General features: G+C 45.2%; 1 protein-coding gene and 2 long non-coding RNA genes across 3 annotated transcripts; all 3 read left to right on the forward strand.

Annotated features, from left to right (window-relative positions):
- Positions 1-12,560: 12,560 nt before the first annotated feature.
- On the forward strand, positions 12,561-17,222 carry LOC114839803. Its single transcript, XR_004576104.1, has 4 exons — positions 12,561-13,005; positions 13,142-13,191; positions 15,766-15,917; positions 16,274-17,222. It is a non-coding gene; the product is annotated as an uncharacterized LOC114839803 (long non-coding RNA).
- A 12,016-nt stretch (positions 17,223-29,238) lies between these two features.
- On the forward strand, positions 29,239-36,967 carry LOC114839804. The gene is made up of 3 exons (XR_003782185.2): positions 29,239-29,404; positions 30,403-30,465; positions 36,351-36,967. It is a non-coding gene; the product is annotated as an uncharacterized LOC114839804 (long non-coding RNA).
- A 6,019-nt stretch (positions 36,968-42,986) lies between these two features.
- Positions 42,987-44,126, forward strand: LOC117594864 (C-hordein-like; the record flags this gene model as incomplete). The annotated part of the gene is made up of 2 exons (XM_034294103.1): positions 42,987-43,058; positions 44,043-44,126. Coding segments are annotated over 2 exons (156 nt in total), but the record flags the coding sequence as incomplete, so codon positions are not given.
- Positions 44,127-53,692: the final 9,566 nt, after the last annotated feature.

Raw genomic sequence — 53,692 nt, forward strand, 5'->3', positions numbered from 1 at the left:
TCAGTAAAAAACCACTAATAAAGGACAAATTAGCACAGGTGTCTTTTGGCAAATTCTAAGAGGCCTGTCATGTGATAGACTTTGGCAAACTCCATAAGGCCTAATTGGTGGAGTGTTGCAGAGATGGTTGCTTTTCCGGAAGGTTCTCCTATCTTGAGGCAGGATTTTCGGAGCTCTGTCAGAGTGACCATAAGTCACCTCTCTGACCAAAGCTCTTCTCCCTTGATTGCTAAGTTTGGACAGCCAGTTGTATGATGATTCTTTGTAGTTCCAAACTTCTCCCATTTCAGGATGATTGAGACCACTGTTTTTGAGGACCTGTGATGGCAATTTCTAAAATTCCAAAGTTCTATGAAAATGGTAGGTAAGACAGGAAAAATCAATTGCGCAATAAACGGTTTTAATCTTGCTTGCAAGGAGAAAGTATACAGGTTACAAAGTAACGGTGGATAGTTTCTAAATAAAAACATCATTTCGACAGTATTTATTACATAGGAAGAAGGGGTGTGGTAAGATGCTGCCATCTGTTTCATGTCAATCAAACACCTTTCCCTTTGTTCTATCACACACGTCAAATGCTATCTTCCCCCACCTTATCCTTCCTGCAATAATGTTTACCCAAAGGGGCCAACTGACCTTACTGCCCCCTTGCTGTATCTTCTCCTATCCTGTCCTAAAACCCATTGATCTGCATCTGGACAGACAATAGATGTCCCCTATGCAAATACCAGGTCCCACACATTCCTGTACCTATCTTAACAGTGGGACTCAGTCCTTTACTCAGAGAGAATACATTGTGCATAGAAATTTCCACAACAATCCATCCTCTTGATACCATGTCAAACCTTGGTATCAAACCTTAAACAGTTCACTCATTAGGATGTAGACTGCAACAAAACAGTACTCTTTAACAACATGACCCAGTCAATATTATTATCCTTAGTGATTAGAGAACTGTGCAAATCTGAAATGTCTGGATCCTCCTTTACATTCTTCTAGATCATTACCTTCCGTATAAACTCCAAGATCACACATTGTCATCATACAGAATCATAACATAGTACAGCAAAACTTATGTTATGTTAAAATCATCATAAACACCTATCACTGAATGCATCCTTCAATTTATCACTGTTACAAAGTTCTCTCATGCCAATTGCTCAATTCGCTGAAAAGTCCTCTCCATGGTTCCATTTGGATGTCCTTCCAAAGTCATCACAACTGTTCTGCTCTTCCAAACGTCAGACAGTCAGTTATGAACCATTTCTTTGACAGGTCGATGTAACAGAACGAAAAAGTCAGATGTATATTCCAAGGTGTTGTCCTTCACAGCTCAGATGCAGACACAGCTCTTGTTGTCTCCATTCTAGCTGCTTTATCAGCCAGGGCAGGAGAATCTGTGTGTTCTCCTTTGTGAACTCCAAGATGACCAGTTTTAGCTAAAGGTTCTAGAGCTAAAGGCCATGTAGAAAGTGACTGGTTACTAGCACCAGAAAATTCACTTTCCCTCAGTGACTTCAATTCACTGTGTCTAACCTTCAAACACTGCAATCCTCGTGTAGCGTGTCGTCGACCCCAGGTTCCTCTCTCAGCTACCTGGACAGCAGATGAGATGTACCTGGTATGGACCCAATCAGCGTAGCATGATGTTGTGCAGTAGATCTTTCCTACGCCTCCATCCTCTCGGTCGGAGGTTGCCTTCTCCAACACATTGCAGAATCATCAGGACTCAAATCAGTCCAGCTCACAGGAACTCAGCATCCTGTAGACGTGCAGCACCTAGACATGCAGCGCTCCAGAGTCGACTCCTCTCTCAGCTGTAGGACAGTCTGTCTGTGTGTCTGTGAGATCCATCTCACCTCAGCCACCCCACAGTTGTCCTTTTAAGCCAAGCTCAGTCTCTCTCTGGGCTCCAGCAAGTCCTCTGTTGCCGAATCGCTTTCAAGTGTTCTGTATCTGAATGTGTGAATTATCCTTGAGAAGATTAGTTCCAACTGCACAGTACATCATCACATATGTCCATCACGTTAGCTTGTTGCATCTCGCTGATACATTAGAACCACACACTACCAAACACTCAAACCCTATATTTCCATTGTCTCTCTACTTCTTTTCTCCAAATAGATTAGAACAGTTGAAATCAATAACAGTATCGTTAAAACATTAACATCTCTGGTGCTTCTGTTCTGCTAGTGTAGCAAACTAACAATTCCACTCTTTTCTATAGTTGGTGTAACAACCAACACAAAGAACAGAAGAACACAATTTCACATATCTCATTACTGTTCCAAAAACTCATCAGTTAAGATAGTTTACTTACATTGAAGTACCACTCTCTAATAGTAGTTCATGAACAATTCTCAGTCCACCTATATGATTTACATCTGATTGTGTTGTATCGGAACTACAATCAATTTCACCATTGTTTCACATAAAGGATCAAATACCTTATTTCAAATCAAACATTTCACACCATCTTGAAGGTCAGCTAACATAACTGTTATTTAGCCTAATTTCTCTACAAGATGAAACTTAGTGTGAATGTCTCCAAGTCTCTTCTTATTATCCTAGCACATCAAACACACTCTGAAATCCTGTCATAAATCATGACCCCCCCTTTTTACTCCTTTACCACCACAGGGCTCTCCCTGGAGTGGGGGGTGGTTTACTAACCTAAGGATAACGGACCCTGGTCTTGAAGGATTGTCACCTTATCACTAAGGGACACTGTTGTTATCTTGAAACACCCCAGGCATTCACAATAGTAAAACAACCTTTTTTCTCTTCATTCACCTCAAAGAAACCTCTGTTAACCATTAACTTTCCAATGATTGCTTACTAGGACAGAACTTAAATTAGAATCAGAATACCCAATTTTGATAATGTCTGTTTCTCTTCTAAAGAGTCCAAACAAGTTAAAATCCATCTCAAACTGTTTTTTTTGTGTCAGTGAGTGGAGTGCTCCAGTGGGTCTGTACCTCTCTTTACAATTTAGACTATGTAAGACTTCTCAACTTGTTTACCAGAAATATAACTTGATGCAGAATTATTTTCTCAATATCAATTAAACCATGGCAAAATTTTGTAAACATGTAAGGAATAACAAAATGTGCTCCCTGCACGTTTTTACCCACTTATTACATAATGCATGAGATTAATATGATTACTTCTAATCAAATATTAACTAACTAAACAGTAACACACCCATCAAATTAGTTATTGCTTAGCTAAACCATTTCAAAATGGCAAGATGTATTCTACTCAACCATAACCATGTTAGATTTCACATAAAACATACTTTTCAAAGACCCAATTTGACAAACTAGATTATTCATGTAACTTCTTTAAGTACCTATTTAATTTGCTTTGAACTCTAAGTTCAACTCTTTTTCATTTGAACTCTAAGTTCAACTCTTTTCCACTATAGATAATCATTTCATACAATCCCCCCCTGCTTTCAAGACAGAAAATGACTTCAAGCTTGAAAGCAGAACCATTACAGGACCGAAATCAAAAAGTTAATCGATAGTTGGGAGGAATCTAACATACATCCAGTAAAAGTCGCAAACTGAATATCCAACCAAACCAACCGAAAATAAGAAAAACAAAGGAAATAAAAACTGTACCACACACATGGTCGCTCGTGTGAAGGAACTCCCAAATTAGCATATCAAAATTTGCATTTACACAGGCAACGGCCAAACTAATTTGAGACCAACAAACATCATGACTCAATTTACCTCCTAAACTCTAGGGAATTTTCTCAATTTTAGATGTAAGTGTACGTCGTTCAAAATAGTGGAGGACTGCCAAAATCGCTACTTCCATGCATATCTCATGCAAAGACATCGAATTTGTTCTAGCAATTAACAATGTTGGATGACTCAAGGTCTCCAACCTTACTACAATTTGATTCGAAATCATAAATGTAAACATTAAAGCAACCAAAAGGAAAACTTATTCTGCTTTCACTTAATGTTTTATCATCCCAAACTAAACATGCTTGTGTTGGTAAAATTACCACGGGTTAGAACAGGCTGAACACTCGAATTTAACCCTTAGTAATATGCTACCTTGATATAATGTTAAGGGTGGCGGAAGCCATCCCAGTGGACCTGCCCACCCTTCCTGAAGCTCTGAGCTCAACACATATATGGTAAGCCATTAGCAAGGCCAAATGTTCCTTTATGGTCCCCAGACCATCCTCTCAATTTAGCCTACATCGTTCGTTAACTTAAGATTTTAGATTTAGAGTCCAACCTATCTAATATTTTCGCAGTTTGTAAAAATGTACTTATCATTATCTATACAACAAGTCAACATTATGGTGGAAATTAAGAAACTCTTAAGAATGGCAATCCAGGCAGAAAACAGATTTACTAGACCGACCACAACCAGACAAAGACAAATGCCCGTGACTCGGGCCATAACAAACACAAGTATTATCCCAGTTATCGTTGGAAAATACTTAAGAGAACTCCATTATTTAACCAAACTCAATTTAGCATTTAAAAAATAGGTCATCTAATTTTGTGGGGAGTAAACTTGCTTTGGCTGTGTAACCCTCTTCATAGGCCATGACTATATTTGCTGAATCCAGTCTTCAATGGAAACAGCATGTTATCTTAATACTAAAACTTTCGTTATGGTCTGCATCCCACTCCATACAAGGAGAGAGAAAACACTATTTTAACCCCTTATTACGAAACCACGAGACCATATTTTACCAAATCACAGAATCATCATTATACCAATTTCTAAGCTATCCCTCTAATTATATTTATGCCATTATTTTCTTAAACTCCTAAGTTAGCAGGCTAACACTCCCACGTGTGCAAGCCATCAGGCAAATTCAATTTCAACACAAAGGCAAAGGCCAAAAGAGTAGGCCTCGCATAATAACCATGTTAACAACGCAATGTAAGCGTTCGCCCAAACGCACTCCAAACAAGACGAAACATTGCTATTACAAAACTTCCAAGTTAACACCAACCTCGGTAAACGAGATCCAATATTCTATCAAGGAATATACAATGCAGCCAATCGGATCCCTCGTGCACAGGGAATACCAAAATGGACAAATGCATTTACTAGATGATGACCACAAACAGAACAAACACATGTGGCGCGTGCATATACAACTTCTGTAGCATACTGATCCAAACCATACGCTGACCAACAATTGCGGCAATTTACAGGAAAGTACGAGATCCAATCTCAATTGCATATTTAAGTCCAACCTAAATTGCAGACGTTCAAGCAGTCCAACCGCTTATAATCCAGCACTAATCGCAACGCAATAGGTTAGCAGCATAGGAATGGTTGTCAGGCCTAACTACAGTCGCTATTAACCAAAACACCACACTTAACAAACACACATACAGGAGCACGCTATACTCCATCACGCAGTCCAACTGCTGCACGGGAATTGGTGTCAGGACATGGAACAAAAACGACATGTTTCTAACTACAGCCGCCCTGACTGCAATACTCAAAAAACTTCTAGTCACCATACTTACTCAAATCCATCTATCAATTTCTACAAAACCATCAAATCATCAACCACATTGTTTACTAAAGCATATGAAAACTGTATTAAGGAACAATCTCACCGGTTGATGCTCCCTCTGGTCCCCTGTCTGACCGTCCGCACCCCTCCCTCAGGCGGTTCAGCGTTCCTGCGTGTTCCCGTTGAATCACTCGCGGCAAGGCCAAAGAGATTACGGGTGTGTACACCTGGTGTGTACAACTCCCCACTTTTGGAACTTTTCTTGAAACTCGTAGACATGCTCAACACTTCCAAAGCGGAGCAGAAAACGGCCTCCAGCGGCCCACAGCATTTCCACGTTCACAACGAAAAAGTCCACAGAGCTTGTGACTCCAACGATGCAGTGTCCCGATCGGGCCTCCAAGGAGACCCACCTATCGGTCCAACTGAACTCCGCGGGGTGGGGTGACGGGCGATCAGAGGAGAACGAGCCATCTAACCTGAGCAAAAAAAAACTACAACACAGATCAATATACTCCACACTGTCTACACACCGTAGCCTACGCTTTCCAAACAACTTTTCATACGTTACCACGTCCATCTACCTCCAATCAGCCCGACAGGCCGCGCATCCATCACCGAATGAAAACGCCAGTCGCCGGAAAACCCTAATAACACTCAAAGAAACATTGTTCACATGTCCAAACACCATATACGTCAGTGATAATTTTTGCCGGTCCAGCGTAAACACGAGAGACCGCCAAAGATTTACTGTCGCACGTCCCCATGTTTCAGATTTACCCAGTAAATCTAATTTATACTCAACCAACCAGAAAGCGAAGTCAAGCTCGTCAGCCCACAAATGAGATTTTAAAAGGTCCAACCTTTTACTGCAGATTTTAAACTATAAAGTCCAGCTTTAAGTTTTTAGACCGAATTGCGTTCTTGCCTCCAAATTCAATTTCCGCAGGAAACCTGTACTGATCAAGCACGAGTCACAGCTCCCGTCAGGCACTCTTTCTCAGCCCGTCAAAGGATAAGCCTTTTCTGGACGGTACTAGAATTCCAGAGCTTTCTCTGGCCGTGCACGGTTAACCTGTTAGGAAAGGACTCGAAACCGATCAGGATTAGGATCCCGGACGAGCCCCCAAATTGTGATGGCAATTTCTAAAATTCCAAAGTTCTATGAAAATGGTAGGTAAGACAGGAAAAATCAATTGCGCAATAAACGGTTTTAATCTTGCTTGCAAGGAGAAAGTATACAGGTTACAAAGTAACGGTGGATAGTTTCTAAATAAAAACATCATTTCGACAGTATTTATTACATAGGAAGAAGGGGTGTGGTAAGATGCTGCCATCTGTTTCATGTCAATCAAACACCTTTCCCTTTGTTCTATCACACACGTCAAATGCTATCTTCCCCCACCTTATCCTTCCTGCAATAATGTTTACCCAAAGGGGCCAACTGACCTTACTGCCCCCTTGCTGTATCTTCTCCTATCCTGTCCTAAAACCCATTGATCTGCATCTGGACAGACAATAGATGTCCCCTATGCAAATACCAGGTCCCACACATTCCTGTACCTATCTTAACAGTGGGACTCAGTCCTTTACTCAGAGAGAATACATTGTGCATAGAAATTTCCACAACAGACCTCCAATGTTGCAGATATTTTTTGACACCCTTCAGATCTGTGCTTCAACTCAATGCTCTATGGAGAATTCCCTGGATTTCTATTTTAGATTTTTTTATACATTTGCAAACATTTCTAAAAACGTGTTTTTGCTTTGTCATTATGGGGTATTGCGTTTAGATTGATAAAAAAATACCATCCATCCATCTTCTTCCGCTTATCCGGGGCCGGGTCGCGGAGGCAGCAGTCTAAGCAGAGATGCCCAGACTTCCCTCACCCTAGACACTTCCTCCAGCTCTTCCGGGGTGACACCAAGGCATTCCCAGGCCAGCCGGGAGACATAGTCCCTCTAGCGTGTCCTAGGTCTTCCCCGGGGTCTCCTCCTGGTGGGACAGGCCTGGAACACCTTCCCAGGAAGGCGTTCAGGAGGCATCCGAAACAGATGCCCAAGCCACCTCAGCTGACCCCTCTTGATGTGGAGGAGCAGCGGCTCTACTCTGAGCTCCTCCCGGGTGACCAAGCTTTTCACCCTATCTCTAAGGGATCGCCCAGCCAACCTGCGGAGAAAACTCATTTCAGCCGCCTGTATCCGGGATCTTGTCCTTTCGGTCATGACGCAAAGCTCATGACCATAGGTGTGAGTAGGAACATAGATTGACCGGGAAAATCGAGAGCTTCGCCTTGCGGCTCAGCTCTTTCTTCACCACGACAGACCGATACATCGACCGCATTACTGCAGAAGCTTCACCGATCTGTCTGTCAATCTCCCGTTCCATCCTTCCCTCACTAGATACCTAAACTCCTCCACCTGAGGCAGGATCTCTCTACCAACCTGAAGTGGGCAAGCCACCCTTTTCCGACAGAGGACCATGGCCTCGGATTTGGAGGTACTGATTTTCATCCCCACCGCTTCACACTCAGCTGCAAACCGTCCCAGTGCATGCTGAAGGTCCTGGTTTGAAGGGGCCGACACGACAACATCATCCGCAAAGAGCAGAGACGAAATCATGTGGTCCCCAAACCTGACACCCTCTGGCCCCTGGCTGCGCCTAGAAATTCTGTCCATAAAAATTACGAACAGAACCGGCGACAAAGGGCAGCCCTGCCGGAGTCCAACATGCACTGGGAACAAGTCTGACTTACTGCCGGCAATGCGGACCAAGCTCCTGCTTTGGTCGTACAGGGACCTGACAGCCCTTAGCAAAGGACCCAGGACCCCATATTCCCGAAGCACCCTCCACAGGATGCCGTGAGGGACACAGTCGAATCCCTTCTCCAAATCCACAAAACACATGTGGATTGGTTGGGCAAACTCATATGAACCCTCCAGCACCCCGTAGAGGGTATAGAGCTGGTCCAGGGTTCCAAGGCCCGGACGAAAACCACACTGTTCCTCCTGATCCGAGGTTCTACTATCGGCCGTATTCTCCTCTCCAGTACCCTGGCATAGACTTTCCCGGGGAGGCTGAGAAGTGTGATCTCCCTGTAGTTGGAACACACCCTTCAGTCCCCCTTCTTAAAAAAATCAGTAATTTTATAACAAGGCTGTAACATAACAAAACGTGTAAAAAGTGAAGGGGCCTCAACACTTTCCAAATGCACACACACAATTATTAATTTCAGTCTTTCACAAATTCAAATGGGCGTGCAGAGACACATCCACATGTACAGCATATGCTTAGCCATTCAATGCCATATATACAGCCCCGGAAAAAATTAAGAGACCACTCCACCTTTTTCTTTCGTTTCCAAAAAAGTTGAAAAGGAAGGTTTTGAGTGAGGAACAGAAGGGGTCAAATTAAGATTGCTTTTAACTAGAGTTGTTAAACTGGAGTGGCTCCGTAAGAAGCATCTCAAGGTCCTGGAGTGGCCTAGCCAGTGTCCAGACCTGAACCCAATAGAAAATCTTTGGAGGGAGCTGAAAGTCCGTATTGCCCAGCAACAGCCCCGAAACCTGAAGGATCTGGAGAAGGTCTATATGGAGGAGTGGGCCAAAATCCCTGCTGCAGTGTGTGTAAACCTGGTCAAGAACTACAGGTTTGATCTCTGTAATTGCAAACAAAGGTATCTGTACCAAATATTAAGTTATGCTTTTCTGATGTATCAAATACTTATGTCATGCAATAAAATGCAAAAAATTACAGACTTCTACATGTTTTGTAAGTGGGAAAACCTGCAAAATCGGGCTGTGTTTTAAATACTTGTTCTCCCCACTGTATGTTAATTTCTTGTTAGTGTATACACAAGGCATATGAACATACAGTGGGCCTGAGGATAGATACAAATCTGTAAATATTTTTATAATTAGCAATTTTGTTTTTATTGATTTAATATTTTTTTGTCTTAATTGTAAACTATCTTGCAATTCGATTTATTCTGCTTATATTGGAAAAAGGAGGGTTAATATCCAAGAAAAAATAATATCCAAGAAGATTTTTTCTAGCTGTGCTAAAGGCTCATTGGCTAGACCCCCAGGCTTTGATTAGAAAGCACCAGCCATCGTCATTGACATTGACTTCAATTAGAGAAGAATTTAGGAATGACAGTAGGATCAAACAATCACAAATTGTCTTGTAATAGGTTGGACAATTGTGTGATGCATGAATCCCTAAGTCAGAGCTAATAGTGAGCCTTATCTTGTTTTCTCACGCTTGAGCCTAGCTAGCTGGCTAGCTTTCTGAAGTGAGTGTAGGTAAAGATGGCCCTCTCAGCCCTGGCTTTGATCTCATTTGAAAAATAACTTTTTTCAGATTCAAAATCAAAAGTCAAGCTACATGAACCTCCCATAATCCATTTCATTATGAAGGACGGGTGAATGGACTTCGTTTTTAAATGATAATCATAATGGTGAGGGACTTTCTGTTTTTATCTACAGCTTGCTTTTTGTTGCTATCTCGTTTGTATCATTTTGAATACAATGTGTAAAATATAATTTAAACTTTAGAACACTGGTTGTGTGGTAAAAACAAAGGTAATGACATTGCAATCAGAAGTACTGGGTACATGACATTTCTTGTGGTGAATTTTGTGTTTGTTTCATGCTGGACATCGAATATAGCTCAACTATTTCCTCTTCGACAGCATATTGTATACTGTCAGTGGTCTTGAAACAATGTGAGTAGCTGTCTGATTGAAATTATTCCGCCACTATTTGAATTACTGTTTTGGCAAATGTTTCTTTGCAACGATCCAACTGTATTTTCTTCTAACATGTTTCCTTGCTATTGATATTTGCAACCGTTGTGTACGTTTGCTGCTTCTGTGAGCCACATAGCTTAGGACCATTTGACTCTGTCATCAAAGAATTGCTTCTCCTACATAGATATGCAAAAGAAAGGTCTCAATTCATGCTCTGTATACACAGACATCCGAGTTCTCAATCTATATGTATAACCAGATTACTTTGAAATTCAGATGCTATTTCTACAAATAAATAAATTAATGTTTTCTCATTCGCTTGTTTCTCAATGGCCATTCATAGTCACTGTAAAAAGCCCAAGATAAAACTTTGGTCATTCATAGTCGCTGTAAAAAGCCCAAGATAAAACTTTGGTCATCATGCCTGTCTCAGCGAAACAAGGATCATTAAAAATTAACTTGAACGGGATGGCCCACCAATGCAGTGCATTTCCTCCACCAGATTTCACAGTGGGTGTGAGACACTGTGGCTTGTAGGCCTCTCCAGGTCTCTGTCTAACCATTAGACGACCAGGTGTTGGGCAAAGCTGAACATTTTACTCATCAGAGAAGATGACCTTACTCCATTCCACTATGTTCCACTCCTTATGGTCTTTTGCACGACTTCAGCCCTGCTCCTAGGAGCCGTTTCGAGCCGTCCTCGCCGTGCACCCCAGCTGCTCTTTGACATTATTTTTGTAGGTCACTTGATGTCATCCTACAGTTGTTGATTGACATTCGAATGAGTTGATGGTCATCTCAAACATTGGACAGTCGTTTTTGTCCTCTGCCAGTCTATAGCTTTGTTGTCCCCAATGTCAGTTGCTTGACCTTGTTCTTAATGAAGCGCCATGAGCTTTTCTTTTCAACTCTTTTGTCATGCTAATAGGTATTTTTTTATTCAAATTGCCTTTGAGGTACTACTTGCAGTGTTTTTGCCATCCAGCTGGTCCTATTGCAAGAGGATAGTGATAACCACAGCTGTGGTTTTTATACTTTTCCTTGTTAAATTAGATTTGGTTCAGGTAATCACCTAATCAGTACCTCATTAAGTAAATGAGGAGTGCCTGTGTTGGAATTTAACAGCCACTGGAATGGAATGGCTGCCATACATGTAGACATGCTGATTAAGGAAAAATGAGGAGTGGTCTTTTAATTTTTTCCAGAGCTTTATCATTAAAACATGATGACGAGGCAAATGTACTGACTGTGATTTTTTATTTCTGTTTCAACACATATATACTACTGTTCAAAAGTGTGTGGTCACTTAGAAATGTTCTTGTTTATGAAAGAAAAGCACCTCTGAAAGTAAACATTGAAGGAGTGACTCCAGAATGCTGGCCTTCCAGGCAGAGTTGCAAAGAAAAAGCCATATCTCAGTGTTCTGACTCTTATCAGTGTCAGTGCTTTGATAATGTTAAATAGCGACATCTGGTGGTTTTTGGAGTCATTGCGCTTGTAAAGAGATCATCAACAGGTGTACATGTAAAACTGAATGCTCCACCTCAAGTGTTATTTGTCTATCCTTGGAATAGATCCATCAGTGAGTATGATCGCTCAGTTGTTTAAGTATTTAAAATATGTGTAGACGTTCTACTACTGTTGTTTAAAAGCATTTATTTTTAGTGAAAATCGGGTTAATGCTAATCGCGATGCTAACCGCTAGCATAGATTTAGCTGGGCTTTATATACAGAGTTAGCAGGCTGTTAAGCCTCCTTTATCATTATTCATTTGCCTGTGTTTTTATTTAGCCAATTTATAATTGTTCTTCGAGTGAATCATATGGTAATATGTGCTGTGGTTATTATATTTATGTTGATATTGCACATATTTGACTGTAACATTTTATTTTATATTGTATTGCAGTTTTACAAAAAAGAAAACAATCAAGACTTCAGTAAAGAAAACACTCAACCTGGAGTTAAGCCTACTGAGTCTTATTGTTGATGTTCGCTATCTGTCTAACAATACAGTGACGTATCTGCCAGGACAGAATACTCAGACTGGCCAATAAAAAGAAAAGATTAAGATGGGCAAAATAACAGAGACACTTGAAAGAGCTCAGCCTAGAAGGCCAGCATCCCGGAGTCGCTTCTTCACTGTGCATGTTGAGACAGCAGTTTTGCAGATACTATTTATTGAAGATGCCAGTTGAAGACCTGTGAGGCCTCTGTTTCTCAAACTAGACACTCCAATGTACAGTATCTCACAAAAGTGAGTACACCCTTCACATATTTGATTATATATTTTCATGTGACAACACTGAAGAAATAACACTTTACTACAATTTAAGTAGTGAGTGTACTGCTTGTATAACAGTGTAAATTTATTTAACACTAGAACAGGTAGTAATAATAATTGCAGATTTTCAAGTTTAGTTATGATTATATTTGCTAATGATTATTTCAGATGGCGGTGTGTGGTTGCCTTTCGTAGCATTGCACATTTTTATTTTATTTGTATTATCCAGTGTAGTTTAGAGTTGTTTTTATGGTGTTAATTTTTCAGAGTTAAAAAGTTTTGATTCTGGTGTTGATTTGAGTGGCATCAACACTTCCAGAGTGAATTAGTGGTCGGAGTCAGTGTAATTACAGCGAGTTGACATAATTGACACTGGTGATGAGTTGATCTGATTTCCGGTTCTTGCACATCATTTCCTTTTTGATTAATGGCGGATGACCACGAGGAGAGGAGAGTTCAAACAGGTATAATTTTTAATAACCACTTAAGTTATTACCAATTTTCATGTTTAATGTTTCTCACAATTCAGAATAATGTTAGTAGTACGTTTCTCAACATTGCCTGAGTGCTAACTTTATTTCCTCTCATGTACGACGACAGACCATCGATAGGATCTCGCGGCCGTTTTGCTAGTTCGCTGGCAAACTGAGGTAAGAGTCACAAAGTAAATTTTAGTTAGCAGTTTTGAATAAGTTTTCTTATATCTTAGAATCTCCATCCATCCATCATCTTTCGCTTATCCGGGGCCGGGTCGCGGGAGCAGCAGTCTAAGCAGGGATGCCCAGACTTCCCTCTCCCCAGACACTTCCTCTAGTTCTTCCAGGGGGACACCGAGGCGTTCCCAGGCCAGCCGGGAGACATAGTCCCTCCAGCGTGTCCTAGGTCTTCCCCGGGGTCTCCTCCCGGTGGGACGGAACCGGAACACCTTCCCAGGAAGGCGTTCCGGAGGCATCCGAAACAGATGCCCAAGCCACCTCAGCTGACCCCTCTCGATGTGGAGGAGCAGCGGCTCTACTCTAAGCTCCTCCCGGGTGACCGAGCTTCTCACCCTATCTCTAAGGGATCGCCCGGCCACCCTGCGGAGAAAGCTCATTTCGGCCGCCTGTATCCGGGATCTTGTCCTTTCGGTCATGACCCAAAGCTCATGACCATAGGTGAGAGTAGGAACATATATTGACCTAGTAAATCGATAGCTTCGCCTTGCTGCTCAGCTCTTTCTTCACCACGACAGACCGATACATCGACTGCATTACTGCAGAAGCTGCACCGATCTGTCTGTCAATCTCCCGTTCCATCCTTCCCTCACTCGTGAACAAGACCCCTAGATACTTAAACTCCTCCACTTGAGGCAGGCACTCTCCACCAACCTGAAGTGGGCAAGCCACCCTTTTCCGACTGAGGACCATGGCCTCGGATTTGGAGGTACTGATTCTCATCCCCACCGCTTCACACTCGGCTGCAAACCGTCCCAGTGCATGCTGAAGGTCCTGGTTAGAAGGGGACAACACAACAACATCATCTGCAAAGAGCAGAGATTAAATTGTGTGGTCCCCAAACCTGACACCCTCCGGGCCCTGGCTGCGCCTAGAAATTCTGTCCATAAAAATTACGAACAGAACCGGCGACAAAAGGCAGCCCTGCCGGAGTCCAACATGCACTGGGAACAAGTCTGACTTACTGCCGGCAATGCGGACCAAGCTCCTGCTTCGGTCGTACAGGGACCTGACAGCCCTTAGCAAAGGACCCAGGACCCCATATTCCCGAAGCACCGTCCACAAGATGCCACGAGGGACACAGTCGAATGCCTTCTCCAAATCCACAAAACACATGTGGATTGGTTGGGCAAACTCCCATGAACCCTCCAACACCCCGTAGAGGGTATAGAGCTTGTCCAGTGTTCCATGGCCCGGACGAAAACCACACTGTTCCTCCTGAATCTGAGGTTCTACTATCGGCCTTATTCTCCTCTCCAGTACCCTGGCATAGACTTTCCCGGGGAGGCTGAGAAGTGTTACGCCATCTAATTAGTAAAGGGCAGCACAGCACTGGGCCTTGAAAGTTGCAATTATGTAGCTGCCTATGGATGGTTCAGAAAGCTCTGATTCCATCAGAAATATCTGAAATGGATAGTTCGGCCAAAAATTTTGTTTAACCCATGATTTACTCACCCTCATGCCGTTTGAGATACATATGTCAATCATTTTTCAGATGAACACATCTTCAGTTATTTAAAAAAAATGTCTTGGATCTTTCAGTGGTTATAATAAGTTATAAGGGGCCACCTCCAAGTCCCAAAAATGTAAATGCTTCCTTCCCAAAAGTATTCCATCCGGCTTCAGGGGGATAAACGAAGGCCTTCCGAGGGTAATCCGTGCGGTTTTGTCGTAAAAATACAAATAGACATATTTAAAACTTTAAAATGGAAAATAACTGGCTTCCGGTAGTGGTTGACGGACGTTCACAGGAGATGGGTCCTGGAGTACGACGTAGCGTAGGAAGCGTTGTGACGTGAAACGAACGTGACAGCGCAGAGAGCAAAATAAAACTCTGTTTGATACCTGCACCTGTTTTGTATGTTTTAAGGATAAGAACCATTGTTATTGCCATATTGTTTGTACATGAATATATGTTCAATAAAAATTTTTAACTCTGTTCGTTCCACGTCACAACGCTTCCTACGCTACGTCCTACGTCATACTCCAGGATCCAGCTTCCGTGAACAGTTACCGGAAGCCAGTTATTTTGCTTTATAAAGTTTTAAATATGTATATTTTTACAACAAAACCGCACGGATTACCCTCGGAAGGCCTTCGTTTATCCCCCTGGAGCCGGATGGATTACCTTTGTGAAGGATGCATGCACATTTTTGGGACTTAAAGGAGGTGGACCCCATAACTTGTCATTATAACCACTGAAAGATCTAAGACATTTTCTAAAATAACTGAAAATGTGTTTGTCTGAAAAATTTTTGGATCTCAAACGGCCATGGTGAGTAAATCATGGGTTTAATATAATTTTTGGCCAAACTATCTGCCTTTCCGAAGATAAATGGATGCATTAAGTAATGTGGGTGAGTAATTATGACATTTTAAATTTTTTGTTAAACTAACCCTTTAATTTTTATTTGTGATGGAAAATGATTGCTTCAGAAGAACATTAGATTTTGTTTGATTTAATGCCTTTAAAGAAAACATTAAAATTATGTTTACTTTTTTTCTGTCAAGAGTTTTCACCGACAAGAACCTCAACCCCCAGCACATGCAACGACACTCTTTCACACTCTTCAACTGACCATGAAGAACCCGAGAGCGCAGTGGAAAATCAAACAGCAATGGTCAGCAACCGTTTTAACATAGACGCTGAACAGGCAAAATGGGTATGTATGCATGTTTTTCCTTATGGTTAACTTCTCCCTATATTTTCACCATTTTATTAGTCTTCATGTGTTCAACTCTATTGTGGTCAATGTTTAATCAGTCTGTCCAAGATGCACTGGAAAAAAAAAAACTGGAAAAAAAACTTTAAAGCACAGCACCAGACTTCAGCTTGTTAATATTGTTGTCAGTCACATGACAGAAATTCATGGGTAAGACTTTAAAGCACAAATGCAATAAAACACACAGCTGTCAATTGATGTAGAAAACAAGACTGTTGACCATGACCATATATATATATATATATATATATATATATATATATATATATATATATATTTATTTTTTTAAATTGCAGGAGGATCCCCACCCGCAAACAGCGGGAAACTTATGCTTTGGACATTATTTCTCTCTTTCCCTTCCTCAGCAAAGGGCTATGTAAGAATCGTTTGTATTGATGTACTTGAAACACAAGTACATCAATGTTATATGCTCCTTTTTTTGTGGCATGTAATAGAAGTGTCTATTATTATAAATTGTATATAACATAATGACATTATTTGTTCAGATTAGTGTTCTAGTCTTTTTTGACAGGAGCATTTCTACGATCCGGAAAAGGGAACGGGGTTCATCTCCTGGCGCCTTAAAACTTTGTCGAGGAAATATCCAAAACGTGTTCGCTTAGAGATGACTGAAAGTAGAGGACCAAGTCGACGAAGGAGGATAGAAGATGTGCAACAACTTGAAGGAGATGCATGCAGAGAGGCAATTTCTTTCCTTGTCCACACAGCTGATGAAACTGAAGTAATGCAGAAGATGAAGGAAACTTTTAAGCATAAACAAGAACTGGTCCATAATCCTGACTGATCAGCTGACGTCCTTGATGTTTTCCCAAGATATTTGGATGTAAAAGGATTGGTAAATAAAACTTTTATTCCACTTTTCAAAGATTGTTTTAAGTGTATTTTAGAAATGCCTGCTTTTGTTTAATCTTTAACATAATTGCTACTTTGAGTTATATGTTCATATATTTATCACTCTTGCTCGTACATGCCTTTCAGACATAGTGATAGACTAAGAAATCATGAATGTGTATTTACTTGAATTCTTTCAAAGTCTATCAAAGCATGCACACTATCCATTTTGGTGGTAAAGGATAAAAAAAAGTCCCAAGTAACCTCTCACAAATCTTGTTAATATGCTTTGTCATTAGATAAATCAGGACTTTGCTCTGCTGTTCAATGCTGAAACATTGATGATGATGGGGAGTATATTGTACCTTCCTTTGTGTTGGTGTAATTGTTTAATCTGTTGTTGAAAATATAATGTCAAACTGTTACAGCGTTTTGATTTATTTAATTGAATGCACATTGCACATGTTTTTTTAGTCAAAATACCAATTTCACTTAAGCAGGGTTTGTGTGAACACTATAAGTGTGGAAATAAATCTCTTGGTGTTGAGATATTGACACACCTAGTGTCATTTCAACACTAACTTGGTTTAAATGAGGGGGGTGAAACACTAATGGTGTTAACGGTGAACACTTACAGTGTTGTTTTTACACTAAGCAAGTGTAAAAAAAAGTAACACTATTTAAAGTGTTATTTTAACTCTATTTAGTGTGGACCTATATAAACTCAGAAAAAGTGTTAATTTCAACACCAAGCAGCGATCATTCCGCTTGGGAAGGAGACGTGTTCTCCTTCCAGCAAAGGACCTTGTGAAGATGCTGGAGGAAACAAGTACAAAAGTATCCATATCTACAGTAAAACAAGTCCTATATTGACATAACCTGAAAGGCCACTCAGCAAGGAAGAAGCCACTGCTCCAAAACTGCCATAAAGAAGCCTGACTGCAGGTTGCAACTGCACACAGTGACAAAGATCATACTTTTTGGAGAAAATGTCATCTGGTCTGTTTGCACACCCCGCCCCTTGCCGAGACCACCAGTGTAGGGTTGTGTATGGATAATGCAAGGAACATGGATTGGATTTGCTTGTGATAATGAGAGCAGCTGCAACATGAATTGCTACAATGTATCAGTGCGTCTGATCAATGTGACTGTAATACCTGAAACCCTGTTGAATTATGGACATTGCAGACGTTTATGTCTTATTGTGAAACTGCCACGGCTGATGAAAATGAGCAAACGCTTCTTGTAAACACAACTGATATCTTCATGACAGAAGAAGGATTGACAAAGCTGATTGGCTCACAAAGAGCTAAGCTTGGTGCATTGACAAGAAAAATGAATGAAAGCACTGCTGTCATTAAGAAAGCTGGATGTCTTGACCAAGTTGACAAAAATGCGGAAACAACACAAATTTTAAACTGAAGGAATTCACAGAACTTCACAATTCCGTGCAAAAGCTACTGTCTGGGAAGGAAAGGTTGTATGACAATGCGGATTAGTATGTGCCAAAAATGGGGAGGTTTGCGGCATTCCTCAAAGATGCACATAAATGGAAAGTGGACGCTTTTATTGTGTTGCATGAGGATGTGCAACCCGAGGAGAGCATTTATTTAAGACTTTAAAACATATTGGAAAATGGCCAAAATCGAATATGTAAATATATGTATTAAATATATGGCCATATATTAGTAATACATATAATACATTTATTAGTATATGTTTAAAAAATATATAGGCACATATTAAAAACATGTTTTTGAAATATATGTCAATATATAATACTTCTGTGTGGGTCAAAGTGTGGCTCATGCGAAAGGACTCAAAGTTTGGAAAAGAAGAAGTTGAGCTATAATCAGAGCTGCAAGCTAAAAGGGAATAAATTAAATTGGAAAATTAAATTGCAGAATCCACTGCCAAGTTGAAGGTATGGGATAAATATAGAGACCACATAGTTTTATCGCAGGTCAGTGTAAACACACTAACTGACGGCATAAATGCTTATGCAGAGGCAACGTCTAGGGCTCAAAGAACTTTGGAAAGGTTCATTCCCTCAAACCCTAGAGTTCTGTAGCAACAGACCTTCAAACAAACTAGGATAGCACAAACCAGAAATTATTATCTTACTTGTACATATCCAGAGTGGTCACCAGCAGAAGTTAACAAGGCCAATAGATGGCGCCATATGCACTGAAACTGGTGCTGACAATGGAAATCAAAGAACCAATATTAATGAGAGCAATCAAAGGATTATTTTTGTGTTCTAAAAAAGCAAAAAGAGGTGACTGATCTTTTTTTGAAACAACAATAACTCTCTTTACTTCTTGTAAGAGAGATACTAGTGTTTTCAGGTGATCCCTTGCTTTACCAATCCTTCATCAGAGCTTTTGATTATGGCATTGACAGCAAAGCTGTCAAACTGTAGTACCTAGAACAGTATACCAGTGTACAACCGAGAGACCTTGTTTGCAGCTGTTTATATGCAGACACTGCAAGAGGGTAGATGGAAGCAAGGAGGCTCCTAAAGCAACATTTTGGTAATGGTAAAGGAATCACTGCTGCCTACATGGAAAAATGTCTGGGCTGGTCCATGCTTATGCATTGTTTTTCAGAAGTTGTCTTAATGCAATGCAAGATATCCAGTACGTGACCGAGATCCAGTACGTCACCATCCAACGTGAGAACCATTATCTCCAAACTACCATTCAAAATCAGGGACAGCTGGAGATCCGCTGCATGTGACATTGAATTGGACACTGGTTAAAACAGCAAGTTTCAAAGACTTGGTGAGTTTCACCGAAAGGCAGGCAAAGATAACTGCATATCCCATATTTGGGAATATTCAAGACTCTCTTACTGGTAACAAATATGTTCCAAAGACCATAGTTTCAGATACCAAACTTTGACCTCTGCTATAACCTACAGTAATAGCAGAGGTCAACCTGTCCAAATCTGTATGGGCTGACACAATTTTTATAATTTGGGCTCTCTACACCACCAGAATGGATTTGAAATTTAACAACCCGAGATGCAACTGAAGTGCAGATTTTCAGCTTTAATTCAAGGGGTTGAACAAAAATATCATATGAAACGTTTAGGAATTGCAACAATTTTCATACACAGTCCCCTTATTTCAGGGGCTCAAATATAATTGGACAAATTAACACAATCAAACATAAAATAATCCTTTGCAGGCAATGACTGCTTTAAGTCTGGAACGCATGGACATCACCAAATGCTGGGTTTCCTCCTTTGTGATGCTTTGCCAGGCCTTTACTGCTGCTGTCTTCAGTTGTTGTTTGTTCGTGGGTCTTTCTGCGTTTTGTCTTCAACAAGTGAAATGCATGCTCGATCGGATTGAGATCAGGTGATTGATTTGGCCATTGCAGAATATTCTGCTTCTTTGCCTTAAAAAACTCCTGGGTTGCTTTCGAAGTAAGTTTTGGGGCATTTTCCATCTGTAAAGTGAAACCCCATCCAATCAACATCACTGCATTTTGCTGAATCTGTGTAGACAATATATACCTATACACTTCAGAATTAATCTGTCTTCTGTCATATCATTAAACACTAGTGCCCAGTGCCATTGGAAGCCATGCATGCCAATGCCATCACACTGCCTCCACCGTGTTTTGCAGATGTTGTGGTATACTTCAGATCATGAGCCGTTCCAAGCCATCTCCATACTTTTTTCTTCGAAGGCTGTTCCAGAACTGGGCTGGCTTTTTTAGATGTTTTTTGGCAAGTCTAATCTGGCCTTTCTATTCTTGAGGCTTATGAATGGTTTGCAACTTGTGGTGAACCCTCTGTATTTGCTCCTTGAAAAAATTAAGAGACCACTGCACCTTTTTCTTTCCAAAAAGAAAGATTTGAGTGAGGAACAGAAGCGTTCAATTTGCAGTGGTCTCTTAATTTTAACCTTGTATTCCTCATTCAAAACCTTCCTTTTCGACTTTTTGCCGGCTAAGAAGAGCAAATGTATCTAACTGAGTGTGTGAGTGACTGACTGACTGGACTAGACGTACAGTGTATGCAGTCTTAAGGAAAGCATATACATACAGATGCCAGACGTTTATACACAAAGAGGGTTATACACAGCAGGATATCAAGGATTGGCTATATCTCCGCCAAGTGATGTTGACTAGCATTGATGCAGATGTTGGACTGCTTATAGGAGTCAACGCACAGAAGGTATTGGAACCGTGGACCATCTTCAACAGTCAGGGTAATGGTCGGTATGCAGTAAAGACTCTCGTAGGATGGGTAGTCAATGGCCCAATCAACAGCAGAACCAATAAAGACGAACACAGAATATTACGTATGACAACAAATAGGATCTCTGTGGCAGACATTAGAGTTACTAGTCAAGCAATACAATCAAGACTTCTCAGAGCAGTGTCACAAAGGAAAAGATGAGCTGTCTGTTGAAGACCAACAGTTCGTCAAAATAGCATCAAAGTCTGCAATACTGAAGGATGGACACTACCACCTTAGACTTCCTTTTCGGAAGGTGAATGTGAAGCTGCCACAGAATTATAACATAGCAGAACAACGAGCCGTTACACTCATTAGGAAGTTCAGCAAGGACAAGGAGTTCTTTAAGGACTACAGATGTTTTATGAATGAGGTAATTTGGAAAGGTCATGCTGAAAAGGTACTAAAACACCAGCTGCTCAGGACGTAGACTTTTTACATTTTGTGTGGTGGCCTGATGGTGACTTAGGTCAGTGACTAGCAGAATACAGAATAACAGTTTCATCCCTCAGTGGTGCTAGCTTTGCAGTTAAAGAAACTGTTTAGTATAAAGAGAAGATTCTCTACACCTGGTCAAGGATCTGAGAGGTGTTTGCTCGGAAGGAGGTTTTAAACTGACAAAATTGGTCAGAAGCAGCTCATGTCTTTACCTGAAGTCGAGAAGGCCAAAGAAGTAAACAAACTTCGACAGAGAGAACTTACCTGTGGAAAAGGTGCACCAGGAGTCCAGTGAGATGTTGAGGCTGTCACACTTTCATTCAGAACAGTTATGATGGGTTAGGGTTACAGTTATGACCACACACTAGATGAGGTATACTGTCTTTTGTCTGCTCAGTGCATGATCCTTTAGGTTTCCTTGCACCTTTACTCCTGATGGCTAGAATAATACTCCAGGAGTTATGCATATCTAATTGTGGCTGGGATGAAGAAATACCAGATGTTTTTGCTAAGCAGTGGAGGAAATGGCTTGGAAATCTGAAGCAATTGACTGGTTTTCATGTGAAAAGATGCATTGAAACAAGAGGCTTTGGGAATGTGACATCTGCCCAGCTGCATTTCATCATTTTTGTGATGTCAGTGAGGCAGGGTATTGTGTTGTGACCTATTTACTATTAAGAGACACTACAGATGATCCTCATGTCGCATTCATTATGGGCAAAGCGAGAGTAGCCCCACTGAAACAAATGACCTTTCTTTGGCTCGAACTAGCAGCGACAGTTCTTGCAGCACGTGTAGATAAAATGTTGAGATCAGAGCTTCAGGTACAAAACATCTGTGTTGTGCTTCATCACCAACAAAACAAAAAGGGTCCATACATTTGTAGCAGAGTCGCAATTCCCAGAGGTTCGTCAAAACCTATTCAGTGGCGTTATGTGAACTCAAAGGTCAATCCAGCAGATTATGCATCATGTGGCATGACTACTGAATCTGACCTAGATTCCAAGAGATGGATTGAAGGCCCAGACTTCCTGTTGAAGGCAAATCGCTTCTGAGGACCTTGAGGTAAAGAAAGATATCATTGTCAATTGCATAGTAGTGAAGAAAAGACCCCTACAAATCAACTAATGGAACATTTCTCACAGTGGAGCAGTTTAAAAAGGGCAGTAGCTTGGATGAATTCAAGACTACAATACAGCAAGTAAGCAAAATAATTGTGTTAAACATACCCCTGTCCCAACTTTTTTTAAACATGTTGTTTGCTGCCATCAAATTCAAAATGGGCATGTATTTTTCCCAAAAATAATTCTCAGTTTCAACATGTCATATGTTGTCTTTGTACTATTTTCAATTAAATATAGGGATACATTATTTGCACATCATTGCATTCTTTTTATTTTTTTGGAAGGGGGTGGGTCCCACCTTTTTTGGAAACATGGTTGTTCACCATTACCAAAAAAACTGAAGTACGTATTATAATTTTTCCTGGCACTTAGATTATGTTGTGGGTGAGGAGTCACTGAACATAAAAATTATAAAATAGTGATATTAGCCTTTAAGCAAATATTTACAAAAGTACTCCTCAATAGATAAAAGAGAGCAGGTTAATCCAGTTAGGGTGTTTTTCTCCTGGTTGGCTTCTGTCATGCCAATAAAGAGCAGTTAATGTGATGACTATACTTAATGTGATGACTATGATAATTATGGCCTTAGTTACTGCTTTATAATGGTTACAAGTTAGCATTCTCAGAGACGTCATAAAGAAAATACAAACAACTGATTGACAAATGATTACATGTGACGTTGTTTCTTTTAATTAAGAGGTAAATATCTATGATGCTTTCCTTATGAGACGCATCTTTAGAATGTTTTGTCACACCTCTTTGTGTATTCTACTTCTCAGTGAGTTGTGGTGAAGGGTGGTTATTAAAGCATATTAATTCATCCTTAGTACTCTATTTTTGTCTTTCTTGTTCTCTCAGTTAGCCTTAAACTCTAATCTCTCAAAGACCCTGACTCCGTTGACAGCTTCAAGTCTCTCACTGAAAATTGATTTAAAAAGTCTCGATCAGACCTCTCTCCATTCACGCTGTTTGGCTCTGGTGAATTCTTTGTCACTTGTTTAAAAGCATTATGAAATGTAATGTATTTTTGGCCTGCCCAACAACAAAATAACTATGATGCGTTGCTATACAATTTTGTGATATCCCAGGTGGATCACTTGATAGATTATTGATGTTGATATATTGGTGCAAAATTTCAGCTCCAGTAAACCCCTGTATTTATCGGGCCATTTTGAACTTTAGAACAACTAGATTTTTCCAGTTAATAATAAAAGGTAATACTAAGGTTTCTTTCTCAGCACTGTCTCCATGAATAGGTTGAGCAATATGAGTCTGGGCACACCCTCAAAAGTAACTACTCTCTAAAACCAGTATTGTGATAACAAATAGCAAGTATAATTGAAATTCATGGAGAACATCCAGTGCAACATATGGTAGTAATAATTAGATTTGAGTTGGCCATCAATCTCAAGGAATTACATGTTGGAACATCCCAAGACATATTTAGGTTTCCCCATTGTGTTTCTTGGCATTCATTATTATTATTTTTCTGCCATTTTGGGTGAAAAATGAAAATTCCCATGAGAGAAAAAGGTACAGTGGGTCCAACATTTACATGGTAGTACAAGCCTAACAGCCACAACATCTGATAAAATGGCTTGCAATTATGCCTCATGGTTTTGTTGTGACAAGCCTATAAAGTAGCCAACTTAAGAAGCTCACCATGCCCACCCCATGTGACATAGTCTTCAAAATCGGTATTTAGATCAGTCTACACGGATATCCACATGAATGCCCGGACCCAGGGTTTCCCAGCAGAACATTGCCAAGAGCATCACACTCCCTCACTTGCTTATCGTCTTCCCACAGTGCATCCTGGTGCCATCACATTCCTCGGAGTAAGGGACCTTAGTTCAAAATTACCATAACAGTAAACGGGTCATGCGTACAGGGCCGTCCACATGATAAAATGGGACCTTTTCCACTGATCCAAGGTCTAATTCTGATGCTCACGTTCCCATTGTGGGCACCTTTGACAGAAGACAGGGATCATCATGGGCAATCTGACCGGTCTGCGACGACGTAGCCCCATACAGAGCAGGGTGGGATGCACTCTGTGTTGTGACACATTCCTCCAGTAACCATCATTTAAATTGTCTGTGACTTGTTGATCTTTGGCCAGTTTGCACTAGATGGGATAGCCTTTGTTGCCCTTACGCGTCAATGAGCCTTGGTCGTCCAACACCCTGTCACCGTTTGTCCCTCCTCGGACCACTGTCAGTAGGTACTCACCAATGCTGAACAGGAGCACCCCACAAGCCTTGCTCTGAAACAGAGATGCTCTGACCCAATCATCTAGCCATAACAATTTAGCCCTTGTCAAAGCAGTTACATACGAATGCAAGACGCTACTTGCTAAATTTAAGTCCTAGCCTTGGTTAAAGAAGAGTCATCCCAGCCATCCCTCTTCCTAGGGCACTAAATGTCCATTGTAAATGATCCTTTCAAGACAAATGGGCTACAGTGAGGGAAAAAAGTATTTGATCCCCTGCTGATTTTGTACGTTTGCCCACTGACAAAGAAATGATAATAGCATAATGTTTCCACCTCCATGTTTGACGGTGGGGATGGTGTTCTTGGGGTCATAGGCAGCATTCCTCCTCTTCCAAACACGGCAAGTTGAGTTGATGCCAAAGAGATTGATTTTGGTCTCATCTGACCACAACACTTTCACCCAGTTCTCCTCTGAATCATTCAGATGTTCATTGGCAGACGGGCCTGTACATGTGCTTTCTTGAGCAGGGAGACCTTGCAGGCGCTGCAGGATTTCAGTCCTTCACAGCATAGTGTGTTACTAATTGTTTTCTTGGTGACTATGGTCCCAGCTGCCTTGAGATCATTGACTAGATCCTCCCGTGTAGTTCTGGGCTGATTCCTCACCGTTCGCAATGTGAGATCTTGCATGGAGCCCCAGACCGAGGAAGATTGACAGTTCTTTTGTGTTTCTTCCATTTGCGAATAATCGCACCAACTGTTGTCACCTTCACATCAAGCTGCTTGGCAATGGTCTTGTAGCACATTCCAGCCTTGTGTAGGTCTACAATCTTGTCGCTGACATTCTTGGACAGCTCTTTGGTCTTGGCTTTCGTGGAGAGTTTGGAATCTGATTGATTGATTGCTTCTGTCTATAGGTGCTTTTATACAGGTAACAAGCTGAGATTAGGAGCACTCCCATTAAGTATGTGAAGATTTACATCTCTGGATATTATCTAATTCGACTGGTTAACAATTAATAGCCGACCCAGTAAGCTGCTGTCACAGTTAAGTCTTTCCATTAGATCTACGCGCAAAGCGGACCTCGCAATGTTACAGGGTAACGTGGGGCGAGACGCCCCTAAGGGGAAAGATGCCCCCCCGATGTAACTCACACATAAACCATAAAATGTCCCCATCCTGTATAAATGACACCTGGGAGACAGAAATCTTTCTGATTGAGAGGGTATCAAATACTTATTTAAATCACTAAATGATCAATTTATAACATTTCTGACAATGTTGTTATTCTGTCTCTCACTGTTCAAATACACTACCATTAAAACATAGCACTTGGTTTTGAGGTAAAGAAACTTGGCTTTTGTCTTAGAATATTCTTGTACTTGGTCCCAGTGTCACCCACATGCCTTCTGGCAAACTGTAGAAGAGATTTGATTGGCAAACTGTAGAAGAAATCTTGAGTTTTTCCTAGCCACTGAAATTCAACACTACTGTTGTTTGCTCCTTGGGGTTTAAGGCCGGGTGTCTCTGTAAAGCAGTTTTAAATCTGTATATGTCTATATTGTGCATGATTTTGGGGGTAATATTGGCTAGATCAAAACCCCTTAGGCAGTAAAAGATAAGGGGTTTCCACCATTCTCTTGTCTTTTCACTTGATGAAAAAGTAAGATATCGTCACCTATTTTAATAGTTATTCTATAAATGTCATTCACGAATGAAATAAAAAGGAACGTCTTTGTGCCATGAATTAGCTTTAGCTATGTAAAGTTCATATTCAGTCTCGCAATTAATTGCTCAATTCTTATTACTATTCCAAGTAGTTAGATACTAGTTCCTCGGAGGAAGCCTTTTTACTGGCTAATAAGCTGTAAAAACGGCCAGTGGCAAAAGCAAAACATTTCATAGATGCAATTTGTAGTGGAGATAAACTTAATAAGTAACGTTAATCAGTTCAACACAATGCTTAAGGGTGTTTAGCTAAATATTCAGACTGGGCGTGATATTAATGTGTGACAACATGATCTAATTTCGAGATGCTATACTGACACTGGGCAGATCATTTATCAATAACAAATTACAAAACAAATCCCTGGTATAGTGATTCATTGAAATCCTGCTAAACCTTATTCCAAACCTGACAACCTAAGCGTTTTAGTACTATTTTGAAGGTCCAATGCAGTGGGGATTGATTTGTGAAACAAGAGCAGCTGCTAACAAAAATGTCTGCCCATTCCACTGTCCTTGTCGCGTCCTGGCTATGTCCCTAGCCATCTCTGCGCTGGGCTCGGAGCATAGCCAGGACAGAACAGGAGGTAGCTCATCTAGCCACCTCTAATCCTTTTGGTCTCCCCAATTGGAGGCAGGTGTTTGCCTACAATTGGGGACCCTATTTAAGTGCTTTGATTTTGCCATGCTGGTGTGGTTCATTTTGGTTTTGCCTGAGTTTCAGTTGTTGTTTGAGCCTTTTTTGTTTTCATTAAACATGGATTATCCCCGTTATCTCGACTCTGCGCATGTGTCCTTCCACACTCCAGCTCGTGACAGAATGAAACACCGTAAAGGAATCCGCAGGCACACGAGTAAGACCCGCCATTGTCACAGGGACAACTCCCTGTGGTTGTGGGAGAAGCCAGAGATGCCAGAGGAGGAAGCCCGGCGTCTCTGCGCTTATTCCGGCTCCAGTATTCCTGGAGAGGCGATTGGGGGTCTGACTCCCTCTCCTCGGACGACGAGGAGGTGGTGTATAGGAGAGTGGAGGAAGACCCCCTAGAGGAGCAAATCTGGAGGTCGCCCCAATACTTTTTTGGGGGGGTGCTATGGGGCGTAGACCAGTGGGGAGAGGTCAAGCCCCTCAGCCGGCAGGAGGAGGATGTAGTCAATGGGCTCCTACAGGAGATGCAGAAGGCGGAGAGGACGGGTCCTAGGAGAGGAGGCCATAGGAGGAAGCAGCAGCCCGTGCCTCCTACCTGCCACGGGTTGGAAGGAACGAGTGGTATCCTGCTCCTCCGTCGGCTCCTGCTCCTCTGCTGGCTATCCCACCGGCTCCTGCTCCTCCGCCAGCTCCTGCTCCTCCGCCGGCTCCTGCTCCTACCCCGTCTCCTGCTCCTCCGCCGGCTCCTCTGTCTCCTGCTCCTCCGCAGGCTCCCCCGGCTCCTGCTCCTCCGCCGGCTCCTGCTCCTCCGCCGGCTCTCCCACCAGCTCCTGTTCCTTCGCCGGCTCCTGTCCCTCCGCCGGCACTCCCGCCGGTTCCTGCTCCTCCCCCGACTCCTGGCCCTCCGCCGGCTCTCCCGTCGGCTCCTGCTCCCTCCGCCGGCTCCTTTCCCTCCGCCGGCTCTCCTGTCCCGGCAGCTCCGCCTCCCCGGCCTGTACCGGCGGCTCCGGGTGCTGAGCCTCCGCCTGTCCGGGTGTTGTCGTCCCGGTCTTGCGGTCGGGAGCCCGTGCCTTTGGGGGGTACTGTCACGTCCTGGCTATGCCCCTAGCCATCTCTGCGCTGGGCTCGGGGCATAGCCAGGACAGGAGGTGGCTCATCTAGCCACCTCCAATCCTTTTGGTCTCCCCAATTGGAGGCAGGTGTTGGTCATTGCCTACAATTGGGGACCCTATTTAAGTCCTTTGATTTTGCCATGCTGGTGTGGTTCATTTTGGTTTTGCCTGAGTTTCAGTTAGCCCCATGTCACTGGTTGCTGCTTTTTGTTTTGCTTGAGCCTTTGTGTTTTCATTAAACATGGATTATCCCCGTTATCTCAACTCTGCGCCTGTGTCCTTCCACACTCCAGCTCGTGACAGTTCTCCTCAACCTCTGCCAAAACACCTGCTGTGCGGAGGATGGCTAATGCTGGATAACACTTGATCTGATTGAATCCAGGCCATAGTCACAGATGGACAGGGAGTCACAAAAATGAAATGAACTGAATGTGTCTTCTGAATGAAGGTTCTTTAAAGCTTTTAAATGCAATATATGGTTGGGGGAACCACACCACTTATACTCTTACACTCACAGATATTATATTATGATATTGTGAGAAGCACAAGTTACATACAGCTAAATTTTTACAGAGCTGTATTTTGTCCCTCCCTTTTTATTATCTTTTGTTCCTCCCAAAACATTTTGTTTTTGTCAGAACCTAACCAAACTGGCTTTTGGATACCACGTAAGTATCTCAGTCAAAAAAAAAGAAAAAAGTATTATCGTACATTGCTCTAACATGCAATTACCTGCCTATCCATTGTCCCACCCTTTTTTCCATTATGTTTATAATATTTTCTTTGGTTCCTCCCAAACTACTAACGTCACTTGAAAGACATCTAACAATTTCATAATGCCCCCAAAGTACTATAACTAGAAACTGGACATACATTGTCACAACAGTATATATGTGAACAGTTATACAGTACGTTTAAAATGGCTAACATGAATATATAGATAATTGCATATTAGAGTACATAGAAACTGGATATAGTGATTGTTTATTTTATTTATTAATCAAGTCTTTCCTCCTCAACTGATATTTGGAAATTACAGAAAGAGGTTGACAGTGTTTTCTATAGGTGAGTAATGATCTTAATAGGAAACATATCAGTGAAAAATCTTACATGTTAAAAACATCTGTCTCTGTCACCCTCACACTCAGTGTGTGTGTGTGATCAACTACACTGACTGTGACAGAATATGTGTATGTGTGCTGGCATGTTTTAGGAAGTAACAGTAATTGTAATATTATGGATGTGCATTACTTTTAAAGGATTATGCAGGCTTACATTACAGTTATATGTAAGATAATATTAAGTGTAGTTACTAATCCTGCTGTCATCTTAAGTTTACAATAACATAACATTGCCATGACCTGTGCTGACATAAATCATACACTTGCCAAAAGCTTCTAAGGATTTTGCTTTGAAGTGTAAAGTGACAAGATTTATGAGTTTACAATACTTGATTATAATCAATACTTGATTATTATTCATGAATACTCAATCCCTTTTTTATGAACACCTCTACCCTCACCTGTCACAGCATTATAGAGTGAATAGAGTCTGAAAAGATGAAATGCATACAAAGTAACATGACTGTAGTGGTGGAGAAAATGTATATGCAAAAGCTATTTCACTATGTACTTTCATTAAGCAAAAACTAATGTTTACAGCATTTTATATAATTCCAGTCTAATAACTTGTCAAGTTAATGACTTTGAGCAAGCTATGATTGTGGGTTCCAGGTGTGGTAGTCCAGTATCTGTGGATTTTACAGGGAATGGTGCGATAAACAATAAACACCAAGTCAGTTGCAGTTCTGTGGGGAAAAACACAGCCAAACTCACTCAAGCGAGTCAAAAAGTAAAATAACCCCTATTTACAACCAACTAGATAGTTGTAACTAATATAATACTAATACTAATATAATAAGTGGTCAGTGAAAATGCACTGCTGTTGATGTGACAAACTAGATAAGTATATAAAATGTCCTACAAGTCACACATTAAGTTGATTGGAGCGCACCTAAGTTCTTAAGATGTGTTAATCAAATTTGTTTTTCTTCCTATATATAGAACAACTGCTTCAACTGTCCAAAATGCAGGCACAGAAAGTAACAGCATTCTTTGTCATTATGGGTATGTAGTACACTGTATTTCATTCTATGTCAATGTTTTTTTTTCATTCTATGTCAAAGTTTTTTGTAATAAATGTTGTACTAAATGCTCACTTTAAACAAACTTCAATTGATCTCCAAATAAACACAGCCAAATTGGCAGAACGGGGATAAAATAGGTCTGGGTATTAAAATATGAAACCCAAAGCCAGTTCCACACCATTTTTTCATTGTAACCCTCAAACTAAGGACTTTTTAGACTTAGGACACCAGGTAGGTGCATTTAAGGATTAGGTAGAACACAAAACCAGCAGGCTCCGGGCCTCATAGGGTAAGAGCTAACCCTGAAATAGGCCATATCAATCTCGATAATGTAATTACACTAATAAGATTAGATTCTTCTTTGATATTGAACAAGTACAAGTACAGTACAACAACGAAATTAAGTTAGTAAGTAACCATAAGTGCAATTAGAAGAGGAAAGAAAATTTACAAGTATTAAGTATATGCATATTACAAGTGGAATGTATAGATGTCTAAAAGGCAAATGCAGAACAAATGGCAATGTTACAAGTGGGATGAATAGTTGTGCGGGTACAAATGGTCATTCTAAATGTCATGCTAAATGTGCAATCGAGGCGATTTGAATGAGTATGGGAGCATGTGCAACTGGAATGAAAAGATAGCAACAATGAGGTCCAAAATAAGGAATTATGTAAAAAGATTGACTGGTTCAATATACACTACAGTTCAATAATTTGGGGTCACTTAGAAATGTCCTTATTTTCAAAAGAAAGCACATTTCTTTCCATTAAATAACATAATATTGATCAGAAATACAGTGTAGACATTGTTTATGTTGTAAATCACTATTGTCGCTGGAAATGGCAGATTTTTTTTTGGAATAGCTACAAAGGTTTTGCAATTAAGTTAGCAGTATGGAGGACTAAATGTGCCATAATATGAAATAAATAAATATATAAATAATTAAATACTTAAATATATGAATAAATAAATAAATACACATTGCATTTGCATTGTGTACACTTATGCATCGTCCAAATAAAATAGACATTTCATTTGGATGGTGTGAAGGTGTGCGTCATCCAAATGCAATAGGGTGGAACCTCACCCAATTGATAGAGCTGTACACATCAGACTGTGTGTTTTATGCTTGGAACACTGTGATTGGACACTTGAGAAGCAACCATTAGGTGAGGCTGTCAATCATGTTGCACACAAACGAGTTTCAGTGCGCCCTTGTCGTTATAGATACAGAATTGGGTCGCTTTGAGAACTATTTACCCAGAGAATTTATGTTGATAGCATGTGGCCTGTTTTCAGTTAGGCTACTTTCATTGTGGCAAGTGCGTAAACAGGTGGAGGACTGGTAAAGTGGGTGTGTCTTGTTTGTGCCAGGCTGCCAGCACCGATCAATAGCTCAATAGTAGGCGTGAGTTATTAGAAGGTATGAAATGTACAGATTTCACCGTAGCAATGTTATTTAGTTGCCAATAGATAAAATAGATGCAAGGTGTTAAACATAGGGACCAGGGCCTGGCATGCTGGACAAAACAGATACAACTCAAGTAATGTTTTCCGCTTCCCTGTTATAATTGGATTTAACAATCATAACAAAACGTTACTCCCAACACCCATTCGAAAACTGAATAGGCCTGAATGTATCAGGCAGACTACGCATAGACATAAGCAATCTGACATGCCTAATCCAGAGCGGCCCTGATGAGATACTGAAATCGCTTTTTCCTTTCTATTCTCCATGAGTTGGGCTACTGGGATGTTGTGTTTGTTTCACCATTTATGCAGGGAACACAAGCATGCAGGGTTGCCAAAATAAGTGCACCATGCAACTTCGTTAACATCTATTGCCTGGTTGCTACTGTCGGTCAGTGGTCAATGTTGTCTCAATATCTTTCTCTAAATAAATAGAAACTATTCATTTGAATGGACTTAATACTGCAAATGTTTTTTTTTTTTTAAATACCAAAACTAGGCCAATTTAGAACATTTGTTTAGAAAAAGAGCATGATGAGCTTTGTGATTTTGGAAAACTGCTTTACACTTTTATTGAAAATGTAATATCAATCAAATTTATTATGGTATAATATAGAGTAGGATGTAATTGAACAGTATTTAATATATTTTCATATAAGTTTATGGCGCATACAAATTGTATATAAAACATCTAGAAGACCTGTTAACCAGTCAATATTTGCTAGATTCATCTGGGTTATAACAGGTTATTCAAGGAGTGGAGTGTCAAGTTTCCACTAACAGTGTTTTCAGCGTGCACGGACGTAATGGAATGGGAACACCTCAATCATACTGGACGTCACACTTTTTCATTTGGATTGCGCAGACAAGCAAACAATTACAAAATTTTATGATAATTACATTATTAAAAATATAAATAAATATATACACATTGCATTTGCATTGTGTATACTCGTGCATCATCAAAATAACCCAAACTTCATTTGAATGGTGTGAAGGTTTTGCGTAGTCCAAATGCAATCACAGTGTTCCAGGCATAAACTACTACAGTCCAATGAGGATATCTCTATCAAATGGGTTAGGTCCCGCCCCATTGCATTTGGACGTTGCACAACTTCACACCATCCAAATGAAATGTCTGTTTCATTTGGATGATGTGAAGCATAAGTTTACACAATGCAAATGCAATGTGTATTTATTTATTTATTTATTTATTTAAGTATTTATACATTTATTTATACATTTATTATATATAGAGATTAAAACAATTTGAAATGATGAACTATGGGCCTGAATAATCCAACAAAAATCAAAACATTTGAGCTTCAATAGTAGTAATTTACATTAACAATGTCTACACTGTATTTCTGATCAATTTGATGTTATTAAATTAACAGAAAAAGTGGATATTTCTAAGTGACCCCAATCTTTTGAGCACTAGTGTATACTGTATATTAACAGAGGGAAACATTTCAATAAAATGTTTATGAAATGTAAAATTTCATTTAAACTCCACACATTATCATTACAGACTTTAACACTGACAAAATGAAATCTGAGATCAAAAATGTTTTCCATATTTCATTATTTCATGTTTACTTGGTTGTCCCTCCATATCTGTGAATGACTGAGCTTTATGCTCTTAACAAATAGAAATTTTGTGTAAAGAGAAACATTGAGATAACAAAAATCAGGGAAATACTGCAATTCCTAATGGATTTGTATTAGGAAATTAAGTGTTTTGCAAAGATCATCAAATGGATAATGCCTATATATACAGCTCTGAAAAAAATGAAGAGGCCACTCATAATTTTTCTTAAATCAGCATCACTACATGTATGGCAGCCATTCCATTCCAGTGTCTGTTAAACTCTATCACAGGCACACCTCATTTTACTTAATGAGGTACTGATTAGGTGATAACTAAGGAAAAATCATTGCTGTGGTCATCACTATCTTCTTGCAATAGGACCAGCTGAATGGCAAAAACTGTACAAGTTGTACCTCAAAGGTAATTTGAACAAAAACAAGGTTCAGCATGATAAGAATAGTTCAATTCCGGCTTTACTGGCAGAGCGATACAGTGAGCGGCAGGTTGCTTCCATCCTGAAAATTTCAAAGATGGTGGTTCATAAGAACAAGGTCAAGCAACAGACATTGGGGACAACAAAGCTTCAGACTGGCAGAGGGCGAAAACGAATGTCCACTGATGCCCATCAACTCATTCGAATGTCACTCAACAACTGTAGGATCACATCAAAATGGCAAACAGCAGCTGGAGGACTACCAGATCAAGACCCTGTCATGGCAAGCCCAATCTCAAGACCTGAACCCCATTGAAAACCTCTGGAATTTGATCAAGAGGAAGACAAAAATCATCAAACAAAGCCAGTAGTTAATTTTTGTGCCAGTAGTTGCATATATTCACCCAACAGTAATGTGATAGACTGGTGAAGAGCATGCCAAGATGCATGAAAGCTGTGATAAAAAAATCAGGGTTATTCCACCAAATATTTGTTTCTGAACTCCTCCTAAGTCAAAACACTAGTATTTTGTTGTTGAAATATGAATATGAATTATTATATATATTTTTTTTCACCAGTTATTTTCTACAAATAAATACTCTAAGTGGCAATATTTTGGAATTTGTCAGTAGATTATAGAATAAAAGAAAACTGTTCATTTTACTCAAACAAATACCTATGAATAGTGAAACCAGAGAAACTGATAATTTTTCAGTGGTCTCTTAATTTTTTTCAGAGCTGTATATATATGTGTGTGTTTGTGTGTGTGTGTATACGGTGGATATAAAAAGTCTGCACACCCTTATTAAAATGCCAGGTTCTTGTGATATAAAAAAATTAGACAAAGATAAATAATGTCAGAAATGTTTCCACCTTTAATGTGACCTATAACGTGAACAATTCAATTGAAAAACAAACTGAAATCTTTAGGTGGTTAAACAAAATAAAAAATCACAATAAACTGGTCACATAAGTGTGCACACCCTTAAACTAATACTTTGTTGAAGAACCTTTTGATTTTATTACAGCACTCAGTCTATTTGGGTAGGAGTCTATTAGCATGGCACATCTTGACGTGACAATATTTGCCCACTCTTCTTTGCAAAAGCGCTCCAAATCTGTCAGATTGCGAGGACATATCCTGTGCACAGCCCTCTTCAGATGACCCCATAGAAATTCATTTGGATTCAGGTCTGGGCTCTGGATGGGCCATTCCAAAATGTCAATCTTTTTCTGGTGAAGCCATGCTTTTGTGGATTTGGATGTGTGCTTTGGGTGGTTGTCATGCTGAAAGGTAAACTTCCTCTTCAGCTTTCTAACGGACGCCTGAAGCTTTTGTGCCAAAACTGCCTGGTATTTGGAACTGTTCATAATTCCCTCCACCCTGACTAAGACCCCGGTTCCAGCTGAAGAAAAACAGCCCCAAAGCATGATGCTGGAACCACCATGCTTCACTGTGGGTATGGTGTTCTTTGGGTGATGTGTAGTGTTGTTTTTGCGCCAAACATACCTTTTGGAATTATGGCCAAAAAGTTCAACCTTGGTTTCATCAGACCATAACATTTTCCCACATGCTTTTGGGGGACTTGATGTTTGTTTTTGCAAACTTCAGCCGGGCTAGGATGTTTTTCTTTGTAAGAAAAGGCTTCCATCTTGCCACCCTACCCCATAGCCCATTCATATGAAGAATACGGGAGATTGTTGTCACATGTAGCACACAGCCAGTCAGAAATTCCTGCAGTTCCATTAATGTTGCAGTAGGCCTCTTGGAAGCCTCCCTGACCAGTTTTCTTCTCGTATTTTCATCAATATTGGAGGGATGTCCCGTTCTTGGTAATGTCTTTGTTGTGCCATATTTTCTCTACTCAATGCGGTATATCTAATGCTTTGGAAATTATTTTGTCAGGAAAATCCTACTAGAAAAGCTGAACTTTATTTGTGATTAATAAGAGTCACTTTAAATGATGGCAGATGTGTAATGACTTCTATTTAACAAAAGTTTGAATGTGATTGGTTAATTCTGAACACAGCCACATCCCCTGTTATAAGAGGGTGTGCACACTTATACAACCAGGTTATTGTAAGGTTTTTCATTAGAGGTCACATTAAAAGTGGAAAAAGTTCTGACCTGATTTATCTTTGTCTCTTTCTTTTATATCACAAAAACCTGGCATTTTAACAGGGATGTGTACACCTTTTATAACCACTGTGTGTGTATATGAAAATCATTTGATCAAATGTTCATTAACTTGATTATACTGCAACCTTTTTGAGGAGTACAGATAGATTTTCTATATTAAGGATACAATAATGATAGGTTAAGTGAGTTTCTTAAATTATTTTATACCAATTATATTTTCAAAACCAGCAACAGTGCATGCAGCAGCAACAATTCTGGCAACTGCACAAACCACAGATGGGTTTACAACCAAGGATGCGACAACATCCACAGAAGTTCCCACAACAACAACCACACCTACTTCAACAACAACCAAAGCTGCTTCCATAACAACAACAGAGGCTGCCTCAACTAAAATCAATCAAATAATCAAAAACTCAAATGTATTTATGAAGCCCTTTTTACAATGGCATTTGTCAAAACGTGCTTTTAAAAAAGACCCAGGCTTAAGACGGAAAACTCAAACAGTAGTGTTGGGAAGTACAGCTGGTCCCACAAAAACCACACCTCCTCCCACAACAAAAACAGAGGCTCCCACAACAACCACAGAGGCTTCCAAAACAACCATAGAGGCCACAACAACACTAAAAGCTGCAACCACAACAACCACAGCTACTCCCACAACAAAAACAGAGGCTCCCACAACAACCTTGTCTGGTGCCACAACAACCTTGTCTGGAACCACAACAAACTTGTTTGGTGCCACAACAACAACAGAGGCTGTCAAACCTGCTACAGCTCCTCCCACAAGAACCACAGCTCCTGCCACAACAACCACAGCTCCTCCCACAACAAACACAGCTCCTCCCACAACAAACACAGCTCCTCCCACAACAAACACAGCTCCTCCCACAACAAACACAGAGGTGGCCACAACAACCACAGAGGCGGCCACAACAACCTTGACTGTTCCAACAACAACAGCTGCCACCACAACAACCACAGAGGCCGCCACAACTACCACACCTGCAGCCACAACAACCACAGCTCCTCCAACATCAACCAAAGCAGCTGACACAACAACCACAGCTCCACCCACAACAACCAAAGCGGCTGCCACAACAACCACAGCTCCTCCCACAAAAACTACAGTTTCTGCAACATCAACCACTGAGGCGGCCACAACTGTCACAGAGGCGGCCATAACCGCCACACCTGCCACTGAGGATGCCACAACATCCAATACAGAGCCTGTCACAACAAGCACAAAGGCTGCTCCTCCCACAACAACCACAGAGGCTGCAAAAACAACCACAGAGGCTGCAACAACAACCACAGAGGCTGCAACAACAACCAAAGAGGCTGCAACAACAACCACAGAGGCTGCAACAACAACCACACCTGCCACCACAACAACCACAGCACCTCCCACAAAAACCACAGCACCTCCCACAACAACCACGGAGGCGGTCACAAAAACCACAGAGGCGGTCACAAAAACCACAGAGGCGGTCACAAAAACCACAGAGGCGGCAACAAAAACAGCAGAGGCGGCAACAAAAACCACAGAGGCGGCAACAAAAACCACAGAGGCGGCAACAAAAACCACAGAGGCGGCAACAAAAACCACAGAGGCGGCCACAACAACCACAGAGGCGGCCACAACAACCACAGAGGCGGCCACAACAACCACAGAGGCTGCCACAACCGCAACCACAGAGGCTGCCACAACCACAACCACAGAGGCTGCCACAACAACCTTGACTGTTCCAACAACAACAGCTGCCACCACAAAAACCATAGCTGCTTCCAAAACAACCACAGAGGACGCCACAACTACAACAGAGCCAGCGAAAACTACCACACCTGCCGCCACAACAACCACAGTTCCTCCAACATCAACCACTGATGCGGCCACAACAACCACAGATGCGGCCACAACAACCACAGAGGCGGCCACAACAACCACAGAGGCGGCCACAACAACGACAGAGGCGGCCACAACAACGACAGAGGCGGCCACAACAACCACCGAGGCGGCCACAACAACCACAGAGGCGGCCACAACAACCACAGAGGCGGCCACAACAACCACAGAGGCGGCCACAACAACCACAGAGGCGGCCACTACAACCACAGAGGCGGCCACTACAACCACAGAGGCGGCCACTACAACCACAGAGGCGGCCACTACAACCACAGAGGCGGCCACTACAACCACAGAGGCGGCCACTACAACCACAGAGGCGGCCACAACAACCTTGACTGTTCCAACAACAACAGCTGCCACAACAACAACCACAGAGGCCGCCACAACTACCACACCTGCCGCCACAACAACCACAGCTCCTCCAACATCAACCAAAGCGGCTGACACAACAATCACAGCTCCACAAACAACAACCAATGCGGCTGCCACAACAACCCCAGCTCCTCCCACAACAACCACAGTTTCTGCAACATCAACCACTGAGGAGACCACAACAGTCACAGAGGCGGCCACAACCGTCACACCTGAGACCACAACAACCACAGTTCCTCCAACATCAACCAAAGCGGCTGACACAACAACAACAACAGCTCCTCCAACAACAACCACAGAGGCTGCCACAACAGCAACTACAGAGGCTGCCACAACCGCAACCACAGAGGCTGCCACAACCGCAACCACAGAGGATGCCACAACAGCAACCACAGAGGCTGCAACAACAACCACAGCACCTCCCACAACAACCACAGAGGCTGCCAAAACAACCTTGACTGTTACAACAACAACAGCTGCCACCACAACGACCACAGCCCCTTCCAAAACAACCACAGAGGACGCCACAACTACAACAGAGCCAGCAAAAACTACCACACCTGCCGCCACAACAACCACAGTTCCTCCAACATCAACCACTGATGCGGCCACAACAACCACAGATGCGGCCACAACAACCACAGAGGCGGCCACAACAACCACCGAGGTGGCCACAACAACCACCGAGGCGGCCACAACAACCACAGAGGGGGCCACTACAACCACAGTGGCGGCCACTACAACCACAGAGGCGGCCACTACAACCACAGAGGCGGCCACTACAACCACAGAGGCGGCCACTACAACAACAGAGGCGGCCACTACAACCTTGACTGTTCCAACAACAGCTGCCACAACAACAACCACAGAGGCCGCCACAACTACCACACCTGCCGCCACAACAACCACAGCTCCTCCAACATCAACCAAAGCGGCTGACACAACAACCACAGCCCCACAAACAACAACCAAAGCGGCTGCCACAACAACCACAGCTCCTCCCACAACAACCACAGTTTCTGCAACATCAACCACTGAGGCGACCACAACAGTCACAGAGTCGGCCACAACCGTCACACCTGAGACCACAACAACCACAGTTCCTCCAATATCAACCAAAGCGGCTGACACAACAACAACAGCTCCTCCAACAACAACCACAGAGGCTGCCACAACAGCAACTACAGAGGCTGCCACAACCGCAACCACAGAGGCTGCCACGACCGCAAACACAGAGGCTGCCACAACCGCAACCACAGAGGCTGCCACAACCGCAACCACAGAGGCTGCCACAACAACCTTGACTGGTCCAACAACAACAGCTGCTACCACTACAACCATAGCTGCTTCCAAAACTACCACTGAGGATGCCACAACATCAAATACAGAGGCTGTCACAACAAGCACAAAGGCTGCTCCTCCCACAACTACCACAGAGGCTGCAACAACAACCAAAGAGGCTGCAACAACAACCACAGAGGCTGCAACAACAACCACAGCACCTCCCACAACAACCACAGCTCCTCCCACAACAACCACAGAGGCTGCCAAAACAACCTTGACTGTTCCAACAACAACAGCTGCCACCACAACGACCACAGCCCCTTCCAAAACAACCACAGAGGACGCCACAACTACAACAGAGCCAGCGAAAACTACCACACCTGCCGCCACAACAACCACAGTTCCTCCAACATCAACCACTGATGCGGCCACAACAACCACAGATGCGGCCACAACAACCACAGAGGCGGCCACAACAACCACAAAGGCGGCCACAACAACCACAGAGGCGGCCACAACAACCACAGAGGCGGCCACAACAACCACAGAGGCGGCCACAACAACCACAGAGGCGGCCACTACAACCACAGAGGCGGCCACTACAACCACAGAGGCGGCCACTACAACCACAGAGGCGGCCACTACAACCTTGACTGTTCCAAAAACAACAGCTGCCACAACAACAACCACAGAGGCCGCCACAACTACCACACCTGCCGCCACAACAACCACAGCTGCTCCAACATCAACCAAAGCGGCTGACACAACAACCACAGCCCCACAAACAACAACCAAAGCGGCTGCCACAACAACCACAGCTCCTCCCACAACAACCACAGTTTCTGCAACATCAACCACTGAGGCGACCACAACAGTCACAGAGTCGGCCACAACCGTCACACCTGAGAACACAACAACCACAGTTCCTCCAACATCAACCAAAGCGGCTGACACAACAACAACAGCTCCTCCAACAACAACCACAGAGGCTGCCACAACAGCAACTACAGAGGCTGCCACAACCGCAACCACAGAGGCTGCCACAACCGCAACCACAGAGGCTGCCACAACCGCAACCACAGAGGCTGCCACAACAACCTTGACTGGTCCAACAACAACAGCTGCCACCACAACAACCATAGCTGCTTCCAAAACTACCACTGAGGATGCCACAACATCAAATACAGAGGCTGTCACAACAAGCACAAAGGCTGCTCCTCCCACAACAACCACAGAGGCTGCAACAACAACCAAAGAGGCTGCAACAACAACCACAGAGGCTGCAACAACAACCACAGCACCTCCCACAACAACCACAGCTCCTCCCACAACAACCACAGAGGCTGCCAAAACAACCTTGACTGTTCCAACAACAACAGCTGCCAGTACAACGACCACAGCCCCTTCCAAAACAACCACAGAGGACGCCACAACTACAACAGAGCCAGCGAAAACTACCACACCTGCCGCCACAACAACCACAGTTCCTCCAACATCAACCACTGATGCGGCCACAACAACCACAGAGGCGGCCACAACAACCACAGAGGCGGCCACAACAACCACAGAGGCGGCCACAACAACCACAGAGGCGGCCACAACAACCACAGAGGCGGCCACAACAACCACAGAGGCGGCCACTACAACCACAGAGGCGGCCACTACAACCACAGAGGCGGCCACTACAACCACAGAGGCGGCCACTACAACCACAGAGGCGGCCAGTACAACCACAGAGGCGGCCACAACAACCTTGACTGTTCCAACAACAACAGCTGCCACAACAACAACCACAGAGGCCGCCACAACTACCACACCTGCCGCCACAACAACCACAGCTCCTCCAACATCAACCAAAGCGGCTAACACAACAACCACAGCTCCACCAACAACAACCAAAGCGGCTGCCACAACAACCACAGCTCCTCCCACAACAACCACAGTATCTGCAACATCAACCACAGAGGCCGCCACAACTACCACACCTGCCGCCACAACAACCACAGTTCCTCCAACATCAACCAAAGCGGCTGACACAACAACCACAGCTCCTCCAACAACAACCACAGAGGCTGCCACAACAGCAACAACAGAGGCTGCCACAACAGCCACCACAGAAGCTGCCACAACCGCAACCACAGAGGCTGCCACAACCGCAACCACAGAGGCTGCCACAACCGCAACCACAGAGGCTGCCACAACAACCTTGACTGTTCCAACAACAACAACCACAGTTCCTCCAACATCAACCACTGATGCGGCCACAACAACCACAGAGGCGGCCACAACAACCACAGAGGCGGCCACAACAACCACAGAGGCGGCCAAAACAACCACAGAGGCGGCCACAACAACCACAGAGGCGGCCACAACAACCACAGAGGCGGCCACAACAACCACAGAGGCGGCCACAACAACCACAGAGGCGGCCACAACAACCACAGAGGCGGCCACTACAACCACAGAGGCGGCCACTACAACCACAGAGGCGGCCACTACAACCACAGAGGCGGCCACTACAACCACAGAGGCGGCCACTACAACCACAGAGGCGGCCACAATAACCTTGACTGTTCCAACAACAACAGCTGCCACAACAACAACCACAGAGGCCGCCACAACTACCACACCTGCCGCCACAACAACCACAGCTCCTCCAACATCAACCAAAGCGGCTGACACAACAATCGCAGCTCCACAAACAACAACCGATGCGGCTGCCACAACAACCCCAGCTCCTCCCACAACAACCACAGTTTCTGCAACATCAACCACTGAGGAGACCACAACAGTCACAGAGGCGGCCACAACCGTCACACCTGAGACCACAACAACCACAGTTCCTCCAACATCAACCAAAGCGGCTGACACAACAACAACAACAGCTCCTCCAACAACAACCACAGAGGCTGCCACAACAGCAACTACAGAGGCTGCCACAACCGCAACCACAGAGGCTGCCACAACCGCAACCACAGAGGATGCAACAACAGCAACCACAGAGGCTGCAACAACAACCACAGCACCTCCCACAACAACCACAGAGGCTGCCAAAACAACCTTGACTGTTCCAACAACAACAGCTGCCACCACAACGACCACAGCCCCTTCCAAAACAACCACAGAGGACGCCACAACTACAACAGAGCCAGCAAAAACTACCACACCTGCCGCCACAACAACCACAGTTCCTCCAACATCAACCACTGATGCGGCCACAACAACCACAGATGCGGCCACAACAACCACAGAGGCGGCCACAACAACCACAGAGGCGGCCACAACAACCACAGAGGCGGCCACAACAACCACAGAGGCGGCCACAACAACCACAGAGGCGGCCACAACAACCACAGAGGCGGCCACAACAACCACAGAGGCGGCCACAACAACCACAGAGGCGGCCACTACAACCACAGAGGCGGCCACTACAACCACAGAGGCGGCCACTACAACCTTGACTGTTCCAACAACAACAGCTGCCACAACAACAACCACAGAGGCCGCCACAACTACCACACCTGCCGCCACAACAACCACAGCTCCTCCAACATCAACCAAAGCGGCTGACACAACAACCGCAGCCCCACAAACAACAACCAAAGCGGCTGCCACAACAACCACAGCTCCTCCCACAACAACCACAGTTCCTGCAACATCAACCACTGAGGCGACCACAACAGTCACAGAGTCGGCCACAACCGTCACACCTGAGACCACAACAACCACAGTTCCTCCAACATCAACCAAAGCGGCTGACACAACAACAACAGCTCCTCCAACAACAACCACAGAGGCTGCCACAACAGCAACTACAGAGGCTGCCACAATCGCAACCACAGAGGCTGCCACAACCGCAACCACAGAGGCTGCCACAACCGCAACCACAGAGGCTGCCACAACAACCTTGACTGGTCCAACAACAACAGCTGCCACCACAACAACCATAGCTGCTTCCAAAACTACCACTGAGGATGCCACAACATCAAATACAGAGGCTGTCACAACAAGCACAAAGGCTGCTCCTCCCACAACAACCACAGAGGCTGCAACAACAACCAAAGAGGCTGCAACAACAACCACAGAGGCTGCAACAACAACCACAGCACCTCCCACAACAACCACAGCTCCTCCCACAACAACCACAGAGGCTGCCAAAACAACCTTGACTGTTCCAACAACAACAGCTGCCAGCACAACGACCACAGCCCCTTCCAAAACAACCACAGAGGACGCCACAACTACAACAGAGCCAGCGAAAACTACCACACCTGCCGCCACAACAACCACAGTTCCTCCAACATCAACCACTGATGCGGCCACAACAACCACAGAGGCGGCCACAACAACCACAGAGGCGGCCACAACAACCACAGAGGCGGCCACAACAACCACAGAGGCGGCCACAACAACCACAGAGGCGGCCACAACAACCACAGAGGCGGCCACAACAACCACAGAGGCGGCCACAACAACCACAGAGGCGGCCACTACAACCACAGAGGCGGCCACTACAACCACAGAGGCGGCCACTACAACCACAGAGGCGGCCACAACAACCTTGACTGTTCCAACAACAACAGCTGCCACAACAACAACCACAGAGGCCGCCACAACTACCACACCTGCCGCCACAACAACCACAGCTCCTCCAACATCAACCAAAGCGGCTAACACAACAACCACAGCTCCACCAACAACAACCAAAGCGGCTGCCACAACAACCACAGCTCCTCCCACAACAACCACAGTATCTGCAACATCAACCACAGAGGCCGCCACAACTACCACACCTGCCCCCACAACAACCACAGTTCCTCCAACATCAACCAAAGCGGCTGACACAACAACCACAGCTCCTCCAACAACAACCACAGAGGCTGCCACAACAGCAACTACAGAGGCTGCCAAAACAGCCACCACAGAGGCTGCCACAACCACAACCACAGAGGCTGCCACAACCGCAACCACAGAGGCTGCCACAACCACAACCACAGAGGCTGCCACAACCGCAACCACAGAGGCTGCCACAACCGCAACCACAGAGGCTGCCACAACCGCAACCACAGAGGCTGCCACAACAACCTTGACTGTTCCAACAACAACAACCACAGTTCCTCCAACATCAACCACTGATGCGGCCACAACAACCACAGAGGCGGCCACAACAACCACAGAGGCGGCCACAACAACCACAGAGGCGGCCACAACAACCACAGAGGCGGCCACAACAACCACAGAGGCGGCCACAACAACCACCGAGGCGGCCACTACAACCACAGAGGCGGCCACTACAACCACAGAGGCGGCCACTACAACCACAGAGGCGGCCACTACAACCACAGAGGCGGCCACAACAACCTTGACTGTTCCAACAACAACAGCTGCCACAACAACAACCACAGAGGCCGCCACAACTACCACACCTGCCGACAAAACAACCACAGCTCCTCCAACATCAACCAAAGCGGCTGACACAACAACCACAGCTCCACCAACAACAACCAAAGCGGCTGCCACAACAACCACAGCTCCTCCCACAACAACCACAGTTTCTGCAACATCAACCACAGAGGCGGCCACAACCGTCACACCTGCCACCACAAAAACCACAGTTCCTCCAACATCAACCAAAGCGGCTGAAAAAACAACCACAGCTCCTCCAACAACAACCAAAGAGGCGGCCAAAACAGCCACCACAGAAGCTGCCACAACAGCAACCACAGAGGCTGCCACAACAGCAACCACAGAGGCTGCCACAACCGCAACCACAGAGGCTGCCACAACCGCAACCACAGAGGCTGCCACAACCACAACCACAGAGGCTGCCACAACCGCAACCACAGAGGCTGCCACAACAACCTTGACTGTTCCAACAACAACAGCTGCCACCACAACAACCATAGCTGCTTCCAAAACTACCACAGAGGCTGCCACAACAGCAACAACAGAGGCTGCCACAACAGCCACCACAGAAGCTGCCACAACCGCAACCACAGAGGCTGCCACAACCGCAACCACAGAGGCTGCCACAACCGCAACCACAGAGGCTGCCACAACAACCTTGACTGTTCTAACAACAACAACCACAGTTCCTCCAACATCAACCACTGATGCGGCCACAACAACCACAGATGCGGCCACAACAACCACAGAGGCGGCCACAACAACCACAGAGGCGGCCACAACAACCACAGAGGCGGCCACAACAACCACTGAGGCGGCCACAACAACCACAGAGGCGGCCACAACAACCACAGAGGCGGCCACTACAACCACAGAGGCGGCCACTACAACCACAGAGGCGGCCACTACAACCACAGAGGCGGCCACTACAACCTTGACTGTTCCAAAAACAACCACAGAGGCCGCCACAACTACCACACCTGCCGCCACAACAACCACAGCTCCTCCAACATCAACCAAAGCGGCTGACACAACAACCACAGCCCCACAAACAATAACCAAAGCGGCTGCCACAACAACCACAGCTCCTCCCACAACAACCACAGTTTCTGCAACATCAACCACTGAGGCGACCACAACAGTCACAGAGTCGGCCACAACCGTCACACCTGAGACCACAACAACCACAGTTCCTCCAACATCAACCAAAGCGGCTGACACAACAACAACAGCTCCTCCAACAACAACCACAGAGGCTGCCACAACAGCAACTACAGAGGCTGCCACAATCGCAACCACAGAGGCTGCCACAACCGCAACCACAGAGGCTGCCACAACAACCACAGCTCCACCAACAACAACCAAAGCGGCTGCCACAACAACCACAGCTCCTCCCACAACAACCACAGTATCTGCAACATCAACCACAGAGGCCGCCACAACTACCACACCTGCCGCCACAACAACCACAGTTCCTCCAACATCAACCAAAGCGGCTGACACAACAACCACAGCTCCTCCAACAACAACCACAGAGGCTGCCACAACAGCAACAACAGAGGCTGCCACAACAGCCACCACAGAAGCTGCCACAACCGCAACCACAGAGGCTGCCACAACCGCAACCACAGAGGCTGCCACAACCGCAACCACAGAGGCTGCCACAACCGCAACCACAGAGGCTGCCACAACAACCTTGACTGTTCTAACAACAACAACCACAGTTCCTCCAACATCAACCACTGATGCGGCCACAACAACCACAGATGCGGCCACAACAACCACAGAGGCGGCCACAACAACCACAGAGGCGGCCACAACAACCACAGAGGCGGCCACAACAACCACAGAGGCGGACACAACAACCACAGAGGCGGCCACAACAACCACAGAGGCGGCCACTACAACCACAGAGGCGGCCACTACAACCACAGAGGCGGCCACTACAACCACAGAGGCGGCCACTACAACCTTGACTGTTCCAACAACAACCACAGAGGCCGCCACAACTACCACACCTGCCGCCACAACAACCACAGCTCCTCCAACATCAACCAAAGCGGCTGACACAACAACCACAGCTCCTCCAACAACAACCACAGAGGCTGCCACAACAGCAACTACAGAGGCTGCCAAAACAGCCACCACAGAGGCTGCCACAACCACAACCACAGAGGCTGCCACAACCGCAACCACAGAGGCTGCCACAACCGCAACCACAGAGGCTGCCACAACCGCAACCACAGAGGCTGCCACAACCGCAACCACAGAGGCTGCCACAACCGCAACCACAGAGGCTGCCACAACAACCTTGACTGTTCCAACAACAACAACCACAGTTCCTCCAACATCAACCACTGATGCGGCCACAACAACCACAGAGGCGGCCACAACAACCACAGAGGCGGCCACAACAACCACAGAGGCGGCCACAACAACCACAGAGGCGGCCACAACAACCACAGAGGCGGCCACAACAACCACCGAGGCGGCCACTACAACCACAGAGGCGGCCACTACAACCACAGAGGCGGCCACTACAACCACAGAGGCGGCCACTACAACCACAGAGGCGGCCACAACAACCTTGACTGTTCCAACAACAACAGCTGCCACAACAACAACCACAGAGGCCGCCACAACTACCACACCTGCCGACAAAACAACCACAGCTCCTCCAACATCAACCAAAGCGGCTGACACAACAACCACAGCTCCACCAACAACAACCAAAGCGGCTGCCACAACAACCACAGCTCCTCCCACAACAACCACAGTTTCTGCAACATCAACCACAGAGGCGGCCACAACCGTCACACCTGCCACCACAAAAACCACAGTTCCTCCAACATCAACCAAAGCGGCTGAAAAAACAACCACAGCTCCTCCAACAACAACCAAAGAGGCGGCCAAAACAGCCACCACAGAAGCTGCCACAACAGCAACCACAGAGGCTGCCACAACAGCAACCACAGAGGCTGCCACAACCGCAACCACAGAGGCTGCCACAACCGCAACCACAGAGGCTGCCACAACCACAACCACAGAGGCTGCCACAACCGCAACCACAGAGGCTGCCACAACAACCTTGACTGTTCCAACAACAACAGCTGCCACCACAACAACCATAGCTGCTTCCAAAACTACCACAGAGGCTGCCACAACAGCAACAACAGAGGCTGCCACAACAGCAACTACAGAGGCTGCCACAATCGCAACCACAGAGGCTGCCACAACCGCAACCACAGAGGCTGCCACAACAACCACAGCTCCACCAACAACAACCAAAGCGGCTGCCACAACAACCACAGCTCCTCCCACAACAACCACAGTATCTGCAACATCAACCACAGAGGCCGCCACAACTACCACACCTGCCGCCACAACAACCACAGTTCCTCCAACATCAACCAAAGCGGCTGACACAACAACCACAGCTCCTCCAACAACAACCACAGAGGCTGCCACAACAGCAACAACAGAGGCTGCCACAACAGCCACCACAGAAGCTGCCACAACCGCAACCACAGAGGCTGCCACAACCGCAACCACAGAGGCTGCCACAACCGCAACCACAGAGGCTGCCACAACAACCTTGACTGTTCTAACAACAACAACCACAGTTCCTCCAACATCAACCACTGATGCGGCCACAACAACCACAGAGGCGGCCACAACAACCACAGAGGCGGCCACAACAACCACAGAGGCGGCCACAACAACCACAGAGGCGGCCACAACAACCACAGAGGCGGCCACAACAACCACAGAGGCGGCCACTACAACCACAGAGGCGGCCACTACAACCACAGAGGCGGCCACTACAACCACAGAGGCGGCCACTACAACCTTGACTGTTCCAACAACAACCACAGAGGCCGCCACAACTACCACACCTGCCGCCACAACAACCACAGCTCCTCCAACATCAACCAAAGCGGCTGACACAACAACCACAGCCCCACAAACAATAACCAAAGCGGCTGCCACAACAACCACAGCTCCTCCCACAACAACCACAGTTTCTGCAACATCAACCACTGAGGCGACCACAACAGTCACAGAGTCGGCCACAACCGTCACACCTGAGACCACAACAACTACAGTTCCTCCAACATCAACCAAAGCGGCTGACACAAAAACAACAGCTCCTCCAACAACAACCACAGAGGCTGCCACAACAGCAACTACAGAGGCTGCCACAATCGCAACCACAGAGGCTGCCACAACCGCAACCACAGAGGCTGCCACAACCGCAACCACAGAGGCTGCCACAACAACCTTGACTGGTCCAACAACAACAGCTGCCACCACAACAACCATAGCTGCTTCCAAAACTACCACTGAGGATGCCACAACATCAAATACAGAGGCTGTCACAACAAGCACAAAGGCTGCTCCTCCCACAAGAACCACAGAGGCTGCAACAACAACCAAAGAGGCTGCAACAACAACCACAGAGGCTGCAACAACAACCACAGCACCTCCCACAACAACCACAGCTCCTCCCACAACAACCACAGAGGCTGCCAAAACAACCTTGACTGTTCCAACAACAACAGCTGCCAGCACAACGACCACAGCCCCTTCCAAAACAACCACAGAGGACGCCACAACTACAACAGAGCCAGCGAAAACTACCACACCTGCCGCCACAACAACCACAGTTCCTCCAACATCAACCAATGATGCGGCCACAACAACCACAGAGGCGGCCACAACAACCACAGAGGCGGCCACAACAACCACAGAGGCCGCCACAACTACCACACCTGCCGCCACAACAACCACAGCTCCTCCAACATCAACCAAAGCGGCTGACACAACAACCACAGCCCCACAAACAATAACCAAAGCGGCTGCCACAACAACCACAGCTCCTCCCACAACAACCACAGTTTCTGCAACATCAACCACTGAGGCGACCACAACAGTCACAGAGTCGGCCACAACCGTCACACCTGAGACCACAACAACCACAGTTCCTCCAACATCAACCAAAGCGGCTGACACAACAACAACAGCTCCTCCAACAACAACCACAGAGGCTGCCACAACAGCAACTACAGAGCCTGCCACAATCGCAACCACAGAGGCTGCCACAACCGCAACCACAGAGGCTGCCACAACAACCACAGCTCCACCAACAACAACCAAAGCGGCTGCCACAACAACCACAGCTCCTCCCACAACAACCACAGTATCTGCAACATCAACCACAGAGGCCGCCACAACTACCACACCTGCCGCCACAACAACCACAGTTCCTCCAACATCAACCAAAGCGGCTGACACAACAACCACAGCTCCTCCAACAACAACCACAGAGGCTGCCACAACAGCAACAACAGAGGCTGCCACAACAGCCACCACAGAAGCTGCCACAACCGCAACCACAGAGGCTGCCACAACCGCAACCACAGAGGCTGCCACAACCGCAACCACAGAGGCTGCCACAACAACCTTGACTGTTCCAACAACAACAACCACAGTTCCTCCAACATCAACCACTGATGCGGCCACAACAACCACAGAGGCGGCCACAACAACCACAGAGGCGGCCACAACAACCACAGAGGCGGCCAAAACAACCACAGAGGCGGCCACAACAACCACAGAGGCGGCCACAACAACCACAGAGGCGGCCACTACAACCACAGAGGCGGCCACTACAACCACAGAGGCGGCCACTACAACCACAGAGGCGGCCACTACAACCACAGAGGCGGCCACAACAACCACAGAGGCGGCCACAACAACCACAGAGGCGGCCACTACAACCACAGAGGCGGCCACTACAACCACAGAGGCGGCCACTACAACCACAGAGGCGGCCACTACAACCACAGAGGCGGCCACAACAACCTTGACTGTTCCAACAACAACAGCTGCCACAACAACAACCACAGAGGCCGCCACAACTACCACACCTGCCGACAAAACAACCACAGCTCCTCCAACATCAACCAAAGCGGCTGACACAACAACCACAGCTCCACCAACAACAACCAAAGCGGCTGCCACAACAACCACAGCTCCTCCCACAACAACCACAGTTTCTGCAACATCAACCACAGAGGCGGCCACAACCGTCACACCTGCCACCACAAAAACCACAGTTCCTCCAACATCAACCAAAGCGGCTGAAAAAACAACCACAGCTCCTCCAACAACAACCAAAGAGGCGGCCAAAACAGCCACCAAAGAAGCTGCCACAACAGCAACCACAGAGGCTGCCACAACAGCAACCACAGAGGCTGCCACAACCGCAACCACAGAGGCTGCCACAACCGCAACCACAGAGGCTGCCACAACCACAACCACAGAGGCTGCCACAACCGCAACCACAGAGGCTGCCACAACAACCTTGACTGTTCCAACAACAACAGCTGCCACCACAACAACCATAGCTGCTTCCAAAACTACCACAGAGGCTGCCACAACAGCAACAACAGAGGCTGCCACAACAGCCACCACAGAAGCTGCCACAACCGCAACCACAGAGGCTGCCACAACCGCAACCACAGAGGCTGCCACAACCGCAACCACAGAGGCTGCCACAACAACCTTGACTGTTCTAACAACAACAACCACAGTTCCTCCAACATCAACCACTGATGCGGCCACAACAACCACAGATGCGGCCACAACAACCACAGAGGCGGCCACAACAACCACAGAGGCGGCCACAACAACCACAGAGGCGGCCACAACAACCACTGAGGCGGCCACAACAACCACAGAGGCGGCCACAACAACCACAGAGGCGGCCACTACAACCACAGAGGCGGCCACTACAACCACAGAGGCGGCCACTACAACCACAGAGGCGGCCACTACAACCTTGACTGTTCCAACAACAACCACAGAGGCCGCCACAACTACCACACCTGCCGCCACAACAACCACAGCTCCTCCAACATCAACCAAAGCGGCTGACACAACAACCACAGCCCCACAAACAATAACCAAAGCGGCTGCCACAACAACCACAGCTCCTCCCACAACAACCACAGTTTCTGCAACATCAACCACTGAGGCGACCACAACAGTCACAGAGTCGGCCACAACCGTCACACCTGAGACCACAACAACCACAGTTCCTCCAACATCAACCAAAGCGGCTGACACAACAACAACAGCTCCTCCAACAACAACCACAGAGGCTGCCACAACAGCAACTACAGAGGCTGCCACAATCGCAACCACAGAGGCTGCCACAACCGCAACCACAGAGGCTGCCACAACAACCACAGCTCCACCAACAACAACCAAAGCGGCTGCCACAACAACCACAGCTCCTCCCACAACAACCACAGTATCTGCAACATCAACCACAGAGGCCGCCACAACTACCACACCTGCCGCCACAACAACCACAGTTCCTCCAACATCAACCAAAGCGGCTGACACAACAACCACAGCTCCTCCAACAACAACCACAGAGGCTGCCACAACAGCAACAACAGAGGCTGCCACAACAGCCACCACAGAAGCTGCCACAACCGCAACCACAGAGGCTGCCACAACCGCAACCACAGAGGCTGCCACAACCGCAACCACAGAGGCTGCCACAACCGCAACCACAGAGGCTGCCACAACAACCTTGACTGTTCTAACAACAACAACCACAGTTCCTCCAACATCAACCACTGATGCGGCCACAACAACCACAGATGCGGCCACAACAACCACAGAGGCGGCCACAACAACCACAGAGGCGGCCACAACAACCACAGAGGCGGCCACAACAACCACAGAGGCGGCCACAACAACCACAGAGGCGGCCACAACAACCACAGAGGCGGCCACTACAACCACAGAGGCGGCCACTACAACCACAGAGGCGGCCACTACAACCACAGAGGCGGCCACTACAACCTTGACTGTTCCAACAACAACCACAGAGGCCGCCACAACTACCACACCTGCCGCCACAACAACCACAGCTCCTCCAACATCAACCAAAGCGGCTGACACAACAACCACAGCCCCACAAACAATAACCAAAGCGGCTGCCACAACAACCACAGCTCCTCCCACAACAACCACAGTTTCTGCAACATCAACCACTGAGGCGACCACAACAGTCACAGAGTCGGCCACAACCGTCACACCTGAGACCACAACAACCACAGTTCCTCCAACATCAACCAAAGCGGCTGACACAACAACAACAGCTCCTCCAACAACAACCACAGAGGCTGCCACAACAGCAACTACAGAGGCTGCCACAATCGCAACCACAGAGGCTGCCACAACCGCAACCACAGAGGCTGCCACAACAACCACAGCTCCACCAACAACAACCAAAGCGGCTGCCACAACAACCACAGCTCCTCCCACAACAACCACAGTATCTGCAACATCAACCACAGAGGCCGCCACAACTACCACACCTGCCGCCACAACAACCACAGTTCCTCCAACATCAACCAAAGCGGCTGACACAACAACCACAGCTCCTCCAACAACAACCACAGAGGCTGCCACAACAGCAACAACAGAGGCTGCCACAACAGCCACCACAGAAGCTGCCACAACCGCAACCACAGAGGCTGCCACAACCGCAACCACAGAGGCTGCCACAACCGCAACC

This window comes from Esox lucius, chromosome 9, assembly GCF_011004845.1.
Source record: "Esox lucius isolate fEsoLuc1 chromosome 9, fEsoLuc1.pri, whole genome shotgun sequence".
In the NCBI taxonomy this organism is placed as follows: domain Eukaryota; kingdom Metazoa; phylum Chordata; class Actinopteri; order Esociformes; family Esocidae; genus Esox; species Esox lucius.